The 71834-nt window shown below is 42.3% G+C and overlaps 3 protein-coding genes across 3 annotated transcripts; 1 reads left to right on the forward strand and 2 right to left on the reverse strand.

Annotated features, from left to right (window-relative positions):
- Positions 1-1813: 1813 nt before the first annotated feature.
- onecutl (one cut domain, family member, like) lies at positions 1814-10069 on the forward strand. Its single transcript, XM_069657078.1, has 2 exons — positions 1814-2843; positions 9759-10069. The coding sequence occupies exons 1-2, from the start codon at positions 1814-1816 to the stop codon at positions 10067-10069; spliced, it is 1341 nt and encodes a 446-aa protein (XP_069513179.1).
- Positions 10070-16803: 6734 nt separating this feature from the next.
- LOC138584663 (cathepsin S-like) lies at positions 16804-33220 on the reverse strand. Its single transcript, XM_069656948.1, has 8 exons — positions 33119-33220; positions 24987-25111; positions 24733-24855; positions 21656-21808; positions 20052-20276; positions 19192-19357; positions 18653-18755; positions 16804-17177 (listed from the first exon to the last, which is right to left on the reverse strand). The coding sequence occupies exons 1-8, from the start codon at positions 33135-33137 to the stop codon at positions 17078-17080; spliced, it is 1014 nt and encodes a 337-aa protein (XP_069513049.1). The 5' UTR covers positions 33138-33220; the 3' UTR covers positions 16804-17077.
- Positions 33221-35949: 2729 nt separating this feature from the next.
- ctsk (cathepsin K) lies at positions 35950-55439 on the reverse strand. The gene is made up of 8 exons (XM_069655426.1): positions 55352-55439; positions 53969-54092; positions 48247-48369; positions 45525-45680; positions 40909-41127; positions 38626-38791; positions 36935-37043; positions 35950-36745 (listed from the first exon to the last, which is right to left on the reverse strand). The coding sequence occupies exons 2-8, from the start codon at positions 54089-54091 to the stop codon at positions 36646-36648; spliced, it is 996 nt and encodes a 331-aa protein (XP_069511527.1). The 5' UTR covers position 54092; positions 55352-55439; the 3' UTR covers positions 35950-36645.
- Positions 55440-71834: the final 16395 nt, after the last annotated feature.

Below are 71834 nucleotides of genomic sequence, written 5' to 3' on the forward strand. Positions count from 1 at the left end.
CCTGTGAATGAGAGTGCACTGTGATGGCGCACAGCAGAGTGGAAATGGATAGATTTTTTCTGGAGTCAATAAGTTAGAAAGGCGATTTACATAACTGCATATTCACCCTTAATTCGTTTTTCAGTCATGTCAGGGCCTTCTGGTGAAGGTCCTACTATGAGACAAAAATAGAAACAAATAAAAGTTATTTTCTTAAACTAAATCATAGAAGAAAAACCTGAAACAGTTTTGTATTTTGTCCTTTTATTCTATCCCATCTCCATGCTACAGTCAATACTTCACAGTGACAATGGCAGCAACAGCCTCACTTGTTACATATAAAAGAACTAAACGACATTAGCTGCAGCTTGTAAAAATCCATTGATCAAACACAATAAACAGCCGAGCGCAGCAGAATGACCAGGATGTGCGCACGTAATTCATAAGTTGTGCATGCAATCAGCTGAAGAAGGCTTAACCTGTGGGGTTATGAGAAAGGGAGCATCTCCAACCTCCTCATCTCCCCCCCTCCGCCCCCGTCACCCACCCCCACACCCATCCACCCCCCCTCCGGAGAGAAAGGGTTAATTGGAGTAGGAATTTCATCGCACATCTGTCAGATTTTTAAGGCCGTGACGCACTGAAAGCAGAGAGTCAATGTGAGCAAAAAGGGGGAGGAGGAGGAGGAGGAGAAGGAGAAAGAGTTGGTGGTGAGATCGATGAAGTGGCAGGCAGAGGGAGGAGGAAAATCTCACGAGATAATGAAAGAAAAAGAGGAGAGCTGCTAGTGTAGAGCGAAAAAACGAGGCAGACCCGGAGATTTTTTGGAGTGGGAAAACAAAGACTGAGAAAAGGTTGAACGAAGAGCGCGAGAGAGATTCGTCTGCCTGTATCACCGCAGATGGTTTTTTGCACTCTGGTTTTGGTGAATGTAGCACCCCGGGGCGCAGAGGACCAATTGTGTGAATCTGCAGGGCTGCTCGGCGACACAATCGGAGACATGCACAGGACGGACAACAGCCGCGGACGCGCTCTGAGAAGTGGAGAATAAAAGGTAGGATTCTGGATTTCTATAAACCTTCACATGTCGAGGATTTTTTCCCTGAATCGCCATCATGTTTGGTAGTTTAGTTACGGATTCGTTCAGATTCATTACATGTGGTGTAAATATGCAAACGCACTGCTAATATTCGCCTGTTCGCATGCGCGCTAAGTCTGTATTCATAACTTTGCATTAGAGCGAAAAATAGCAGTTTCTAGAATGAGGTTTGGTAGAGGTGATTAAAAAACTGTTATCGTTGTTTTCTCATGTGTTCCGCGTGAGGTGGGAGCCAAATTGATTAAATGCTTCTATTATTGTTCTTATTTGTGATGCACGAGAGTAAATTCATGTGTTGGGCTGAGAAAACAAACGCTTTTCGGTTGTTTTTCTTCCCTGTAGCGATGAAAGTTTAAATACAGCGGAGTAACAGCGCTTGTCTTGTCTCACGCAGGCACAAAGCGAGGCTTCTGCCGAGGAACACACCAAAGAGACAAGAGAGCAGAGTGCTGATGCACAAGAGAGAATAAAAATCACAGCCAGAGCTCCTGATGCTGCTGCAAACTCGTTTTCCTGGAGTTTGAGGGAGTTTGAAGACAGTACTTAACGTTATCAGATAATTAATTAGACACCCCATAAGCCCGGAAATCAATTAATTCACAAATCAATAAATCCATAGTCTGGTGTAACAAGAGACCTTCCAGACTAGCTAGCGCGGCTGTTGAACAACAATAACAAGAGAAGAGCAACAACAACACAGGGCGAGAAGTGCACATTTATTTGTTGAAATTGAAGATGGATGGGGGTCTAGGGGAGATGTCCCTCCACAGCCACTCGGAGCTGGCTCACAGCCAGGACGGCAGGGCCATGCTGCACTCGCGGGACCTTTCAGCTGCTTTCCCCAGGCCTTCCCTCGGGGGACCCTCCATGTCTCTGGAGCATGAGCCCCGTCCACCAGGCTTCGATCACTCCATGTCCGCGCTGGGCTACAGTGGTGACTCCCCGTCCAGCTCTGGCAGCACCTACACCACCCTGACCCCCCTGCAGCCCTTCGATGACAAGTTCCACCACCACCATCACCACCACCCCTGCCTCCCCGTCAGCAATGTCATCGGCAGCTTTACCCTCATGCGCGAGGACCGGGCACACCTCAGTACCAACTTCTACAACCCCTATGGCAAGGACCTCGCCATGTCTCAAACCCTCTCGCCCCCCTCCACAGGCTCAGGCCTGGGCTCCTCCATGCACGGCTATGGCAGCCCCAATGGCAATGCCGGTCAGATGCTCCACGGCGGCTATGACGTCCACGGTGGGAGCCTCTTCTGCAGGACATCAGATTTTGGACGTGAGATGTCTCCACCAGGCCTTGGAGGAGGTGATGTGTCAGTGGGGCATCAGCTGAACAAAATGGAGGCTCACCAGCACCCACCAAGCCACCACCCTCACCTGTACAGCCAGCACTACCAGCCCCATCATCACCCGAGCCAGCAGGCCTCCAAGATGTCCGAGCACCTGCACTCCTCTTCGTCCGCCGCATCCTCGCCCGGAGAGGGCATGCTGCCGGGCGGAGGAGGGGGCGGCGCTGGGGAGGAGATCAACACCCGGGACGTGGCCCAGAGGATCATCACCGAGCTGAAGAGGTACAGCATCCCCCAGGCCATCTTCGCCGAGAGGGTACTGTGTAGGTCACAGGGCACGCTGTCTGACCTCCTGAGGAACCCCAAGCCCTGGGGCAAGCTCAAGTCCGGCCGCGAGACCTTTAAGAGGATGTCCCGCTGGCTGCAGGAGCCCGAGTTTCAAAGAATGGCCTCGCTCCGGCTAGAGGGTAAGATCAGGCTTTGCTCTCTATCTCCCTCTCACACACACACACACACACACACTCTCATACAGAAACCACAACAACAAACACACACACTCTCTACATTTGTTTTCCCCAAACACCTTCCTTCTCCATGTCTTCTAAAAAAAAAAAACTCCTCTCCAGCACTCAGTATGCAGCTCAGGTTGAGACATGAGGAAAAGCATCATACTGATGTTTCCCTCCTTCACACCACTGTGAATGTTCCACTGGTTCGTCTATTGTCTCAACAGCCGGGGTAATAAGAACTTAGCAGCACATTGAGGTCAGTTTGAGAAAGAAAAGGGGCCATATGTGCCGTTCCTTTGTTTACTTTGCTCCCAAACAGCTCCTATTGATTAGTACAGTAGCTACAATAAAAAAGCCACAGACATTTGCCCTCTTCTTAAATGAACCATGAAGATCAGCGTGAGCAGCGGCGGGCAATTTAATCGCTTTTGAGCCCACAAAATAATTTGTGCAGATATGCCACTCTGGAGCGATTGATTAATTCGAGCAGTGATTTATATCTGCTCAGCGCGCGGCTGAAGTTGACTTGGCAAGGTAGCTGATGCAAATTAGACTTGAGCCTTTGCCAGACGTCTTTTATCAACGTCGTCACCAAGGCAATTACTGCGCGGCTAAATACAAATGTTGTTCTGCTGCGAGGCAGCACCTCGCACGAGATTCTGCACATCTGGAAAACAAGATGTTGCTGCTGAAATGTAATCATGAGGGCTGAATCGATTAGTGCACCGTCAGGAAATTAATTGACTTCTTTCTGGATAATCAGTTCATAAAATTCACCTGTAAATCTAAAATGCTAAATGTTAGCTCATTCCAGCTTCTTAAATGGTGAGAATTTTATTCATTTTTCTGTTTTATTTTTTCGGGTTCTGGACTTTCTGGTCCAACAAAATCAGCAATTTTAGGACGTAATTTTTGGCTCAAAGAATTAATAACGCTCCCTTTTTTACTATTTTTTTTGCATTTTCTAAACTTAAATTAGTATGAAAAATAAGAAATCAATGGAGTCTAAAAATCATTTGTTCAGGCCTTGTAGTATTTATACAGATTTCACAGGGTAAAGATTTTTTTGAAAGGCACATTGTAATCTGCTGCTTGACATTTAATATTCTTCGGGGATGTGGGCAGAAGACACGACAGCACGCTGTACAGTGCCGTGTTACAGTGTTGTCCCTCCACAGGGACCGAGGGCCCATCTGATACACGGAGCACAGAAAGAGATCCAAGTGAACACAGTAATACGAGACGAGCATGGACCAGTGTGTGCGTGTGTGTGTGTATCTGCAAGTGGTGTGCTCACTGCGGGGGTCTGTGAGCGCTACGTGTGTGTGAGCCTGCCCAGTTGATCACTGCTTTTCGCTCTCTGTCAGCAGCTCGACTGATTAAGCCCAACAACACAATAGGGTTCATAGGTAATGATTGTGCACTCTTGCAATCCCTTCACAATTATTGATCTTTGATTGTTCGGCTCTGAGAGCACATGTGTACATCCTCCATTCAGCAAAACGTTACAGCAATCACACCCCAAACCCTCTTATCTTAAGCTGACTTATCTCCTGGTTTTGTTCTATCATTTGACAGAATTGTGGTTTGATGAAGCCAATCCTGCGACGTGTGAATGCTTTGTATGCAAAACGCCTCTCCCTGCCACACAAAAACCCAATCTTCCTCATGATAAAACAGCCCCTTTGTTCTGATCATCAATCATTCTTTCTTTATTTCCAGCATCCTTGTTTCCTCCTTTACAAACACAGACGTTATTTTAACGAGTCAGTCCTCCAAGTCCGAGCAGCCGATCAATCAGACTCATAAAAAATTAAGGTCCCTACACAGAGAAGTGTGCTAATGTTTGACGATGCTGCTCTCTCGCTGCCCCCACACACTCTGAAAATTGCATATTTAGTTCTTGGCAAAGAAGCCACAATTTGGACAGCTCGGCACTTTTCTACATAACCTACTTTCCGAAGGGGGTTGTTGTGTTTTTCCCCCCTCTTGGCCAACCCCCTTTTGTTTAATTACAAGCCTCTATTGATTTCCATGGGAAAGAGCAGCACGCCTTGCCCACACACACCTCGGCCGCATCGGCAAATCGAGACTGGAATTAGAATGCGCGGTGCCCTGTGCTCTCCGGTCTGAAGATAGCTCGAGTGCTCTCTGCTTCACGCCTCAAGTTTTAAGATGATCCTCCTTAATGCAGCACTCGCTTAAATACATAGAAGGCCCTTCAGTGTCAGCCAGCAGCTCTTTGTTATTTCCATAACTGTCTTTTCTATACGGAGTGCTGCAGAGCTCTCACAGTAATTATTGAAGGTAGCTGCTGCCATTTTGTCTTCTCAAATAATTGTCTTTCTGCAGAGACATTTTGCAAAACACGGAGGAGGTGATCCCTCGGATTTATCCGCAGTATCTTGTGTTTTTTTCTCCGTGTGTGTGTGTGTGTGTGTGTGTGTGTGTGTGTGTATACTCTATGGATTACTGTATATGAGATGCATCTCTAGCCCAACCTCAGGCTGTGGAGGAGGCAATCAGGATTTAGAAGAAGGCGGGATAAAGACCACACAGCCTATGCTTCGACACTTAAAGTCAAGGAGTGGGGAAGGAGGGGGGATCAGACTATAACTTTAAAGATGATGGCCGAAGCCCTTGACTAAAGGTCTAAATGAATAAGAAAGGTCAATGCGGTTTACGTGTCGGCTCCAGTGCCTGCACCACCCCCACAGTAATGAAAGCCACAAAGCCTCGTCCACCTCTCGCTGCGTACAGTCCACATTCTGCCAGCCGGGCTCAAAGGTCAGAGCCGATTCCATTTACATATCAGCAATTGTAAACAGGCCGACGTGGCCTTACAGCTGCGCAGCACCTAACAAACACGGTTGTTTTGTTGTTTTTTTTGTTTTTTTTATCTGGCTCTTGCAGCTTCTCCGGCGCTGAAGGGGTTAACCAGCCTCTGTGGGTCGAGGAGTCTGAGCTGCACAGATTTAATCAATAATTTCTATCAGCCCCTGGCCCAAGAAATCAGCAGGGGGTGGGCTGGGGGGCTGAGGGGGTGCAGGAGGGAGGGGGTGGTGGGGGTGTTCTGGCTAGGAGGAGGATGAAGAGGAGGGTGGGTGGGGGGGTGTAGGTTGAGACGCCGGGGGGTAGGGAAAGGGCTTTCGATCACGTTTCAGCAACACGAGACAGGGGCATACATCATGATTAGGGGCTGTTCCCACGATCATAAGAAGCCTATAGGGGAATATTTATGTCTCCAGGAGTAGCCCCAGCGTCGGGGATTTATAGCATGGTAATTGTGAGCCTTTTACACATGATTACAGCATAAGGAAGCATTTACTTAATGGTCGGCGTTATGATCGTCAGGAAGGGAGAGAGGGAGAGCGCCGAGGATGGGATGGAGGAGGAGGAGGAGAGCGTCAGGACACCCTGACTCCTCCAACAAGCCATAAATCCGCACTACAAGCAAGCTAGCCAGCACTATCATGTCATTCCTTTCATTACTACATGAGCTGAGAGTGCACCACCGTATATACCATCCATAGCTGCAGCAGCACCACCTCCTCCCAACCCCCAGCCCAGAAATATTGATGGTGGAGATGGTGTAACGCCCGTGAAAAATGTAGCATTTGGGGAGAGAAAAATAATTTCACTTGTAGTGATATTGACATGCCGCTGACATCTTGGCCTGTTCAGATTTTAATGAGACGTGGTTCGATAACTCTCAGAAATGCAAACGAGCTCTGGATGCCTAAAAGCTAACAGGCACCTGTAATCTCAAGTTGACAAGAGCGCATCCCCGAGTCAAAACATTTCCTTCAGATAATGATTTTAGAGGAGAACATACTCGAGGAAATCAGATTTATTCATGTCCAGTTGAGTGCTTAAGTTTCACAAACTCGGCTGGATGTCAAAGCAATCAAAGCCCGACCGTGCACTCGCATGGCTCCCGCCCCGGCTGTGATGCCGCTGTTGTGATGGCACTCGCGTGGAAGAGCTGCCAGTAAGGTCACACTTATTTCTCAAGCGCTTCGCTAATGGGAGAAATTTGCCGCTGTGAGTTTGAAGAGGCGGTCATACAGTAAACATCAGCAGCAGTCCGCGCTGTGTGAGATGTTTCTCAATGGGGAGATGTAAGCCAATCAATCGATCTTGTCAGTGCTGTTTTGAGGGCATCTGTGGTTTATATAATGTATGTTTGTAGCATGATTGTGTCTGTGTGTGCGTTAGGGTTTAAAATATGTGGTTTCAAGGTTGCTGCTGGCTGATATCTCTATTTAATCAAGTCATTGTTGCCAATAATGGAGTTCAATCAAGCTTGTTTTCTTAAAACAAAGGAAGATATCTATCAGTAGAGAAATATTCCTATTGGAAAGATTCTTTCTAAAGAGGGTTGATGATGTTTTTTTCATTCATTTCTGGAAAATGCTTCTAAAAAGGTTCAGCTTAGTCGGAAATAATTTTAGTATCCTGGCAGATTTTGTTTACTGGAACATTTGAGGCTTTTCTTCTACATAAAAATGATATTTACATGAAAATATTTTACAGTGAATGTTTTCTTTGGCTTTTTTAATGCTTAAAATGTCTTAGGATTCAATGTAACCCAAACACTGAATATTCTGGAGATGTAAAGGCTTCTGAAACATCCGAATCTAACTCTAAACTAAATACAGGGGTTGTTATAAAATAGATAAATACTAAATAACACATATTTCATAGAGAAACCGATTCTGTTTCTCAAGGCCAGTATTCACTAACATCCAGCATCTGCACTAAACCACTGCTCCTCCCTGAGTGTGAGTGTGTGATTATTTGTGTGTTGTGTGCACATGCACCAGTGCTTACTCTTACAAACTCATTTGATACCATCAGCAAAACAGTCGCTCAGCCGCACAGTGCTGATTGAAACCTCTTAAAAGTGTGCATTTAGGTAATTGCACGACTCCCCCCAAATATGTTTTAGTCCACTTAAGGCTTCTAAACACCGAGGGCAATGCCGACTCTGCTTGTTTCACTCACCCCTGACGTAACCCGCCTTTAATAGAAAATAAATTAGTTCCCCCTAAAGTGATTATTACTCACTCACTGCCGCCACATGTAAATGACTTTTATGAGAAACTAATGATGTTGAAGTGTCCACTAAGGGAAAGGGAAGAGAGGAAGTGGAAGGAGATGGACAGAGAGAGAGAGAGAGAGGAGAGGGGGGGGTAGGGAGGGGATGGGAAGTTGGCTGGGTACACAAAGGCATAAGGTTGGTGTTGTGTTTCCTGTAAATACAGAATTACAGCGTGTTAGAGGGGAAAGGTTCAGCGATGGATATGCAGAGGAACATGCAGCCAGAATTCAAAATGCTCGTCTGATTCTCAAAATGGATCTGAGCTCAGCCCACGCACATCGGGCTATTTTTCTTCCTCACTGAACCAAACTGCTGCTTTCTTTTTTTTTGCAGGGTAATTTTTTTTTTTTTAATCTCAGACTTTTTGTGAGGAAATATTGATTATATAATTGGGCGGGCTGCCGCAGCTACAGTGGTGTTTAACCCAGACCCTGTTTTTTTCTTTTGTTGGTTGGTGTGAGACTGACATTAAAAAACAAAAGACAACAAGACTTCGTCACCTCTGAGGCCGACTGAAAAGTTTGAATAAGGCCAACTTTGACTCTGCGCTAATTTAGTAAGAAATAATGACCGTTTTCATCCTCTGTGGACAACAGCATGAATAACAAACACAGAAACAACGCATATTCTCTGAGTGAGTAAGGCATAGCCTGAATAAAATAAGACAACTTTAGCAAACATTTTATTTAAAATACAGTTTCAAGAAGTTAAAAATCAATTTCATAGTCTGGAGTGGTTATCTGAACGTTCTGATGTTTTGGCCTCAGTGTTATTTCCTCTCTGCCTCTGTATGCAAATTATTAAGTGTGCAGGTTCAAATGTAAAGCAGACATAAACTTAAAAGTACAGAGGCACACAAGGTCCTTGCTAAAAGGTTGAACAGTTGCACTCCAAGTGGCCCAAGTATTAGCATAACATTTTAATGATGTTAAAATTGTAGTTAATAATTTAAACATTTTAAAAACCACGTGCTACGTTATGTCCAATGTAGCATGAACTAGGAGCGTAACTCGTCAGCCATAAAGGTCCAAAAACAATCAAGAAACAGGCTCATTAAAATCACTGTAATGGTATAATTATCATTATTATTCATTTAATAATAAAATATGATAATAATAATTATAATCATTATTATTGTGGAGGTGGCTCATTTATTGTCACATTGTTGCTATCTGCAGTGTAGTAGTACTTTGACTTTGGTTTGGTGCAGGTGGTACATGTTCTGAAAGATTGGGGACCTCTGCTTTCACAGATTTACATGTCACTTGTTACGATAAATAAATTGCATAATTAGATTGTAGCTAAAGAAAAAGAATGATTGCTGTTGATCTCGTTGGCCCTTGTGCACAATGAGAACTCTGACTGCGGTAAGGTTTTTGGGAAACTAGCCGCTGTCAGTGGATAACAACATCAGATTTAGCATTTGTCTTCAGGCCAGCTGCATGTAAAAATGCATGCTGTTTGATCATGATAAAAACCATGAAGAGCTTTGGACTGGGTGTAGCTATCTGTTTTATCCCAGCCGCCTACAGCAGCTCACTGGCAATAAGATGTGATAGGTTGAACATCTTGATTCCCTTACTGCACAATGAAACAAGTTGCTGATTCATCTCTTTTAACTAATCAAAGTTGCTTAGCTAATCTGTTTTCTTTCAACAAATCCACTTTACCTCAGCTTAATCCATTTGTCCTAGTTAGAGAGCCAGTCTGTTAGCTAACCTGTTTCCCCTTTCCTTTTTTTAATTCATCCTTTATCCGTGTGCCTGCAGCCTGCAAGCGGAAGGAGCAGGAGCAGAGCAAGCTGGAACGCAACCAGGGCCCCAAGCGCACCAGGCTGGTGTTCACGGACCTGCAGCGGCGCACGCTCCTGGCCATCTTCAGGGAGAACCACCGCCCGACCAAAGAGCTGCAGGTCACCATCTCCCAGCAGCTGGGCCTGGAGCTCTCCACTGTCAGCAACTTCTTCATGAACGCCCGCCGACGCAACCTCAACAAGTGGGCAGATGAGGGCCGTCCCTCCTCCACGGGTTCCTCGGGCTCCAGCGTTTCCTCCTCCGCAGTGTCCTGCAGCACGGCATGATGACGGACCGCCGTGGAGGTGCGGTGGGGAGGGCGCCGAGGGAGCAAGGGGGCACATAGACTGGTCTAGGCAGAGATCAGCCGTAATAAATGTCCTCCTCGTTATCAGAAGGAGTGACGGAGCCAGCTATTACAGATGATTTTATGAAGACGAAGCATTTTCCCAAACCAAAGTCGATCGCTCCCTTGAAATAGAAGGGGGCGATACCCAGAGTGATATGAGCGCAGGATGTGAGGTTCTGCTTGTATAGTCAAGGGTGCAAAGATGATTTGACTCAAAGACGAGTCACACCCTTACATAGACGCCATCTCATCGCATTATTTTAATTATCTAGATTTAGAGATAATGAGGGTATTACAAATCAGGAGAAAGCATATTTTGGTGTACCTTCAAATCTATAGTCATCTCTCCAAACGTGAAGAATCAAGAGGTGCCGTTTGCTCACATCTGGAGAGCTCCATTGTGTAACTTCTTAATCAAAAGTGTTCACCATCATCCAAAGACGTTAACCCCTCCCTCCCCTAACGTTCTTATGCTCTTGTTTTTTCCTCAAGAATCAAAGTGAAAGAGGAAGAAAAGGCATTTTTTTCAACTTCACTTTTTTTTTTTCCTCAAGAACCTACTCCCCTTTCTTAGCATGTGTCCTTGATGGTTCCAAGGACTGTATGGCTTTGTTCCAAGTTCGGAGCCTGGAATTATCAGGAGGGTTCTGTAGCGTCCGTGACTCCCAGATGTCAATCATTTTCCGTCAACAGGAGCCTTTCCTGTATTTTGTGAAGACGGTCCCACTTTGAATGAATCAGAGTTTTCAAGGGGGAACCGCAGTGCATCTTGCCGTACGCCAGGACAGAATCAATAAACACAAGAAGCAAAAACAGACTTATTGGTGCAACTGTCTAGGTTAAGACTCTACGTGAGCTTCCAAAAGAAAGCTCCACAGCCATCTTTTGACTCAAAATCAAGCCAAAAAAAGAAAAAAACCTTTGAACAAAGGTCCACGGGGAAGAGATACACCTGACACAATGTATAGTGACATTGTAGTATTTTTTCCACTCATTTCCAAACTACTGTACACACCTCTGCTCCATTACGAAATCTTTTTTTACAGATGTCTAGAAAATGGAGGAATGTGATTCTTTCAGCCCTTTTTTGTACAGATTTCAAGCACATCGCTCTATTTATAGAAAACACGTTGGAAGTGCGGGGTAGTTTGTTTCAGCCCTGCTGACGTACAAGGTCATTTTTTTGGTCCACAAAGGAACGGCTTTAACATGCCTCCTTATAGCCAATAGTTAAATCAAACCAAGAATGTTTCAAATGCAATTGCTGATCTGATCAATGTATTTATTACTGCATTTGTGTATTTATTGTTTTCCCTTTTTCTTTCCTCTCTCTATTTATTTGGTTATTTATTTATGCTATCTATATACTGTAAGTATTTATTTAACAATGCTCTGTATGTCTGTGTGAAACTGAAGACTTTTTCTGATGGGCACTTTTAGCTGTAGAATCCCATCGTAATACCAAAGATTAACATTGCCTCCCTGAATGTACGGCCTGAATCCCTAAACCCAGTACCCGATCCCGACCCGGTCCAGCCCGACCTACCCAGTGATGTTACGTATCTCTCTATCTTCAAGGCCTGGCCTTTGTTTTTGTTTTTTGTAGGAAAACGGGGATTTCTTTACTTTTGCAAATGTCTCTGCGGTCAGCTCTTAACGCCAAGGCCAAAGCTTGTTTGAATGTTGTGATAATATTTATAATTAATAATACTATGAATAATAACAATAATAATGATAATAATTATGATGTGGCATCCCATAGGTTCACAGGTTGCTTGTAAAGTTGTGTTCAGACCAATGCCATCTGGCGGAGAGTGTAAAGTGTCTGGGGACCCACTTAAAGCGCCGTCTGAAGGCCCCATTAAGTGCAAGTCCTTCAGGGTCACATGCAAACATGCGTACAGTGTGTCTGCCTGGGGAAATGCATGGTTGTGACCCCCCCCCCACCCCCATCTCTCTCACCAGCCCCCCTCCCCAGTGCAGCGCAGACACTCCTGTCTATGTCCAACTCAGTGTGATCTCACCGTCCTCCACATGCCAAGCCCTTCTGCCAGTTGTCTCAGTTCCAATAGGGTTCGTAAGGTTCATCCTCTGACCTTTGGGGTTTTAAAGGTGGGTTCCTCATTTCTGGAGGTCTTGGGTTTATGTACCTAACGTTCTGAAGGTCTTGGGAATTGTTCCTGGCCTTTTAGGGTCTTTGGGTTTGTGTCTGGCCTACTCGGGTTCTTTCTGGGTTGTCCCTCATCCTCTTTGGATCTCTGATTTGATTGCAAGGACTCTTAGACTTTGAGGGATCTTGGTTTTTTGTACCTTGGGTTCTGGAGGTCTTAGGGTTCGTTTCTGGTCTTCTAGGGTTTTGAAAGCGTGTTCTTAATGTCTGGGGATCTTAGATTTATGTGCCCGGAGTTCTGAAGGTCTTAGGGTTTGTTCTTGGACCTTTGGGATTCTTCTTCTGGGTTCTGTTCTGGGTTCTGAAGTTATTAGGGTTCATACTGGTCTTGTTGGGTTATAAAGGTGTGTTCCTCATTCCTGGGGATCTTGGGTTCATGATCCAGGGGTTCTGAAGACTTAAGGATTTGTTCCTGCTCTTTTGGGATGTAAGGGGTTGTCTCTTGCCTTCTTGGGTTCTTCTGAGTTGTTGTTCATCTTCTGTGGATTTCTGATTTGATAGTGAGGCCTCTCGGATCCCTAGAAGTACAAAGTCAATGTCTTGAAGCCTAAGAGTTGGTTTCTCACCTTGTAGATTTTGTTGCAAGGCTTCAAGTGTTGGGGTTTGTCCCTTGCCATCTAAGAGTGTTTGGGTTCATTCCCGACCATGTGGGGTTCTTGGGGTTTGTTCAAAGTTTTTCTTAGGGTTCCTCCAGCAACTTGTACAGGCAGAAGTGATTTGATTTGTCAGCATTCTGCATCGTGGATGCCGAGATCAGGAGAAAAATTACTCAAGACCCGATTCTCTGACCCCTGTGTAAACGCTGCCAAAGAGTGGCGAGGATAGCTTGGCCGTTTTCCACACAGTCTCTCTCTCTCTTTTTTTCTCTCTCTTTCTCTGTCTTTAACATTGGAAGGGGCGGATTGCCAGGGCCCCCTTCACAGCGTGCACTTGAAAGACGGGCGGTCATGAAAGAGGCCATCGACTTTTTCGCAGACTTCAAAGGGGAGGCTTTTTTCATCCCGTCTCCTCTCTGGGTATCTGGTCTGGGGTCCGCTCTTGGCCAGACCTGTGGGCTTTAGGGGGCATTCAAAGGGGGCGGGGGGAGATCAGAGAGGAGGCTGAATCATCCAGAATGAGGATGATGGTAGTGGTGTGTGTGTAGGAAAGGTGGGAGGGAGGTTGTTTGAGGAATAGGAGGCGTTGGAGTGGTGGGGCATGGAGCTGAATTAAACTTTAATGAGCAACAATTGTAAGCATGCTGAGAGCAAAGGGGGGGCGGTGGTGGGGGTGTGCAGTTGAGTCTGTACGGGGGGGGGGGATAAGAAATAAAAGACCTCAGAGGCTCCTCTGCCGACCCCTGCTCGCTACTGTCATTGTATCAAAGCTGAGGTGACACCTTTCAGGTTTCTCTTTGTCTCTCTGACTGGGAGCCTAAAATGGAGACAGAGCTTTTTGTATTGAGCCACCTTCTGCTCCTGTCAAGCAGGGAAGCTCTTCCCTTTCTGTACAGAGGGGAGGCGGGCGGGCGGGAGGAGGAGTGAATTTACTTGGCTGCTGCAGGTGATCCGCATTGCCATCTAAGCCTGCGGCACCCCCTAGTGGCTCTTCTAGAAATTTGACCCAGAAACAAGTCTGGAAGCCAAGGCCGTCGCAGAGCAACTTCGAGGGGAGTGGAAATAATAAAATAGCAGAACTGAAAGCTGATATATACTTTCAGAATAAAAAAAAGACAAAAAAGACCAGAAAAAAAATGTAATTTTTTGATAAACCAAAAAAAAAACAACAACCAAAGATTGATGGGTAACTGCTAAATCAATATGTATCATGGGTAGTTTTAGCAGTTCCCTATCAGAGCTACCGTAGCACTCAGAGGATTCAAAAAGCACCAGTGGGGTTCCGTGTGCTGACTATTTATGTTCGAAAACAGTATTATGTTGACCTGGAACTGAGAAACTGACATGAGGCAGTGTCTTCAGATGGAAGTCTTTTGACTCTGTAAACCCCAGTGTCCCCCTGTCTGTCCCTTCCCTCTCCCCTGTGTGTACATGAAGACTTTACCCATCTACCTCAACTGTGTGAGATGTTGTGTGGCAAAGATATTCCTTAACCAAAGAATCCATCCTGTCAGGGTGTCTGTCTAACTATCTATCTATCTTGTCTGTCCATCCGTCTCTTCTTCATGCCTTTTACTCCAAACCAAATGTGCTGGAATCAATCCATAACAGGGGCCGAACGAGGCCCCTCGTCCAGCCAAAGCTTAAGTCCAGTATGCTAGAGTGTCCCATTGATCCATTTTCTGTATATAACTAAAATCATTCTCAAGACCAAAAAAAGAAGGAGGTGACAATCCAAGCAAGGAGGATCTTGCTGTAATCAACGTTGCCTATTCCTTGTTTTCCGAAAACTAGAATCATGTGACTTGCTATAACAGAAAAGCCCAAGAATCAAGCACTCATCCAAAAATAAAAAAAGGTCGGAGGAGACAGAAGCTATTTTTCCACATTTGTAAGCCACCCCTCCCACCCGTTTTTTCCAAAATGTTTAGTGTAGTTGAAATACTGTTTGATCCCACTGTTGTAAGTAGGAATTAATGAAATCCATACAAAAAGCTTTAAACGGGGAAGAGCTGAGGGAAATATTATATTTGACTGAGTCTGACTTTCCTCAGCTTGGACTCGACCCACCATGCTTTATCGTGCCATTCTTGTCCATGTGTTAGACTTACTAATGAATGTGGCTAACCAACCAAAGGCTTTGAAAAAAAGATACACAACACTTTAAACGTCAATCATGGTGGGACATTTTGTATCAACAACTAAAGAAAATCCCTTTGAATACCTCATGTGAAAATTGTTTGTTGTGATGTTGCACTAAAAAAATAAAAATGACTCATTTGTAACCCAACGCTGCTCTCTGCCGACTTTATTCTGACCTTGTTGGAGGTGTTAGCGAGGACTCTTTCTGGGTTTTTAAAGGCCAACACTGACATATCTTTTTGAAAATGTTGCTGTTTTTAACTCTGCTTTTAAATGGAATTATATTTATATATCAAAAATGCAGGAATTCCCCCCCGAGTTCCCATAAAAGGCGACTATAGTGTTATCTGATTCTGCATGTTTACGTGTTTCCTTTAAATCAAGTTGCAAGGGAGGGATTTTACGCAAATATTGTTGCAGTTCAAACACGAACACAGCGACCACCCAGGTCAAGTCTAGCTAGCTCCTACATCCTGTGCATTATGAGGGAGGGCACAAAATTAGCATATGCCCCCAAATGCAGGATGAGTCGTTAACATTTATTGTAATGTTTTCCAGGACAGCTTTTGATTGTGCCAAATGTTTGTGAATGCTGGGAACTTAAACGTTTACCTTAAGTAGCTTAAGTCTTTGCATGACACATATACAGTACATAGTTTGCATTTTACATCAATGCTTTATGACAATATTCAAATATTACATCCTAATGATGTCTTAACATTAAACACATATATTAGAAGTTTTTGTTTAATATTTGGTCATAATTCACTCTCACATCATTTTTGGAAGGTTTCATTTACCACGACAAAACCACATTAAGTACTGCGAGTTTAAAACAACATGCTGGCTGCATTTTAGAGATTAAAATGATTCAATTTTTATATTCTCTGTTTAGACATCTAATCTTTCATTCAATATATTGATTACAAAGTTCATGCACATATTAATGAAATCGCTAAATATGATGGTACAGCCAATAAATTTAGCTGAACACGAACTGAATGACAAAGTATGAGGGGAAAAACACTAACCTTGCTGTGTCCAATGGTCATATAAAAAAATTGGGGACCAGCCAAGACAGTCTGGCACATAATCCCTGTGTGAAAGCACACCTTGTTATTTGTACGTTTACAGATTAAACTAATGAGATGAAACCTTAACTGGTGAGCTGGAGACATAATTTGTTTACATTTACATTTAGTTTGGAGCCCTTTGCTTACAGCTTTAATGCTAAGCTAGCTAACTAGCTGCCAGCTGTAGCGTCCTATTTAAACAGACAGATACAAGCCTGGTATATATCTTTTTGTCTTTGCTTAAAAAGGAAAATATCCCTCGACATGTTGAGCTAAGTCTTTGAGGGACCCTTGTGGTTTGGAAAAGAAGCTAAAAGTGGAAAAACAAAACCTACCAAAAAGCTTCTCCTCTCACTCAAGACAATGTAACTCGCCTGCAGGCATCGAGTATAGGATATGCTATTGCATCAGCATGTGCACAAGACATGAGATATTTACCAGCGACACAGATATTGATTTTTGGCGTTCCTTCTGTCGTTACATGTAAAAGCTAAATTGACCAACAAGCCAATTTCCCAAAGAGTCAATGAGATCCTTTCAGGCAGTTTTCATGGCAGATTTAACAGACTGACAAGCCCGAAACTAGGGGTGTAAAATCAGATCCTCGTCGTCCTCTCCTCCAGATCTGATATTTACTGAAAGGAAGACATTCGATTGATCGGTACACGGATATATCGATCCAGACCTGGCATTTCCCAGTGTGACTGAGCCTCAGAGAGGAGGACGTCTGTCTCTTTATTAAAGAATCAAACGCATACAGACACATGCAGTCACACACAAACAAGCACATCAAGTTCACTGATGTGAAAGTGTTGTAATTAAAGACTTATTTATCATCAAAGACACATTAAAATGAATTTAACAAACAAAACAGATTTTATAAAGTGGTAAAAATCATTCTGTAAAATTACTATACACATAAAAAAGGAGAGGGCAACTTAATGTTGCAACAGTTCCCTCTGCAGCTACATGATGGGGTAGCAGCCGTACAGGGCGATGCCACACTGGTCATTCTTGTTGCGTGCCATCCGGATGTAGCCCTTGTCTCCGAAACGCTCTCCCCAACTGGAAAACAAAGGAACAGGAAATGTAATTTAAGGGACATTTAGAAGTAAAAGTGAGACATTTTTAATGTAGATCATTTTAATCACTTCCAAACTCTTGGACACAATGTGTCTTGAAGTTTAATATGGATCAGGGTGAATATTTTAAGAAGAAAATCTGAGTTTATTAAGTTTATTTAGTTACAATTTGCCTCAAAGGAAGAAAAAAACTCACCACATGGAACCATAAGGGCATACATGTTAAGGCCTCATCTTTCCTGCAGTAGGCTATAATGGCCTGATCCCATTTCCCCCCCTTGGCCCCTCCCCTTTCACACAGTGTACAGTTTGTTTTGTGGATTTTATCAGTAGTAATCATCACGCCATTATATGAGAGCTTTTTCAGATGCACACTCTAAAGTGGCAAAAGAAATTCCCTGATTGCTTTCCAAACAAGCCAGTGTAAAATTGAATATTGGAAAAAATATCTAAAATTCATAATCGTGAAAAAATCTGTTTGAATATCTGAGTATAATGCAGATGCAATGGGATATATAGTTCCTTTAATGATGTTGTATTTCAGAAAAGGTTAATATTCACATGTCAATAGGACTTTGTGTAAATAAGAATTTAAGAGAGACCCTTTTCCCATGTGCCAAACATTTCCTGTCATACGTGGTGTCCCATTTCTTGGGTTAATATTTCAGCCACTACACCCTGTAACTTCTGAGTTAAGAAATTATTCAACGAGAAATACTGCTGATAAACTGCTTAAATATTCAAACTAAAAAAGATTCATCTTTAATAAATAGAGCAACGGAGTCAATGATCTACTGTGGTACTGGACTAAATGGGCTGGAGCTCTTTTCTCGTGTTCTAGTCTTTTACATTCACTCTTTCACACACACATTCACACACTGTTGGTAGAGGCTACTATGCCAGTCTCCAATCAGGATTTAAAGGACACTTCGGCATGTAGACCGCAGGAGCTGGGATCCATCCGCCAACCGTCCGATTGGGAGATGATTGACACTGAGCCACAGTCGACTCACACTTTATATTTAATTTAAAGGGACAATCAGCCTGTTTGTGCACCAAACACTCCAAGGAGATCATGTTAAGAAACATTATTAAAAAAAAGGATTATAAGCTTAAACAGGCCTGCTGAGGTCAGCGGGGAATGATTGGTAAGTTTTGAGGTGATGTAAGTTTTGAGAAATGAAACTCCTTCTTCTCTATTACACAGAAATGATCTTGTGACTGTTTGGTTGATCGGAGTTAATAATTGCCTAAGTCAGAGAGGCAGGGTCCTACGTCAGCCAAATACCCACACCCTGAACAGAATGACTGTTGTTTGTTGAAACTCTGTACTTTTTCAGCACCTTGTTTCACTTCCCCTGCATCCTCCAGTACGCACCACACAGAAGGAGGAGGACGATAGAGGATCTATATATGATCTCAGTGTGAGCGTGTGACCGGACAGTGAAAATGTCTCACCTGTTCTTCACCAGCCAGTAGTCCTGTCCATTGAGTGTGCCGTATCCCACAGCTAACACCCCGTGGTTCACCTTCTGTGTGCAGCTCTGGTCATCATACACACCTGAGATGTCACAGATAAAAACAACATGCATATAATGATATGATATTGCTTTTTATATTCGTGTTGTTTTGTGTCACCATTTCTTAAAAACATTAAAGCCAGGAAGATATTTTAAATGGCTACATTTATATCACACTTTTATCTACATACAGATTTGTTTGCCATAATGTAATTTTGACCTCACATTTGTTTTATTATAATTATAAATGTCTAAATATATTCCCAGCAAATCAATCGTCTAGCTGGCGAGAAAGAAAACTTTAAAGGGTATCTACCCCAGGGTAAGAAAGCCGTGTTTTCTGCCATCTCAGGTTAAAAGTGACCTCTTTGAACCTTGTGTAAAAATAAGACCCGTTCCCCTTTAAATACACTTAACAGTGATGTCACAGGGTCCTGAAGTACACAGTCATGCAGGTAAAGACGATGTCATACGTACCACTCCTGTAGAAAGCAAATCTGGGCCTCGTGGCATCAATCGCCACTGAAATGGGTCCGATGGTGGCGAGCCCCTGCTTCAGAGCGCCCTCGTCCCCCTCGGGCAGGAAGCTGTACCTGGAGCAGTTGGCGGCGCGGTACACGGGGTTGTACTGGCACTGTTGTGACTGAAGGAAGACGACAAATGTGGGTTAAAAATCACGACTTACAGCATATCCGTGTGAAATATGCAAATGAGAGTGCCTGATAGGGATAGCAACAAAATAATGTCGTGCAAAGGTTTTTGAAACAGTCTCTAAAAAGGTTAATGTTCAAATTCTGCAGTTCTTTGAAGATGAACCAGAAACTGAATTTGAGAAACAGACGTGAGTCACTGCGCTTATTAAGAGTGGTTTTGTTTTTTGGGCTGAATTAGAGCCACAACACCTCCGCCAGGCTGCAACAGTGTGTCGGACGGGCTCGGAGCAGCCCTCCTCCTCCTCCTCCTCCACACAAACACCAACAACAGCGAACCAGATGAAGCCTGGAGGACAAACACGTTGTCCGCTCCGATTAATTTATTGTTGCTCCAAAGAGACATTAACAGCAGAGCACAGACGAGCGAGGAGAGTGTTTCTGTCTACAGCCTGAAGGGTCGGACTTAACTTCTTGTACACCCACATTGTTGTCTCATAACAGGGATTCCTAAACTATCAACCTGGGTTTGCTCTGAATTTCTATACGCTTAAAAACATCGTGAGTGTTTGATGTTTTTTCTTTTGAATGACTTTTCATGTGTATTTTTTGCCGAGCTCAAAGAGGGCAAAGTCACTTCCCACACAGTCCCTCTGAGCCCCTTGCAGATGTTTAATCTGTACTCACACGTCCTTTGTAGGGGTACGCAGCTTCAGAGTCGATGCCCTGGTTGTCGATGACGTACTGGAAGGCGCGGTGCATGAAGCCGCCGTTGCAGCCGTGGTTACCATATTTGCTGGAACAGTCCACCAGGTTCTGGGGGCTGAGGTCCACCAGCTTCCCTCTTGTCTTGGCCAACTGGCCCTCCAAGGCCCCCGCCGCACTGAAGGCCCAGCAGGAGCCACAGGAACCCTGGATTCAAACGAGTGGTGTTACTGTGCTGTTCCTCAAGCTGGCACTTTATTAGCCTAAAGTTAGATGAGCTCATGAGCTGGAGCCAGCTGAGGGTCCGGCAGAGCTGAAGCTCTTACGTCTCCATTGTTTTACAGAAACATTTAACATGTTGCACAGAACAAGAGGAAATCTAAAATCAATGCTTGTGAGTCTTTGGTCAAATTATCTGCACAACAGGTTGTAATAAGATAATTTTCCCCTTTTTTTGCATTAAAAAGGAACTTTTCTTTCCACTTCTTTCTTTTGTAAATCAGCTACTTTGAAGAAATACGGCACTGTTCTTATTTGCTTTACACAATAGGATCTTTAAGCTTCCTTTAAAACGCGGGGACCACAGACATGAAGGCAGATGTAGCTATTTTCTTTTCACATTTTAATCTTAAGAACATCTAAACCACACGGTCCAGACAGGAAGCCGAAGACACCTGATGTTTGTACTTATAGTTTACAAGAAAAACTAAGTGAAGTGGTTCTAATGTCAGTTTTCTTTATAAATTTGGTAATGAGTTAAAGACGGAATGATTGACAAAAGACATCACGGACAGATTCTTTTAAACAATAATTGTATGGAACAAAAATGCAGTCATTTAAATGTTATTGATTTATTGTAGCTAACATGTTGCCACCCTAAAAAAATCTAGGAGACAATATAAAAAGGTGTGAAGACAAAATAGAGGAAAAGAAAGCATTAACACCTGTGAGTATGTAATGTACATTTAAACCATTTGATATGTTTGTGTGTGTTTCTGTAACAGTATCACAACTGAGTTATGTATCCCTAATGTCCTAATATCAAAAGTCTTTGGAGACTGAAATTGAATAAAGTTCTTCTTGTATTAAGTGTAATGCAAAGTTCTAATAAACCATAATTAAAGTCTAATCCTAAGTAGTTAAAAGTAACAAATGGGTGGTTATTTAGGATATACGAGGAACAAGGTCAGAAATGTTCTCCAGATTCAGGATCAGTAACTCATAAAAAGACAAAGTGAATGTGGGAACAGTGATCACATCGTTCAGCTGTGATCAAAAGCAGCTTTTGCATCGTGAGCTGGTCAGCATCGTGATCTCAGCACATGTCGGGCAGTGATCTCACACCTGTCAAAACCCAAAGTGGAAGTGGCCAATTAAACTTGCAACACTGGCTGATGTGGTGACGACTTCCTGTTTGACAACTATTCAGTGAAAAAGGAACAGGAGGATTGTGGTGATCATTGGGAGGATGACAGCGTTCACTGCATCGCAGCATGTCTCTGCTTTTACCGACAGCCCTGATGAATCCTGCTGACTGTGGTTTCATTGGGTTAAAAGATGTAAACAGACTGAGTCAGTGTTCTGACCTGCATCTTGACTTTGGTCACACAGCCCTTCTCCCTCCAGTCCATGGTGTCGGGAACATCAGCGCCTGACGTCCCTGCAAAGGGAGATGGTGCCCTCTGGATGTCAGTGGGAGGAGTGAGGGTGGCGAACTGCTGCAGGATCTCCTCTTGTGTCTGTGAGGAAGAAAAGAACAACGGATGAGGAGCAGCACTGAGTTTAGTATCAAACGGCTTTTTTTATTTAGCAGGGTTACAAATAAAGCTTTTACAAGGACAGCTGTGTTATCGAGGGGTTAACAGGACGGAAACCTTTATTGATAATCAAAACATAGCGACTGTTTCAGCTGTAATATGAAGTAATAATCAAAATCTATAAGATGCTTCACTGCCACCGTCTTTCTTACACTCTGATTTAGCTCCTTGTAAAACATTTCTAAAAAGGGTTTTGATCATTTACAGAAAATAGTCTCTCAGCATAGACGTCCCGCCTCTTCATCTACCCAAAACACGCATTGAACCTGAGCCCTCAGGTGTCCTTGGCGTGTTGGAGCCCTCAGGTGGGCTCAGTCTGCAGCAGAACAGCTTCTTGTGTCGGTCTGAAGCAGATATTCACGCTTATGTAAAGTTCAATGACTGTAGTGTTAGAGTTAGTTACGTCTCCTCTCGCCGTTCCTCCTCTACTCTGCTACTCGGGAACAGAACGCTGCAGGAGCCCCATTTGTCAACAGAGCTGTCAATCATGAGGCCACACCCCCTTTTTATAGCTTGTTTGATTTTATAGTTGTCCCATCTGTTAACATGGAGGAGGCGGGCTTTATGAGCTATACTGCAGCCAGTCAGCAGGGGGCGACAGAGAGGAATTGGCTTCACTTTTAGGGAGCTGTCATGTCAGCCATCTTTTTATACAGTCTGTGATCTCTACACTAGATAGCACCTCGCTGGTGGTGAAAGTGCAACATGTAGAAAATAAAGGCCAATCACAAGGAAGCAGCAGTCACATATTTACGGTACCTGTTGCATCATGTATCTTGATAACTGTGACAGCAAACTTTAATTGGCATTTTATACCCTTGATAACACAGCTGTTACAACACAGCTCAGAGGGCACAAAGCTGAAGAATCAGCCATGTTTCTTGTGGTATAATTTAAGATCAATAAACTGGACTGAAATTCAGCGAGAATATTTCCAAAGACTTTTACAACACAGATTGAGGCGAGGCAGGTTAGAGGACGCAAACCAAACACAGCGTACTTTATATTCCAGTGTGCAGCCTGAGACCTTCAGTCACTCATTAAGTTAGACTCAGAATATACTGCAGACTAGTTACTACATATGTGCTGAATAGAATTCATCCTGGAGGAGCTTCGAGCAGAAATCATCTCATTATTTCAGTGAAGTCTCAAAAGGTCTGAAACTATAGTTTCTCAAGTAAAGTAAAGTCAGACCAGCGGAGGGAAAGAAAGACCAGCAGCAAAATGTACTCATTTACATTCTGCATGAGGTTAAAAAAAGACTCACTCGTCTGAAGCTTTCATTTGTCTAAAGCAGCTAAAACCCATACGCCTGTATATAAATACTTTGTGACACTGTAAACAGGGTTCTCTCCCCTTAAGAGAGCGACTTACAGCAGGTGCACCCCAGAGAGCACCCCTTTCCCACCAAAATTAGCGCTTTGACGCGAGTTTTTCAGACCCGGGAAGACCTGCTTATAGATGCCAATTGTCTTTATAGGTCTTTATTGTGTCTATTACTAATTCAGTCTGTTTATCAAACTCGGCGCCGACAAATTTGGAACATTGGCGGAACAGGCGGAATTTGTAGCTGAGATGACAAAGAGTGGCAGGAGTTACCGACGGAGCATAGCATCGCGCCAGAAAGGGGGCGGAGATTATGTGTTGCCATCAATGCCGATCGGAGCCGAGGCGATAATTACCCAGGTCTACTGCAGAGTCATTGACCCGGGTCTGAATGCCGTTTGTAGCCTTTCCCACCACGCATAAAAGCCGGGTGTTAGCGTAGTTTTTGGACCAGTGGGAAAGCAGCTTTACGTACTCTATTACTGTCACCACGTGTCTTTCAGTCGCAGCAGGCAGCCGTTTCTTCTAAAGAGTTCTTAAAAAAAATCACTAAATTGCAGACAGGCCAGTGATTGCTCAAGGTTTCTTTGCATGTGTTACATTAGCCTTAAAATAAAAAACAAGTGGCTAACACACTCAGCTTCAGCCTTTCTATCTGGCTACCTAGCTAAAGCAACATTTCTTTATAAAACGATGGGATTCAGCTCTACCCTTTACTGCATATAGAGCCGTGCATTGAGGCCTAAAAATAGCATTTCCATTTCTCTCTACACTGCACCTAATTTAGGATTGTGTTAGCAGCTTTGAGCAGGTGTTTTCCAGCTGCTTTCTTGTGCACATCGCATTAAAACACTTCCCTTACTTAGCTGCATGCCTCTGTTAATGAAGCTGGAATAAATTAGCCTTGTCGCTGCAGACTTTAAACAAACTTTACAGCAGACTGTGGTTCGCTCGAGGTTTGATGCTGCAAAATGAACCACTCCCAGATTCATAACTCAGCTATAACTGCAAACTGCACCAGCATCACTGTTTGATCTCTTGTTATGACAATGTTAGCAAACAAGCAAACACTCAAGAAGTTGAAGACATCTTTAAAAACAGGTCAAAAAAATGATATTTCAAGATGCAAACCCACTTCCTGCTCCTGTGAGTACTTCTCCAGCCTAGACATTTAAGGTCCACATATTTTAACTTGATATTGTTCCCTATAATGCTTCATAACTCCAAACAAATTAGCATCTAATTAAATTACTAGAAACCCACTGACAGGAAGCTAACACGGAGCCTCTGGGGCCTCTCGCCTTGGAAACATTCCAGCATATATGTAAAAATATACCACACTTTATTATAACGATTAGCCGCTGAGCTTCAAAGTTCAAACTAGTCACACTGTATCTAGTCTGTATCCCCCTGACCTTCCACTATCATAAGTAACACAGTCATTAATAAATAAAAGTGATGATCATAAATCAATAGACATTTTCTTGAGTATGAAACCGCAGAGTGAAGGAGTTTCTCACCATGTCTCCCATGTGGTTCATGCTCAGCTCGTAGGTGTGCAGCCCCATCGAGGCCTCCAGGTTGTGCATGGTAATGAGCATCAGGTTCTTCTCCCACAAGTCCCTGCGGCGCACATCTTCCACCTCAAGACAAACAGGAAGAGTGCATGAGGTCAAATACTGTATAAGTTCATCATAAATCTCACATATGGATTTTGCGCCTACAAACACAGAAGAAAACTTATATATTTACATCCGCACTGTTTCCCTCATACCTCATTTTGGTACTTTTTCTCGTGCGTCTTCTTCCACAGCTCCCAGTGGACGTCCAGCCTGCTGTCAAACACGGCAGCTGCTCCAACACAAAGGGAGACGAGCAGCAGGCTCCCCAACATCAGGCCTGTAAACACGCACACAGACACGGACCACATGAGAAGTCAGGATGTCGGCTGACCTTTGATGAGACGCTTGCTGTCTCACATCTCGAGAAAAACAAACCGCCTGGCAGAGATCACGCTTTGAGTCACAAACATGGTTTACTCTAAATACAAAACCACATGGAGACAATCAAAAGAACAGAATCAGACTGCAGGGTGAGGGTGACTAAATGTTTTTACAGGATGCATTCAATTCAAAAGACAAAACAAAGCAGAAGCTTTTGTTCTTATCGTCTGGCATTCTGACATCAGGATTTTGCAAAAGTTGTTCTAACTACACAACAGCAAGTTTGCAAATCAGAAACACAACATATATACTTCTTTCCACCTGGAGAATTAGAACAACTCCAAAAAACTAAGCCTTACGTATCAAATTTTACATGGAGCCAACTCATGTATTTTGTAGTCCTCATCTGGAATGTAGGCATATCTTTTGGCTAACTCTAACACACACCCAGCATCCAGTCAACTAACTTCATTGTTTTCGTGTTTGTGTGCCATTGGTGGCGTAACAATCAGTCCGTCATATTTTGTTGCTTGACTTGAAAAACTAGCTAGCCTAGTTTCTTACCTTACATGTGTGGTAGAATTTTCCTTATTCAGGTCTTAAGAGTAAGAAGAGACAAGTTAAAGCATCCACTGAGGCCCAGCAGACTCAGAGGTCAGGCATAAGGAGATCGTATCCCCTAGGCTCAGGATGACCCTATAACACTGTAGTAACACTGTAGATCGTAAATCCTACTGCGTGCTGATGAAGATATGCACCGTCCACAAGTTGGCCTTCAACTTATCTCTTGTTGTGGACAGAGTGGCTCCATACCCAGATTATTCCTCCCAACACTTGTTCCCGTGTCTCTGCCCATTTTAGGCTGTCTTATTTAACTATCGGTAAGATTGCTTACAATGTATTTCTAATATAAGACTCCAGTAAGATCCTTGTATGGCAGATAGTAGATGGAAACCTTGTCATACTGAGCACGCGGACTGGTCTGTTAGAATTGACTTGGCATTACACTGCTGCTTCAAGTGTATTGTTTCTGTCACTTCTCCTTGATCAAAAATATAAACTCTTCAACTTAAGACATCTGAGTCTCCTGAGTCTTCTTCATCTTCTGGTTCTTCAAGCTTAACGAATTCCACCACAAGATGTTGGAAGTGTTTTGGAACGTCAGCTTGGCTAACAAGCTAATGGTTAACATTACTTGTCTACCTAGTATATCTGGGTGTGTAAACACTTTTAAAAGGTAGGCTAGGCTAACAAGCTTGTAACAATAGGACTGTTGTTCCAGGTACCTAGAGTGTGTGTTAATGTTCAGCGTGCAGATGTTTAAAAAAGTGACCTGTATGCAAGGTGAAATGCTTTAACTGTCCACTCTATATACAGGGTTAGCAGTTAAAAAGCTAACTGTTAACAGCTAACCAGTGTTGCCAGATGTACGATAATTTTGCCCTCTGTACGATGTACGATCAATAATGCCAAAAAAGGCCAAATGTAAGATAATTTTGCCCCATCAAAAAACCCCCAATAACAGTTCAGCGATGTATCTGTCACTCATTGCATCTCTGCACGATCTCGGCTTGCAAGCAGCTTCCCTGAATGTGCACCAAGCGTGCAGCACGGCTACAAGAGTTTCAGGAGTTCTGTCATGTTGAGCCTCATAAACGCCCACTGGCTCTCTCTGCACCGAGTTGTCACATTAACGTGCACTCAGTGGGACGCTCTGAGGCTTTCCTTCACCAATCAGTGTAGATATGGTGCTTTTATTTTGAAGGGTAATAACGGAGGGAACGATTGTGTAATGGACGGCAACTGACTCTGTTACAGGGAAAGGATGGGACCTACGTGTTGTTAAATTAATACGGTGTGCAGGGCATAGTTCTGCACGTCAGTGTGCCATTTTGACCCTTTAAGATTTCTTTCTTCATATTATGATTTGTTGGTAAAAAAAGATCATTTTAAAGCTGCAGTACGATATTACTGTATTTTCAGTCTGGCAACACCGCTGCTAACCCTGTATATGTAGATAATCTGTAAACTTTGTATATGCCAGGGTGTGTTTGAACTACAAAGGTCAGCTAGGCTAGCTAACTGCTATGTGCTTACATTGCTAGTGTGGTATAATCATGAAAGGTCAGCTAGGCTAGCTATTTAACCATTAGTTGCTTACTTTGCATATGCCAGTGTACTTTAAACTTCAAAGGGTCAGCAACAGCAACTTGTCTTACTTACTTTGCTGATGGTTTAAACATGTTAAGCAAGTCTAACTAGCTACAGTAACAACTGACTATGAGGCTAACTAGCGGAGCCTAAAGTTGCTATCTTCTCCCACATTTGAACTTTTGACTACTTTTTCAGAATAACCTTAAAACTCGGCTGAGATTAAACTCAACAACTGGGATTAAATGTTGCATCCAGAGTCGCTCTTTATTTTAAAAAGGCTGGTAGAAAACAATCTTTTGAATATTACCACAACAGTACAGTACTCAGATGATTGCATGAGGAAAAAAATGGAATAGGCCTCTGGGGCTGCTGCATGAGGAGGAAGTGGTTTTCACAAGTCTGTTGCAGGTAGCATACATGATACCTTAGTTGCAGCATGTCAGTTAGGTAGGAAGTCAGCAACAACACATCAGCACTGGTTTATTGTTGAACTTTAGCTTTTACATCCACAAAGTTAAAGTTTGTGCGATGACTTTCATGTGTCAGTGCAAGTGTATCTTGCTCACAGGGGGGTGCAAAAAATGCAGAAGAAAAAATAAGCAAAAACCCATTAAATTAAAGACGTAGAAGCAAAAATATCACCTTCAATTATATAATTTATGCATTTTATATTTGTATTAGACTTTTTTTTTACTGTACTGATCCCTTTTTAACTGATTCAAGTACTTGAATCTTACAAGTGCACAAATATATGATGTCTGAATGTTTTGTTTTCAGCAGTGAGGAAGAAGTAGAAATAAATTGCTGATGGGTATTTTTCTTAACATTCAATACAAAGTTATTGTTTTATAGATAAACACATTTTTCACCAGCAGACATCTTCCTTTAACAGGAAAGCAAAGTCATCTGTTCCACCAGCGCATTTCCTCTATCACAAAACAACTTCTGCCAGAACACTGCAACAAAAACACTTTAAAGCACATATTTGGAAAGAGTTCAATGCCAACATCTTTTGTTCGTTTTCCTGGCGGCTAAAGCACAACAACAGTGTTTGATAGTTTGAGTTTGAGAAACTCACAGCTCTTGGTTACAGTTAGGGGAAGATCGTGGTCTTGTTACAGTATGGTTAGGGTTAGCAAATGGGCCGAGTTGTTTAAAAGTCATCTGATGTCGCTATAGATATTAGATCAAATCTTGAGAATGGGTTGTCAAAAGAAAAAGTGGATTCTGAAATTAGATTACATCAGGTCGTCAAGTCTTGGCTTTATTGTGGGTGAAACCTCCAGTTTGTGTTGTTCAAAACTTTTGAGTAGCATCTGGAAAACTTTGATCTGAAAATCAGGATTATCCTGACCCCAGCAGAGGGAGGATTCAGGCTGGATCTCAGGAGCAAAATGTGGTAGAACTTCAAAATTGGTAAAACAATACAACATTTTAATAACGTACCAGGATTGCTGTATGGCAACAGTGACATAAACTAAGTCGACATCAGGGTCGTAGAAAACTAAAGGAATCTGTCCCGTAAAATAATCGATTAAAGACCTTCAATATTAAATATTAAATAAGAAATTTAAAGCAACTGTAACAACTTTCATTTTGTGTGGATTGTGGCGCCCCCTGTGGTCAGAGTATGTAGTCGATTTAGAGCACTAGTTATCTGGATTTGGTAATCTTGAAAAGTCTTTGTTCAGGTTGATAGGACCCAGTTCTACTTTGAAAAACCAAGACAAATGTAAGGTGGATGACCTCATCCTGGAGAGAGGAAAAAATGGGATTTCCACTTTTTGAACAATTGGGGCCATGATGGTTAAAAAGTATGGATTTAGAAAATATCCACATCATGTCCCTTTATGACTGTGAAGGTTCTCAGTCATCCAGGTCATAGTAGTTAAAGCTTAATCCAAAATAAACTGGATTGGTTAAAGTTTTTGAAGATATGTCACCTCTCATCATGTTCTTTAACAGCTTTTCAGCAGCTCTCTTAAGAATGAGAGCATGTGTCTCAATGAGGTTACCTGTGTAAATAAAGCTTAAATAGAATGATATCGTCCAAAATCCATGTCCCAGTGCAAACATGTTCTACTTTAACATTCAGCTGAATCTTATTAGAGGTAAAGTTTTCTGTTAACTGAGTCAATAAATCCAAAGAAGATGTAATGAAAGTAAAATGAAGTTTAAATACCGGTATTTTCGTCTCATGCATGCACAACAGAATAAAAAAGATGGACGACATTACAGCTCCCTGAAAGTGAAGCCAAACCCCCTTTATCGCCCCCTGTTGACTGGCTGCAGTATAGCTCATAAAGCCCGCCTCCTCCATGTTAACAGATGAGTCAAACTATAAAATCAAAATACATTTTTCTCAAACATGGTTTCTGTCATTATAGTTAGTTCTTATCATGCTGATTTATGTTCAAGTGTTCATTTTTCTGACATGTTTAATTTTAATTAGTCATTTGATGCTTTAAAAAGGGGGCGTGACCTCATGATTGACAGCTCTGTTGACAAATCAGTGTCCTGCAGCGTTCTGTTCCCGAGCAGCAGAGTAGAGGAGGAACGGCGAGAGGAGACGTAACTAACACTAACACCACAGTCATTGAACTTTACATAAGCGTGAATATCTGCTTCAGACCGACAAGAGAAGCTGTTCTGCTGGTAAACACGCCGTGTGGGATCCTGGCATTTCTTTTTTTTTAGGTCAGTTAAGTGTGGGTTGTGGTCAGCGGTAGATGATGGCAGCGCTTGTCTGGGGGGTATTTCGGCAGAAATTTTGTACAGTGAGAGCAGATGGAGACACGTCGTCCATCTTTATATACAGTCTTCAAAGACCCAGTTATAGAGAGACTTGGCGCCCAGTCCGGTACATTCAATGCATTAGATTAAATAGCTGTACTGTAGGTAAAGCTCATAATGTTCAGCTCTTTGACACCCTCTTAGAGGTGTTGATCTCTGTGCTTGTATGGTTGCAGCTGTGTGAGCGCTGATGTTATTTTGGATTGCATTAATTCTGGTCACAAGCCAACTTTTAAAAACATGTGCTTAAATAAGACTGTGTATTAAATGTGTGTGTGTGTGTGTGTGTGTGTGTGTGTGTGTGTGTGTGTGTGTGTGTGTGTGTGTGTGTTAGATCCCCTCTGAAGATCAGCAGCGTTTAAGTATCACTTCCACAAAGATAAAGCCGATGAACTGTACATAAATAATCTCCAATGAGGCTGCTGTCACAAGACCAGAAGTGAAACTAATGAACAAGCAAGAAATGTAGCTGAACGCATTAGTGCTGTCACTAAGCATCAACATCAGTTATTGTGTAATCAGATGATTTTTGTTACAGCTGCTTTAGTTTAAAAGAGTGTTTGCTGCCAGAAAGACGATCAGCATTTAATACAGGAAGTTAAAAGAGCAGGTAATGGGAATCAAAACTCAGATGAGCTCGGCCTAAGGTCAGTTACAGTGTGACACAGAGGACTTTAGAACAGCTTCAGAGGCTGTAATAAGTTTGATCCGAACTGACACGACTCTGAGGTGACAAAAAGTCAGTGTTTGAATTTACACAACCCCAACAAACACCAATCACAAATATTCATAGATGACCTATTAGAGTTGTCACCCACACAGAAATCTCAGATGCCTCTCATACAGCCCAAAAGTCCCCAGCCTATGCACCAAGCTGATACCATCATTTACAAACCCTGAAAGACTTTAACAGCAAGCTTTGCCACGCACCACCACTGCTATTTTAGAGTGGCCAAGAAGAACCGATTCGAGGTCATTTATCAAACGATACGATACTTTTTATTGTCCCTGTAGGGAAATGTGTCGCGGACTTGCATTTAGCTGCCTCCACAGTCGCACTAAGAATCAATATGTAAACACAGAAGAACATACCGATGACAACCACACACGACATATACTGCACATCACAATTTCACATTTTCACTTAGCAGATGTTTTTTAGGCCAAGCGACGTACATCTAAACATTAGTACAGTTTTAATCTCTGGACCTGATTTTAGTACGGCAAGTTTCCGTTTGTAGTACGTTTGTATTCTGAGTAATATTGACCAATCATGTATCAGCAGGCTGCGGCGTATGCAGGAAAAGGAGTCCGCAGAAGCCGTAATGACATCACGGCTCCCATCAGCGTCATCTGACAACGATTTCGCTTCTTATTAATCTCTACAAACACACATCTGCATGCTAACAGCTAACAAACTGTTCTAGATCAAACATTTCAACTTGAGACAATTCCCTTGATGCTGTGTCATGAAAGCCGTTCAGCGTTTAGATTTCCAAACTTCCTTGAATACATCAGAAACGCTCGATCCGTTCGATCTCATTTTAAAGTAGTTTTCTTCTCCTCTTGAGGACAGATCTGAGAAAGCTTCATTTTTACTAATCTGCATCATGATGTTATTTCAGCAAACTTAAAAGCCGCTAATTGAAGAAGAAAATCTGTTTCTGTTTCGGCTTCATCCTGCTGAAGTAAGATCTGAACACACGGTCGCTAAGAGCTCATACTCGGAGTGGAGCATGTGAGATGGGTCAGATAAAAGGCTCATACATTGACAGGTGGGACTGGAGTTCTTTTCTCCCCATTACTGTCATGGTAGTCTGAACCAGACGAGTAAGCCTGGATTTGAGAGATTGCCACACCATGCTGACATCCCACACCTGATGATGCTCTCCAGTACTGGCCGAGTCATCATGTGACGACAGTAAAACGGAAAGTGTTGTGCTTGCTGAGAATGAAACTTTAGTCTGTCTTAGTCTGCACCAAATATGGCAAGTTATAATTTTAATGTCAGGGTTTCTGTCACTTTCACACTGAGCACGTCAGGAGGGGCTGCAGGCTGAGCTGTCATAACAACGTTAGCTTAGCTTGTGTCTAGCTGCTCTGCTTGTTGTAAGGTTAGGATTCCCTCAGTGTTAATCGCTGTTCAGGTTTAACAGAATTTTACACAAAGGACTCATTTTAAATTAAAAAAAACTCTACATACATCAATTTTATGTTATAACTCAGTGTCGTTATCCAGCAAACACATGAAAGAGAGACATGTCAAACTATTTTTATGAACTTTTTATAAATAGTCACTGTCAAAGTAATCAGATAATAATAACACTCCTGCATTTGTTCATGTGTTTAAAGGATTTAACTTCAGGCTATAAAGCAATGATAGCAGACATTTCACATCCAAACAAGGTATCAAGTAGTGTAGCCTAACTGTTATCAGTTTTAACACTGCCGCACTGTGGTGTGTTGTGATCAGTACTCTGTATCAGCTAATTTTGCTAATTCAGGTATCAAACTCTGTATTAAGAAGGACAAAAGGTCATAGAAACATCTTTAAAGATTGATCAAAAGTGTGGAAGTGTCTGAACTTTCAGGGCCTGACAGGTAGATTTATACACTGGACTTTATCCAAAGAAAAGTGCCTTTATTTTGGTCCTTTTGCGTCTTAAAACTCCTTTCAATAATACTAATACGAAAAAGAATTATATCAGGCCCATACAAAATGTGTTAAAGGATGTTCTGTGTCAAAAAATATACAGATTATTGTTTTTAAACACCCGTGAAAAGCCCCAGATAACAAATCTCAGATCACAGCAACAGTCGCGTAGTTGTAACTTAACTTACACCTGAGCCCTGAACACAAAAAGAAACTCAACAGAAAAATGAAAGTAAAAGCAAATCAGCGTTAAATCTTCTCACTGGCGGACCTTTTCTATCATAAAAGCTTTGACATGTTTATAAAGCGGAAAACATTTGGATTAAAGCTGTAAAACTGCTCATGATAAAGTGTTAAACTTGCCTTGATCTGTCGGACTCATCGCTGCGTCTGTGTTGAACCTACCCTGTGTGTCTGTGTGTTCCTGGTTGATATTTATGAGGTGTATGTCACATGGTTTGTCTGATCGGGTCTATTTCCTCTTCAGAAATGGAGAGCTGCATTCCGCGGATGAGTTTGGTAACCACCTGAAGCGTGTGTGTGTGTGAGCAAGAGAAGAGAACCTGAATATGAGGAAGAGGAAACAAGTGAGCAAAAGTGATTCATTCATGTACTTTTAACGCCAGAAACCCTCAAAACTTAAACATAAACTCAAAAATAATTTTCAGATAAATATTCAAGAGGATCTTTTCTTTAATTTCGTTTCTAAAAGCATAAAAATGATAAAATAAACGATCTCAATAAAAAAAGTCTAAAGTCCCTCTAGCGGCCTCTAGAGGCTGAGATGTGAATTTACACCTCACAATACAGAGACGTAGATTCCAGCAATCGAAAGACGATTTAACAGGATAAATGCCTGGTAATCATTAAAACTATAGTGTTATCATTAAAGTTATGGAGGCCGGAAGCTGCCAAAATAAAAGACAAATAGATTTTTTTAAAAGCAGTTATTGTACCAAAAATAAGAATTAAAAACGTTTAACAACAATTCCCCCTTTTATTATTTATGTTTTATTTATTGATGTCTGAATTACATTTTTTTTATATTTTGTAATAATTTATATTTTTCTCCTACTAATTTATTCTTCTTTAGATTGATGTGTTTATTCATGTATACCTTTTATTTAAACTTTGTATTTGCCACTTATTTATTTATTTTTATAATTATCTTTATTTAATTTCATGCTTTCCACCGTGGGTTTTTGCTTACAGTCTCTTACCAACAAGCCTAGCCATTTATAATAATACCATGATGTATAATATAGTATAAAATAGTATACTATCTTAGGATGGAGTCAGGCTAACATGAAACCATAAGACACAAAATAGGAGACACGCATACACATACTGTTCATATTGCCACTTATTTGTTGCCCCAAACAAATTCAGTTCAGTATTATTTCCTTCTGCTTAAATAATATCTTCTTTGATATACAAATAAGAGGGCTGCAGTTAAAGTTATGTTTTGATCAAGTGCACAGATGGACCTTACAATTCTTTGGCTTTAGGTTATTTAAAGTGACATTATCAGATTTCGTGCCAAGTTGGCGTTTTGTCCACAGGGTGAATAAGAAAGGAAAGCCTCCAGTTGGGAGAATTAATATGTTTAATAAATACAGTGCCAAGCTGCTCATTAGACTGTAATCTTTTAGATGTTAAAGCGAAATGTTTGTGTGATGGTTGTGCGATAGGAAAGGTCAGAGAGGTCACTGAAAATGACTTCAGTTGTCTCAGAAGTCCGGTCAGTAGTTGCAGGGAGAGATGTTGTGGATCTGGACCAAAGTGTGGGTCAAGAGGAAGTGTTGACCCGTCTGTCAGCAGGCTGCAGGAAAGGTCAAGAGGTCACAGCTTTTCTTGGCAGTCTCCCCAATGTTGTTCTTAAACCAAACTGAATCATGCACTAAACTAAGAGAGCAGAGAAGTTAATATTTTACATTTAACAAACCTGCTGAGTTTATGATTGAATTAAATTACTGTTATGGTCAGGTCGGCCTTATTTATGTTTGTTAGGTTTTATTTCAGCAGTAGATGTTACAGGATCATATGTTCGGGATTTTATGGCATTGGTCTTGTATTTACACTGTTATCTGCACTACATTTGTTTAATGTTATGCAAGAGTTTCAAATATCTTAATATCTTAACCCCCCCCCCCCCTAGCCGCAGCCTGCAGGTGGATGCCAGAGGGGTGCTGGGGATGAATGTTTGAGCGCAGTACTGGTGCAGGGCAGCGGTGGCAATGACAGAGCAGAGGGAGAGACCGGAAGTCTTGCATCTTAAACAGACGCCACATTGGGAGGAAGTGTTTGTCAGGCGACTGTTGAGAATGATGCATGTCAAGTGTGAAATAAGGCAGCTGGAGTTGCCTGCTTGAACAAGCTTCGCAGGCGTCACTCCAAAGGAAATTCTTATAACAGATTGCTCCAAATTTACAGTGCAGAAATAAGAGTAACACAATAACATAAAGATAAGTGAAATATAAAATATATAGCGTATCTTGCATGCAATTGCGGAAGGGGGGGGTTTCTTAAAGCTATCCCAAACAGATAACCACAAAAAACTCAAGCAATTGGACGGGAGAGGGGAAATACAAAAGGCTGGGTTTAGATAAGGCCGACCCAGCGCAAACACACTACACAGAAGCTGTAAGCTAACCAAGCCATCAGCTTCTGCAGACTTTCACTCCCCTACACAACAAGAGAACCTCGCACTACCTACCTGATGGTGAGATACACAGAGCACTGGCACCCAAGGGTGTATATGTAGGCTTCCCACACCTGGTCTTAATTGGGAACAATTAGACACACACACCTGACCCCTCACTGAGATGATTCCCTCACTAATGTCAATGAGTGGCAGGTGTGAGTGCCCCTCACAGTATCAGGGTTAACGGCAAAGAGACAAGAAAAGAAGGGATAGCAATTACATTGACAGTTGTAAAAAACACATCACATCAGACATATTTACGGAGCTAAATGCAGCTTAATTGGAAAATCAAAGGATATAACGTCACTTAAACATTGTGCTTTTTAAGTTAACAAGCTCACATTTGTTGGCTCGGAGTGTAAAAAGGTTTGTTGTTGTGTTATTGTGTGAAATCATGTAACAGAGTATCACTTTATCAGACTTGTGTTTAAACTTTAAAGCAGATAATCTCTCGTTTCTTTGAATGAGTGTAAATAATCCAAACGATGCGTTCAACTTCAAAATGAAACCTTTATTCAACTTCATAGAAAACATCAGTTTACAGTTTGATCATCAGAAAAGTGCAGCACAGAACATTAACAACAACAAAAGACGACATGATCGAGAGACTTTCAAGGGGACTGACTCTGCAACCGACAGGAAGGAGGAGCTCCCATTGCCCAGCAATGTTTCCTGACACTCAATTTAAACTGTCGTTAAAACAAGAGACTAAAACTATCCCAAATTACCAGAAAGATAGTGTGAAAACTTTGTTGATTTAACTTGGCACCAAGCACTGGAGGTACTATGTGTTTCTTTAAGGCGCACCCCAGTACCGGTCTGCTGGTTTGGAGATACAACTGAAAAGACTAATGGAGTTCAAAGTGCTTCAAATGACTTGAGATGACCAAACGTCCTCGAAGTTTTCAGTACATCTTTATGGACACTGGAATCCAAGACTGTGCAACATTTAGCCCTTTTTCTCACTGAAAGATTTTCATTCAAAACAGCGTGAATCACTCCAATTTAAGTTTGTTTTTGTTGTTTGGTTAATAAAAGGTCCGTGTAAACAAAGTAAAATCATGTGTCATGTTTTGTAGTGGTCGCTGATGTGTTTGAATGAACTTCGCGAACATTTCCAAGTGTGTTTTTAAGTGCAGTAGTCTTCGTTCTCCCTCGTCTTCCTCTGACATCCACGCCCGTCTCCTCACATGACCGGGTAGCTGGCCAGGTTGGTTATGCCGCAGAGATTTCCACGGTTCCGCGCCATCAGGATGTAGCCCTTTTTGCCCCAGCTCTCGCTCCAGCTGTCGGGGAGAGACAGAAAGACGGGGACAGAGATGGAAAGACAGAGACGTGAGAGTCGTTGAGCATCGCCAGGAGTCAAACAGCACTTCAGCTCATCAAATCAAAGCCACGCCAACAAACAAGCTGTGGTTTCATTTTGGAGGCCTCACGAGCCACCTGATGCCTCCAGACAGGTTGATGTGACCCACCTGTTCTTCACGATCCAGTATTTCTTCCCCTTGGGGGTCACTCCGTAGCCCACTGCCAGCACGGCGTGATTGATGTCCTCTGCGTTACAGTTGCGGTCGTAGTAAACACCTGAGCACGTGACAGAGAGGAAGAGTGAGTGAGGAAGGGCTCGGAGCAGCAGGTGCATCAGTGAACCAACATACATGCAGTGGAAGTGTTGACCTGCCTTTCTGAGTATCAACTTAGATAAAAGATATAAAACTTGCATGAGACGCTGTAGGTATGATGTTCTGTTTTATTTCCCAACATGAGCGACTAAATTCTGTTTTTAAAGTTCTCTCCACACTGTGAGGATGAAAGCTCCTGAAAGGCCCAAAAGTAGTCATATTTTAAGTTTAAGTTTTTAAAAGAATTCAGCATGCAAAGTCACTTTTCAGGGCAATGCGAAAGAGAAAACCTTTTGTTCAGGCGAGATTCTTTTATTTAATCGCTCTCTTCCAAACCACCAGACTCCATTAACAAAACCAGTCATTTAACCTGGTAGAACACTTGGGTTGCTATTCTACCACGGCCTTAACAGGCTAGTTTGTTATTGTTATTGAAGGAGGTGACAATGCTAACAGTTCTTTATGGTAAAAAAAAGAGGATTATACCTTAACCAAAAGGGCTATGTCTTTAGCAATCCTTTCTAAAATGTTATCAAAAACTGTTCAAAATAACAACCTGCGCCTGTCAGAGGCAAAAACAAGAACTTTTAGTGGACAGATTTTGATTTGGTGCATTTGTTCTGAAAGACTTTGCTGCAGCCATTACAGCCTGTTTTACAGCTGAGCGCTGACGCGATCTACTGGAGCAATTCCAAAACGTTTTGTATCTATTAGCCGTTTAGCTCCCGAAATAATGTGACAAATAGGGGCAAGGTTTAAAGATACCTGAATTCTCCTCTTAAGATTTTCCGGAAGGTTTTTGATTAACGATCTGCAGTTAACATTCTCCTGCTGCTGCTTTGAAAGCATTTGTCATCATGGTTGGAAACACGGAAGCCGCCATTTTGGTCATTTTTTTGTCAGTGGATCAGTTTGAAATGTGTCGGGAAGTCAACAAGATGGAGCGACTGCAGCGATACGTTGGAAGTAGAGCTGCAGGCGACACATGTTCAACTCCTCGGCTTGGACAAATTCTGTCACTTTGCTCCGCTGTTGTGTGTAAAACTACTTATGCTGTTTGCATTCGGATCCCTGCGATATCATTTCAAGTATTTCGTTTTAAACTCAAATCCTGGAGACAAACAAAGGCCAGTAAGTTATGGATCGCATGCATTTGTGTTTGCTGCATTAATGAGGTTGCACTTCTGCAAAACAGAGTTAAAGATTAAATGTCAGAGCCTCCATTAACGTTGGGATTGTCTTGCACAGTATGTGCTCTTACAATGCAAAAATAACAAATATAAGCATTACATTAAGCTTCATAAATCAAATGTTTTAAACACCATGATGATTTTTATCAGATAGAGAGCTCTAGAAACGTCTTTAGAAAAGGAGAGTGGAAACATTCACAGTTAAAGGGTCAAACACATAGGAGATGGTGCACACTCAAACAAAGCACTTTAACAAAACATTTGTATGGTTTGAAAGAAGCATATTGTGAAGTATGATAACACAACATAATAATACAGCAGGCAGATCATTTAGTGTCTGGGTGGTTCACTGACCATTCTTGTAGAACATGAAGCTGCTCAGCGTGGCGTCGATGCCCACAGACACTGGCCCCACCTTAAAGAGGGCCACAGCCAGCTCGTGCTCGCTGCCAGGTGTGATCTCCTTGTAGCCTTTGCACTGAGCGGCCCTGCCTGAGGAATTGTAGCGGCACGGCTGGTCCTGCAGGCGAGACAAAAGACGAGTTTAAACACTGAAAATATTTGTTTGTGATATCAATATTGTCTTAAAACAGAGATAAAGAAAGTAACATGTTTATCTCCAAGAGCCACAGTTTTTAAATACGAGGATGAAGATGTTTTGTGTCCCCCTCTGATTCATTGTTTCAAATGCATGGCGCAAAAACTGTAAAAATTGTACTTAATCGATGACTTCGACGCTGAAAATGTGTCGAAATCAATATCGCAAGGTTTGTCATTGTTTTTCTTCTGCGTCGTGACGTCAGTCGTTTTGGGCTCGCGTCATTGGTCGGCTGAGCAGCTCCACTCAACGCAACGCGGTTTTAAAAATGGCGGCGGCAGCAGCAGAGTCCGACTCGGTTCAGAGTGAAAGTTTCCAAAGACCCAAGGCTTCAAAACTATCCTTCAAATCATCACAAAACAAAGAGGTGGTTTGTACTGTAGTGTACGCACCACGGCGGCGCGTGTGCTGCACGAGCACCTGAAGAGAACACACGCAGACGCTGATCTGGATGATGGACTGCCAGGGAAGGCAAAAACCACCGTGAGTGTTGTTCATATTAGCAGTGGTGGACAAGATACACAACCTCATTACGTGGGTAAAAGTATAGATACTCCTGGTCAAATATTACAATAGGCTACAAGTGAAAGCTGCTCAGTCAAATTCTTGCGTGAGTTAAAGTACTTGCTTTTAAAAATACTTTAAAAAATATCTCAAAACGTTTCACAATGCATGAGTTCAGTCAAGAATATATGAGTGTACATTCTGCTACGTTATGTTTATTTAGGAAACATTATTTACATTTTTAAACTCACATGCAGCTCCAAAATGAAACGATAACAGACACAACCAAAAGCACCTGACGACCAGGGGAAATGTTTGTTACTATCCACCCCTGGCATTAACCACATTTGCCCCCACATGTTAGGGAGAGCTGTTTAATACCTTCTGTCCTTGTAGATGTTTAATGCACTAATCATTAAGCCATCTGCCTGCTTCCTTAGAAACTCAATTTAATAAGTGTTAAAGAAAATGGTTCGGCTAAAATCTGGGCTTGTTTCATGTTGACTGACTGTGGGTCAATCTGCCATTATGTTGAGAATTTGGCGCCTTTTCTTGTCTTTTATTAAAGCGACTTCAATCCTTTCGTGTTGTCTGAAGAAGAGTCCAAAAAAGTAGACTTGATGTCGAAAAATGAGCTGGAATTTTCTCACGTCATGTGGAAATAATAGTTTAGTTTCAGCCCTGTGCGCCAAACCCCGTCTCTTTACTGTCACATGCAAGTTTGACATGACATATCTTCAATCATATCTCAGTTCATTCCTGACATTACTGGTGAGACTGCAGCATTTAACCATTAACAAGCAGTTGTTCTTCCTTTATTTGCTCCAATACTGTCGCTGACTAAAGAGGAACTTCTGTTTGCTGTGTGAGACAAAGGGAGCGCTCCCCACTTCTGCTTAATCACACTGTCCAGTCATCTCTTTGCTGCTGTGATTCCTGCTATGATTGTCATTTCTTCTCTGTCATGTGATCAGGCTGAGCGTGACCTCCTGACCGCTAAGTGAGGAACCATTGATCCGTTTGGTTTCAGTCTGTGTGTGCAGCTCCGTCGTGGTTCTAACATGTGTCTGCTATTAGCTGATCCTGCGTGTTTTTACTGCTGCAATGTGACTGAATGTAAAAATATATGCGAAAAACAGATCCTCAAGTTGTAGCCGCAAGCTAACAAACTGACTTCATGGCTACATTGTACTTAATGTCAACTTTTAAAGCATCATGGGAACCGTAGTTCCAAAACTAAGAGCATCTTATCTCCCAGATTAAGCAGAAGTAAAACAAAGGATCACAAAAGCAGTGAATAGATCATATTTGATCTGTTTTCTTTAACTTAGCGTAGATGTACTGAGACTTGTTCTAGTTGTGGTTTGCTGCCCAAAAACAGGAAGTCATCAGAATGGGAACAAGTGTGAACACATGACAGGAAAGGAAAAAGTGGTGAACCTCAGGGACAGATATGGTTTACTGAAAAGACTGTAAGCAAGATTTTGACTCACTTACCAGAAAGCGTAGGATCAATATGACATTAAGAGTCTCACCTCTCCGATGTAGGGGTAGGCCTCCTCAGAGTCGATGCCATCGTTTGTATTCACGTAGTTGAAGGCGTTGGTCATGTACCCTCCTCCGCAGCCGTCGTTCTCTTTGACGCAGTCCACCAGGTTCTGAGGGCTGAGGTCCACCAGCTGACCTGTTCCTTTTGCCAGCTGGCCCTCGAGGGCCCCGGCAGAGCTGAAGGCCCAGCAGGAGCCACAGGAGCCCTGCAGAGAGTGAATGATGGAGAGAATATGTGGTTCAGTTTGATGACACAAAACAAACACAACCCTCTCTTTAAATCCTCATAAGAGGAGAAAGACGAGAAGTAATAAAGAGAAATGCATGAAAAACTACAGAAGTTGTTTTGACTAGAAGGTGCACATGGTTCAGTAGTTGGTATAAAAGAAGAATTGCTATCTACATTGTCGTACTCTGCAGGTGGTCATATATTTAAATCCTGTGCTTAAAGAAACGTACAAAAGGAAAATCAAATCAGAAAAAGCTAAACAACTATTTTGTTTTATATATTTTTGCTTTACAATCCCTTCTTCTTCCTCCTCAGATGTGAGGACGTGAACGTAAACTGAATATCTTTTGGGTTTTTGAATAGTTAGTAAGTCAAACCGAGAAAACTAAGACAGTGTTTGAGGTGTTACCTAATTTAGGAGAGCTGGAGCTCAGGGACATCGAATGAAGGACATGAGGCATCAGGACAAAGGACTCTGTTCAGGCAAACAGCTTAAACTTGTCAAGTTGTGGGCTTTAGATGCACTTGACAAGCAAAGGAGAACACAGGTCTGGTTGGTGGCAGAGCGAACTGAACAATAGGTTCTCCTCCTATGTGTCCTGATTGAGGGGAGTCCACCTGTGTGTAACTGACTCCAGCGAGCACAGGCGTGCACGTTGCTCCTACCAGAGCTCAGAGGGATCATGGCAGACATGAAAGAGTTCGACAGACAGCTCCTCGACTTTCTTCACGGACAGTTATTATCTGTATTTTGGGACTTTATTTTGTAATTATTAATTGGCTGATAAAACAAAATGAGGAAACGTAAAATAACCCATCAGCCAAAGAGGAAGTCAAAGCCATAAATGAGACATCAAAAACAAACAGTTCAGTTTGTGTCTCTGTCCACTAGGAGGCAGACTTTGACAACCTATTAAAATGTAGTATTGAGCAATAATTTAAAGGTGGAAATAAAACCTTAAAACAGCATTTACAGCATCATGGGACTGAAACTTAAATCCAGACTAATAAAACATAATCAGTACGTGTTTGGGTCATATTGCTGTACAATAAATATATAATATGAGGCAAAAAAACATCACACCCGGGTTAATACGTGGGCCTGGGGCCTTTGTTTCCTGGTTTGGGGCCCTTAACGCTGCAGAATACAGTCATGTATTAGAAATGTACCACATCTTTATAGTCCTGTCTTAGTTAAGAGCAGCTGTTTGAGTGTCAAAGTCTTAGAAAATAAATGTTTCACATCCTTTAAAGACTAGGCTCCCCGTCCTGTCAGTCAGGATGTAATAAAATCCATCAGCCTGCCTGTACCCTCTCGGCTGTCTCTGAACCGCTCCTCTGCTCCTCCTGAAGGAAAAGCGTCTGACGTTCCGCTGCTCCGAGCTGATCCCATTCTAATCTTTGTAAATGTGTAATCACATCCGCTCACTGGGGGACGTTCTGAATGCAGCTTTGAGCTCCGGAAAAATTTGCCTCAAACAAACAGAACATGAAAACAGTATTCAGCGTAGATAAAAGGAGCTGGTGGGGAGGAAGCCGAGAGCGGTTAGTATGCAGAGGGTGAAGTCAGGCTGCTGCATAATTCAACAGGAAGCAGAGGAGCAGATCAATAAATCCTGTTTGCAGCTGCAGGTTGGTTTTTCAGCCACCAGAGGGCGACAGCACCCACCACATAAACTGACACTGTATTAAAGGGACCTTTTTAAATGTTTAAACCTGGAATTAAACCATCTGAAATCAAATCTATCAAAGTCTGGAGCTTTTATATTTTTCCTTTTTTGTGCCTCAGTAGAAAATATGATGCTGGATTTTTTAAAATTATTTTTGATTTGTTTTAATTATTGTTCCTTTTTCTGTGTAGAGCGCTTCAATCAGCTGCTGCAGGTTTCAAAACATGCTTCTGAAGAAAGATGAACCAATCAATAGACTGATTTATTGAGAATATCTGTGTCAGCCAATAAACTTCACATTAAAGGCACCAACTTTTGTTTTTAGTACGTAGTACTTTTTGTGTGATTATTATAAAAACAACACAACACCCCCTTTTTATAGCATCAAATAACAAATTAAAAGTAAACTTGTCAGAAAGATGAACACTTGGACATAAATCAGCATGATAAGAACTAACTATATTGACAGAAACCATGTTGGAGAAAAATGTATTTGACGTTTGACTCATGTCCCATCTGTCAACATGGAGGAGGCGGGCTTTATGAGCTATACTGCAGCCAGTCAGCAGGGGGCGATAGAGAGGGTTTGGCTTCACTTTTAGGGAGCTCTCATGTCGGCCATCTTTTTTACATAGTCTATGGCTAGGATGGGTTAAAATGAGAAGAATTTCCAGACTGATTGTGGAGTAAAGAGGAAGAGGAAACAAAGAAATTTAAAATCTCGTTCTCAAAGTCCCAAAAATGTTACTTAAATAAATATACTAAGTATAATAATTTTTTAAAGTAAAAGTTTACACCAGAGTGAAATATGAGCCTATGTTCGGCTTCAGTCCTTCTTGATGAGCTCTCTATGTTCATTAGATAACATCACATGTTTCTGCCGCTGGTCGGCCCGTTGGCACAAAGCACAGATGTATCCGCCATGTTTCAATCTATGTACTTCCTGCTTCGCTCGATCCTTGTTTACATACATAAGACCCGTCTGTCTCCTCCACTCAGACTGACTAATGATATTTAATAATAATAAAGCCGTTCTTCTGTTTTCAGAGTGCATTAGCAGCGAGAGCAGGCTGTGTCCTCAGGCCGCTTCCTTTCTGTTTCTGCAGCATGAGCGAATGTTTTCAGGTATTTTCTCTGAAAGGTTTTTATCTGCTGCAAGAGGAAATATTCACCGCAGTCTCTGAATAAAAGGCCGCTGCAAACCTTGCTCCTGTTGGAAGATGTTTTGGAACATTTTCATTAAAATAACAGCGATGATTAAAAGGCTTTTGGTTGTTGGTGGAAAGCTTTGTGTCTCCAGGGACTGTTCTAAGACTCATTATGTTTGTAAGACTTTCAAAAGAGCAATTTAATTATAAGAACAACAAAAGAGGCCAAAAAATACGGCTTTAAAAAATAATAAGGGAAAATGTCACCGTATTAATGATGCTTCTATTCTTTTAATTATGTGCAGGTTTTAAAAACCTTCTCAATACACTTTATTTACTCTTAAATGTACTTTACTCTTTTTGTTCCATGTTCCCACCTGATGTCATTAACTTCAAATCTCCCTGCGAGAGCCACATTTTACAGCAGAATTTTATGTTTTTCCTTTGCAATATTTTTTCCTAGAAACACACACGGGAACTTTCTCTGGGTTTTTAAAAACCTTCAAACTCTGACACTCAAACCCCCCACAGAACACCTCTTTAAATAACATCCTTGTATTCCAGTTAGATGAAACTACTGACGGGAACACGACAGCTGCAAAAGTACAGCAGCTTCCTCCTTTATGAGTTATCTGCTCTTCCTGTTTTTATTCTTCTGAACTATGACACTGTGTTTTCAGGCCCGTTGTGGTTGCTGTGCTCACCGAGGTGTAACGCTTTTGGCATGTGATCGTTTTGAAAGTTTCTCACACGAGCTCTGTCCGTACTTGTTTTTTTAGTCTGACTAGTTTAGTTGGTACTTCCTTAAACTGTGGTGACATTCAGCAGGTGCGCATAACTTGTGAAACTTGTAAAAGGACTTTGCTTTCGTTTTAACTTCTCCAGAGTTACCTGAAGCAGACGGGATCGATTTACGGATACTTTTCTGTCTGTGACAAAGCTTTAACTAGATTATAGCGCCATCGTCTGGGTAAAATACCATGACACAATAAAATACCTCTCTCTGCATTTTGTCCTGGTATATTAGTCGCACTGGTATACAGGACTCAGCCCGCTTTCTAGATGAAAATATCGTTATTAAAAGTGCGTTTATACAACGAATGCTACGGCATTTATCGGAAGTGGGGGAGTTATCCTGAGGTGCATTTTGGAAACCAAAAATGGTACTTTCCGTCCAAACAGCATATTACAGTCGTCATCTGTGTGCATGTTGGAGAAGAAGAAAGCCTTTCTTTCATGCTTCGTGTTGCAAACTGCTCACAGTTTGGTTCAGGCACCAGAAATACTCTTTATTCTTCGGCATCAGACTTTCAAGGGGATTCTTGTGCTCACTCCTTTGCAATTCCATTATGTTTGCGGTGCACACATTTAATCTAACGCGTGACATGCAGGATTATGTAATGCAATGTTAAGAAGCTGTGGTCAACCACACTGGCCTTAAAACCCAAAATCTTAAAGCAAGAACTGGAAATGCAAAACCATTCATCATTTTGGTGGTATGACAATTTGTGTAGTGTTTCTGTTGGAGGTGAAATGTGAACTGGGGGATCTCTGACCTGGTCCTTCACAGAGGTCACCATGCCCTTCTTGCGGTTGTCAACAGATTTGGGAAGCTTGGACACCCGGCCCTGATCCAGGTCCACGGTGAAGCTCCTGTCTCTGTTATCGGGGACCAGCAGGCCGGTCATCTTCTCCGACACTTCCTCTGCCGTCTGCGTGAACAGAGACACAGTTAGCATTTAATACCAGGTTTAAAGGATGAGGCTCTCATTAAATACTTTAGATGTGTCCTGATCAAAAACATTACAAAGAGCAGCGACTGTGAGTTACAGGTTGGGCCGCTGTGACATTAGACGGTGTGAAATCGTCCCTGGTTGAATAATCTTGTGAGATTGAAATGTTTTGGGACAGGAACAAGAGACAGAGGAGGAGAGAGGGTTTATTTTTAGACTTAAGACAAGAGCAGGAAAAAGAAGATATGGGAGAGCGAGGATTTGATTCGGCAGGCTGACGGAGGGTGGAAAGTATTTCATGAGGAGGTTTAACACAGTTAACCACAATGAAATGTCATTTTTCTGCAGTGTTGCATTGTCGGAAAGGGACGCCAGAAGGGCCGTACAAGTGCACATAAAAGAGCTTTAACATTCACAAAACAATGGCACAAAGGAGAAGCAGACAGTGGGGATATGACCAGCAAAAGAGGAGTCAAAATAAGTGACTCCTGGGCCTTTGCTGGCAGCTGCAGGATTATATGATATTTAGCAATTATTAAACAAAAATCCTGCTTTTTCTTATTATCAGAATTCCCCGGTGCTTTCATTACAGCTCATTCTAAGAGCAGGAAGATCATTCATGGAAGAAATACAGACCATCTGCTTATTTCTTTCCTTTCACTGAGGAGCTTCCAGTCAAAATAGAGATGGAAACACATCCTTCACTTCCAGCCCACCTGTTCCTCTGTTTATGCAGAATCCGGATGTGTGTACATGTTCCTGATAAATGAACCCGAGCACTCGCATGCCGCTGTATCTGACAACGCTTTGCTTTCCTCCCATTTCCGAAGCATGACTTGTCACAGGCAGCTTCCTGATGCACAAACAGCCATCAGTCAGGACGCACACTGACACGCAGCTGATTTAAAGACACCCAACCTCATTCTGTTTCACGTCAGCGAGCTGCACCGCGTGAGGGAGGCAAGAACAGAGGTGACAGCAGCTATGAGGAAGACCGGATTCTCTGACACTCTGGCTGGTTTTCAGCAGCTTTACGAAACACTTCGCTGAGCATGTAACACATGATCAGACATGTAAATAAAGTGAGACAAACGTGGAACAGGGTGACGACTGATTAATTATCACCTAATGGCAATTGAATGTCTGCTTGAGCTCGGGACTCTCAGTGGGGATGTTCATGTCATTAGGCTTGTTCGAGATGAGTAGCCGATTGCAGTCGAGGGAGGAGTCGTAAAGTCGGACACTTCTTTGTTGACAAGTTTGCTGCTCGCCTCGCCAAGCATCTATAATACCAACACCTCACTGTAAATTGAAGTGAATAAAGTCTTCATTTGTTGTTGTTATTGTTATTATTATTATTATAACTATCATTATTATTTTAATTCAGAGCAAGTCGGACAACAATCTAACCGTCATGCAATACGCTTGGCAAGGCGGCGATCAATTCTGCGCAGGCCTCGCTCATCTCGAACAAGCCTATTTTTTTCCCCAATAGAGTAACACCTAACCTGCATTACTGTGCTGTGATTGGCTGGTACGCAAAGACTCAAAATGTGCCTTCAGAGCTTTCGGCCATTGAGCTCAAGAGGCCGTTGTAGGCGTCTGCTGTAAAAGTCCACGTAGGTGATAAATGGGCGGCACTATTACTGCGCTTCTCTTGTGTACACTTGTACACTGTTGGCAGAGGCTCCTATGCCAATCTCCAATCACGATTTAACCATTCTCACTCAATCATACACCTTCTGGAGCAGGTTTGGGTTCAGTGTATTGCCCAAGGACACTTTGGCAGACTGCAGGAGCTGCGGATCGTACCGCCGAGCTTCCGATTGGGAGACGACTGACTGTCACTGAGCCACAGCCGCCCCTAGCTTAGACTTATTGTTTAACCAAAAACCTTCCTTTGGCTAACTCAGTGGTGTTGGTGCCTAAATCTAACCTAGCTGCGACCATTTTACAGATTGAATCATGTTCCTGGTTAGGATTAGATACCAAAACTATCAGGTGAGTTCTGGCTGGGATCAGGGTTTGTGTTACAATAAGTCAGTGCTGACGTTTGGCTTCACACAGGACACAGAGGTCTTCCTGGTGAAAGTGAAATCTTTGACCTATTCGCCTTCCTAGCCAATCACAGTAGGGTAGTGCTAGCCAATCACGGCACAGTGTGGCAGGAGTTGGCATCATTGGGCCTAAAATAGTTACGCAGGTGGTTCAGACTTGAGCTGAAAGTAGGTCCGTGCTGATTGAACTGTAAGCCAATCAGAAAGAAACTGAAAGATTGGCTGGTGTCAGCCTCGATAAGTACAGACTTTATGTCTCCTTTGTGATACATGATATTTAACTGGATCTCTTTGGGTATTGCGTTGCTGTTTAGACAGGACACAGGACTCTGTCTTTAAACAATAATCAACCCAAGAATGGTCACCGTATTATTTGATAGTAAAGAATGAAGAAGATTGTTAAAAAATTGTTAGTTTCAGGCATTACGTAGGTTGAGATATGATGGTAGAAATACAGCGTCTAGCATGCAGGACTGCCTCAGACTCACCATGTCGCCCAGGTGGTTCATCCCCATCTCGTAGCTGTGCATGCCCAGCGCTGCCTCCTGGTTGTGGGCTTCAATCATTCGCATGTTCTTCTCCCAGATGGCCCTGCGAATCCCCTCCTCATCCTGGGAGAGAGAGAGACACAATCACGTGTTACTTTAAATCAAAGCAGAAACTGGACGTTCTTTTCGTGCTGAGACAGAAACATTTGTTCGGGAAGCTTTGAAATTTAGCCTTTTAGCCCTTTAGCCTCCAATGCAGCCAAATACTGTGTAAGATCAGATTAGATGTAAAGCCCTGTGATGAACACTATGTTCAGGCTGCAAACAAGAACAAACAGTGCGCTCTATTTCAGGATACCATAACCATCCGAACACAAATAAAATATTAAGGGACCTCACTACTAGGGCTCATTGAAGGCTTCTAAAACATTTTCTCGTACAACAGTTTGAGCTTAACTTTCCGTAAGATATTATTCAATTTCTTAAGCGCAGTTCTGCAGATGTCCAACCTTTTCTCTTCTTAGACTGTCAAATACAGATGCCCTGTCACAGCCCGCTTCTGGCATCTCGTACAGACAGACAGGGTAGCGTCTGTTAAGCCTTTTATTCAAGATATCCTTTAGCGTCTGTTCTCTCTGTCTAACACTCGTTTCAGTGTGTTTTACGGTACCTTTTAGCATCTGTTTTCTTCCTTTCCAACATGTGGTTGTTGTGAAATGGTCTGTAAGAGGGGACGTTAGGGCCTACTTGATTAAAAACATCATGGTGTTGGTTGTAGCTGACATGGACTCAAACCCCCGTCTCCTCGGTCAAAGTCCTGCATGGTTTGACCCGTCCATTGCTCCCATCCGCCACCCCAAGCAGACCTCCCTCCGCCCTACCTAAGATCTCCATATTGGTGGGTTACATGCAATTAATAGTGCATTACTTCTCCTAGGTGTGGGTACGAACAGCCTGCAATAAGCAACATCACAACAGAAGCTTTTTCCAGTCGACGTCTGCAGAAGACTCTAAAACCTTTTATGACATAATAAGTCCAGAAATTAAAACTTTGGAAGATCAAATCCCAAAACAGGCTCACATGGAGCCTCGTTATGTTTCCATTCCCTCCTTTTTGCATTAACACCTGACAGGTCAAAGAAATTAATCTGGGCAAATAGGGCAAATTTACATTTTAATTAGCAGGGAGAGGGAGCTTGTCCGTGCAACAGCCCCATTTCATTAATTAGGCCAATTAAACCAGCGCACGTTCACACAACACTGTTCCCCTGCACAGCTTACGAAGCCACAGAACTGAACAATGCGACTGTAATTTGTATCAAAATATTTCTGCTCTCCTTTGATATATTTGCATCTTCACTCTGTGTGTCTGCTCTGAGCTGAAAGAGAGACTGACTCTCATTTATATGCAAATTGTTGACGTCCGTAACAACACGGGAGTGAGATACAACCAAGTGCTCGCTTGGTTACCGAAAAAACATAAATTTTCTACTTAGTATTCGTGGTCTTAACAACCATTAGCATAGCTGTAATCATTATATCTATCTTGCTATCCATTCCAGTAATGGAAAATGCAAATGATGTGAGGGGACTTTGATTCTATTACAGTGATGTCAGTTCAAGGAGGGTTGAATAGGAGGAACTGTTGGAGGAATACTGATTAAAAAATCGCCATCAAAGGCGAGAGGGAGTCTTTCCTGCTGACTGCACAGGAATGTAAATAATGCAGCTCTAATGATCACGTGAGCACACACACACATATTCCAACATATATAAACATGTACACACAGATACAGATAAGGAAAACATGCTCAGATACAGTACATGAATTCAGACACATGCAGCACTGTGATAAACACCAAACACACGTCTCCAGAGACGCAAACACACTGCACAGCTGTGGAGTGGTGACCTCTAGCCGGAGGTGAACACATGCTCAGTCAGCGCTCAGGAAGTCAACACACAGTTGCCTCCAGTTTAACACCAACGTAACTACATGTTCTTCCTTCCTCACAGCAGGACCTTGCATAAAAAAATAAAAAAAGAGTGGGATTTTTTAGCGAAAGAGAAACTGAAGCGTCAAAGGTCAGGAGTGTTCTCACTGTTGGAAAAGATCCAGCAGCTGCTGTATGCACTGCAGTAAAGTTAACCTCAATTACCAACGAAAACAGCAAGAAAGGATGAAATGATTTTGTCTGGTTAAACCTCTAATGGGACCTCCCGAATCAAAGCACATAAACAGACAGTTTGGCAGAAGTGGGTCTGCAGCCTGTTGGAAATTAACTGGCTCAGGATGAGAGAGCTGAAGTCACTGTAAATTCTCATTGTGCTTGTCCTGCTTTACTTTTTGATTCTCTGTTCTCGAACTCCATCTGTCTTGTTTCTCCGGGGCCAAAACAAGGAAGTAGAGCAACCAGTGCCGGCCTCATATTTCTTACTTCTGAAGTCAACATTGTTTCCTGCAGTGTTCACAGTGCAGAGCTCGCTGTGCGTGTGCTACAAGAGGAATGTGATGGTATGCTGTAAAATATGTGATAAAGGCTTTCGCTTGACGGTAACACAGTCAGCACGGGGTCTTGTTTTGACTGAGAGGATGTTTGTCTTTGGATAACTCGTGTATTACACATTTCGTGTTTGTTTCTACGGCAACAAGCTCAGACCAGAAAGAAAAGTCTTTCATGAGCTTCTGTTGTGATAAGAAATAGTTTATCAGGTGCAGCATACCTGAAATTGATAAACTCAAAAAGGGAACAGGTTGACTGGAACATTACAGGACATGAGATAAGTAACAGTCAGTATGAGTCATCTCTTCAAGATGACTTTGCTTACTTTCCTAGCTTCTATAAAACCCTGTCATGCAGACCTCTAACACCCTGCAGAGTTATAGAAACTTCAGATACCTTTCTGCTGCTGTACCAGGACCTTTCGGCTCAGCATTAATCCTACAAATTGCATTTATAAACTATATATTTAAAACCACAAAAATGTCCGTCCATCCATCCATCCGTTTTCTTTGGCTTATCCAAGGTCAGGTCGCGGTTGCAGCAGGCTAAGCAGTGTGACCCAGGCGTCCCTCTCCCTAGCAACATTTTCCTGCTCCTCCTGGGGGAACCCGAGGCATTCCCAGGCAAGGTGGGATATATAATCCCCCAGCGAATCACCCCAAGAGCTCTACCTCCAAGTTAAACGTGCCTGGAAAACCTCCACAGGGAGGCGCCCAGGAGGCATCCTAATCAGATGCTTAAACCACCTCAACTGCTCCCGAGTTCCCTCTGGATGTCTGAGCTCTTCACGCTGTCTCCAAGGCACAGCCTGCAGAGGAAACTGCTTCTTGGATAATGCCCCAAAATGTTGCTTAATGTTGCAAGGGATATTATACTTTTTATGGTTGTGTGATGTGAAGTAGGCCACAAAACTTGATTAATAATGCTGAAAGAGAAGCCTTCTCTACTTCTCTAACATTTTACTGAAAGCAGGATATTGTCCTTATCTTAATTTTTTCTGTCTAAGCCGATTCAGTATGCAAACCCACTTTTCTGTTCGAGCTCCTCGCGTGTGTTTGCCTCCCATCATGTCCAATCATCTCCCTATGGCACTTCCCACACTACAAAAAATGCGCAGGGAAAATATCCTGCCAGCAAGTAAAATTCTTTGCAGAAAATCCTTGAAAAACCTTTACGTTTACAAACGACTGGATTCTACACCTCTTATTCAAAAAGGTAATTGTTGGGGCTGTTTGGGCGCTTTTTAGAAAACTGTCTCTCTGCAACTCGCCAATAAGTATTCCTCGCTACAAACTAAGCAATAACATGAACTAAACAACGGATGCCCAGAGCAGTTGGTGTCATTGCAGTCAACCAAAACACAAACATTTCAGATGTTCTTGTTGGTGCTTATTATCACAAAAGTCTGTCTCTATGCTGATGATATAATCTTATCCACTGTAACACTATGAATTAAAGTACATGTGCAAGAATAAGCCCAACATTTTGGTGGACTTGTAGCACATAATCTTAAATATACTTTCCAGCAGTACAAACCCTGTAAAAACCACTGAGGATCTCAAATGAACCACAATTAACCCTTTCCTCATCGCTTCTCGTAATGCCCATCAACCATTTTAATGACAAAATAAGATAAATAAGATAGATAAAATATATGTTGCCCAAACAACAGAACAAAGCCCTCCAGATAAATGTTTGGTATTGACGTCAGGTCACTTAAAACTCCCACGTGGATCATCTGCTCTGAGCTGCGTCCTCAGAGAAATATCCAGCAGACTGGCGACAGCAGAAACCAGCTGAGAGAGAGGAGACTGACGCTGAACTGACCGTCTGTTAAATTGAGTCAGCTGGAGACACAGTGAGTCAAACACAAAGACGCCCGCATGTTGAGCACAAGCAGCCGGGGAATAGAAAGCCTGAAGTCACAAAGAAGGAGACAGGAGTAAAGAGGAGCTCGATAAACATCTCGAGGTTGTACAGAGGGGGTTACGTCACTGAAGGGTCAGTCTCCAGGTAAGTGCTCTGATGAAAGACTTGGGAATAGTTCAGTGACCTCACCTCTGGTGCACTTTTCCTCGCAGAACACTTTGGACTGTTTTAATCAAAGTTTGAAATCTTCTCCCGTTAACGTTACTTATGTCGCTCTACTGCCTCCCCTTGAAAATCTTCAAGTTATCTGAGCTCTGAGTAATCTGAATTCAGATTTGTGAGTCAAGAGTTTCTAAATTGTCTTAGTGGATTTCTTTTAAGAACATTTTGGTCCGTACCAATCCCACCCTGAGTTCAGATGTTGATTTAGGACAAAAGTAAACAGATTAATTGAAGTATGCAGCTTATAAACAAGTAAGGGTTTTGTTTGTGTCCGAGCTCACTGTTTCACTGTCAGTCCAGTTGAGTTGTGCAATCATGTTTTCTGCAGTTGCAAACATCCCAAAGCAAGTTACACAGTATGAGACCGTCCTCAACACAAAACCAACTTCATTGTCATTACAGAAGTGAGTTTTACAAAGAGGAAGCAGGCTGGTTCTAGATATAAGCTTTGCTGTGAGAAGAGATGTTCGGCAGAACAGTATTGCCACATTCTTACTTCTGTAGACGAGATAATACTGAACTATATCACATAAATAGCATGCTTAATAACTGATATAACATCAATTAAGTGTAACTGCATATTTTAAGCTTCTGTAAGGGCTTTTAAGCTTTTGGCGCCCCCTGTGGACAAAGTTGCATCACTTGCTGATCTTGTCCTGTACATGTGCAGGACGTGTTTTTTAACAGAAATCTCACTCTGCTTTCTTTTAACCTTCATACGTATCACTCGCTGTGAATCTGTGCAGCGGGAAATATAGATTTAGCAGTGCAAAGTTAACCGGCTCATCGACACCTACCCATCGGCTGTGGTTACAGGCATTAAAAATAAGTATATAGACATAATCAGTCTTCTTGCTGATGGTCTTGTTTGCATTTGTAGCTCTTATAGAGGCATCTGTATTAATATGTTGAACGTTATATAACCAGCTAAAAACTCCTCACAGGAGCTTTAAACAAGTACCTTTTAATGCCTGATCCCTAATCAATGTTTTCTATCTTTTGACTATGACTAAATGATGGCTTAAGCTCTTATAATCACGACCTTTAAACTCACTGTTCTCTCATATCACATTGTACTGGACTTTGTTCTGAGAGTGCTGAAGTAGTCCACGCTAGCAGAGACTTACCAGGCCATTGTATTCCCTCGTGTGTGTGACCTTCCACTGCTCCCACTGGGAGTCCAGAGTGGCTTCATCCAGGTAACCCAGAGCCGAGGCGGCCAGCAGCAACACGCTCACACACTGCAACATCCTGAAAGAACAACAACACACGCATACTTCAGATACACATCAGACTTGTAAAAACCTTTTACTTTAGAGTTGAGTCTTGGCGGGGAGGTATGAGAGTCAAACCTGCTGCACTAAATAAAAGGATTTAAAATGAAACATCATTTGGTTTGAGTTTCTGCAGACTGGTTTACTATCACATGATGGTTTCAGTCACAGGGATTTAACAGTGTATCATCGAACACAAAAAGCACGCTAGTTTATGTCCCAGGAAACCGCCTAACATCTGATTTTGGATGGAAACGCTGCAGACTGTCGAGCAGTCACTGGCAGACACAAAGTTGCTCTTCGATGTGTTTCCAGAGGGAAAAATGCTGAGCTCATGTTGCCACAAACACGATCCAATTAAAAAGAAATGATATCAGCAGCTTCTTACCAAACATTCCTGTGAACTAGAAAGGATAACTTTATACGTTTGAAAAGCTCCCTTGCTCTCCCTCCAGGGATTCACATTCTCAGTCCAGACTTACTGAGTCTGAACTTTTCCCTCTGTCTCTGCTGCTCTGCTTTCCTGCCATCTGTCATTCATCACCCTCACCCTGACTCTCTTGTTTTACTACATCCTGCTTCTAATCTGCATTCTGCTCGTTGTTTCCAGTGAAGGCCTTTGACCTGTGAAGTTTAACAAAACTAAAAACAGAAAATAAAACTTTGAAGCTGCTTAAAGTGAGCTGCTTTACATCACCTGCTTCCTACACACATTGATCATATGCAGAGTATAAGCTTCACCCCTGGGTTGTTATTGATGGAAATGCCCTGATTTAAATAGCACAGTTTCACGATCTATGCAAATAAGTTAACGGAAAAGTATGTGCACTGTTGTGCGTCAATCAACTTTATTTTAAATCATATGTTTCCCAGTCTCTCTTTTCTCCAACACGCATGCCACTCTTTCTCTGCAGCTCTGACTCCAAAACTCTTTCTATTAAGGTGCAACTGGGTCAGAATGAGTCTCTAATCCTAATCCTATTAAGACTAATTGCTTTCTTAGCTGGCAAAAAATACGTATGAGCCCAAATTCAAAGGAAAGAAATCCTAAGAGTCAAAATCTTTGCAGGGAACTCTGCCGGTAATGACGTGCAACGTTTAGGTTCAGCTCAGTTACACTCGAAACATTAGAGTCTAAATGGATTCAAATGGAGTTGTTCTAAAGTCTCAGAGAAGGAATTCACAAAACTGAAAGTATAACTTTGCACCAGGAAATCAGTGAACGATTAACTTTACCTTAAGTCCAAAAGTCGGTTTGGTGAAGTTGTCTGGGTCGGACTGCGTCTTCTCTACTGTCAAAGTAGGTCAGTGTGCGTGTTTATATCGGCTGGATTTTGAGGAAGTAGAATGGGAGCGCCAGGTCTGGGGAGGAGTTTCTTTCTTTTTTTTCCAGGCAGGGGAATTACATCTGGTTTCACTCTAACAGCAAAGATCCCCAAAGCAGATGATGTCAGGTGTCGGGTTACAGAGGCAGGTCTGAAAAGTGCAGAGTCTGGCAGCAAACTCAGCACTCTGCTGCAGTCTGAGGCACTGCTGCAAAAAAGAGAAGGCTCTTGTATATTTAATTTTAATTGCATCCTTGGCTTAAGTCTTGTTGTAACCTCACACATCCCTTGGATAATTTATCACAGCATTGTAAAATATGAACATCTGCTTAGTTCTTGATTAAATTTTGCAAGAGCCACTCAAGCATCCCCGCAAACTCATGGCTGAAGGCGGCTCTATGGGGCTAACGCCTGTCCACAATCTGACCCAGAAATAACCATGTGAAACACCTTCAAACATTCAATACATGGGATTTATTAAAGGACACACAAACAACCCAATCATTAACTGAAGACCAAAAAATCAACAACACAAAATCCCTGTCTGGGAGGCAGAACCACAGCAGTCCCCTCTCCAGAAGCTTCCTGTCTTCAGATGTCATGACTGGGGTTTTTAAGCATCTAAGACCAGGTGAGCCTCAGTGAGCAATCACCTGGGAAGAGCTGGGAAGACAGGGAAAAGGGACAAACAGCAGGGAACACATACAGCCGTCACAATGTGTCCAGTCATCATATTTTAGAGCTGAGAAAGTGACCCTTTGCAAGAAGGAATGGGGTGGTGCGGATGTGTTCATACCAGCTGTGTATTTATACATGAAAAATCCTCCTCAAGCACAATAGAACCTAGTTTTATTTATCATGAATGAAGGATTATCTTACCTGTTTTACCAACTAGGTAATGGCTCTGTAGTTCCCTTGCAACATTGTCTGCATAGAAAGTGCTTCGTTGTTGTACCATGCAGACATGTCGAATCTTGAGAGCAATTTTGGGAATCTTGAACACGGCGTGTCGGGATCCCTAAGTCACTTTAGACATTTTTAATATTAAACTTCATTTTTCCATCACTTTAAACTAATAATCCTAAAGATTTTCATTTCAGTAGATGTCTGATAAGTCACTTACATTTGCAGGATTCTAACCAGGTCTCAGTGGCAACATAAAAAATCATGTCATCATCAGGAAGGGAACAGTTTTCCATCACCCAGCAAATACAGCAGACTCACTATTTAACTTACCTGTGTGTGAAGCGGTGTTTTGCTTTTGATGGTCTCTGCCAGCATTACGAGTTATCAGTTACAGCTGAGGTCGACAAACACACCTGCAGATACCAGTGATGTTCCAAAAGAGCTGCCAAGAGAACAAACACTGGATGGATGAATGAATGTATTCATGGATGGATGGATAGATGATGGATAGATGATGGATGGATGATGGATGGATGATAGGTAGGTGGATGGATGAATGAATGTATTCATGGATGGATGATGGATAATGGATGGATGGATGGATGGATGATGGATAATGGATGGATGGATGGATAGAGGATGGATAGATGAATGGATGGATGGATGGATGATAGATTGGTGGATGGATGAATGGATAGATAGATAGATGGATGATGGATGGATGGATTCATAGATGATGATGGATGGATGGATATATAGATATATGGATAGATGAAGGGATAGATGAATAGATCTTGCTGGACATGTTGATGACATCATAGAAAAGCTTATCTGGGCGTTGACACAGAAGTGTCACTTCTTTAGAGCAGGGAGATCGTGTCATTACATGAACATATTTATGTGGCAACAGTCACAAGAAGTAAGGCCGTGATCAAATGAGAAGTTGTTAACAGACAGGATGTAACAAAAATGTTTCTCACATAACAAACAGCTGAACCATTTTGAGGCTTTTCAAACGTTGGCTCTAAAGTCTGCAAAGACTGAAAAACACAAGAGAGAAATCTTCGTGTAAATAAAACATCTGTAAATGTGCAAATAGATGTTTTTGTACATTTCACAGATACTTTAATTCATGATGCACTGCTGGAGTGGAAAGGCTTCATCAAAGAGGAAGACGACAACGTCTTTCTGTTTCTCAAAGTTTGACCTACTTCACAAGAGAAGAGACTTAAAAGATTAAATGTTTATTCAACAGATTTTTGAGGGTTGGTGCGATTACAAAAAGGCGTTATTTATTGAGTAATCTCGGCTGAAAACTGCACATTTATATCTATTATGGCTTTGGCTCTAAATAATATGGAAAAACATTATTAGGTAAAGTCTGATGCCTAAAGACACTTTAACATATTTGCGAACATTAAAGAACATTAAAGACCTGATCATGAGATTTAACTGTTTCAAATAAAATTCCCACGCCGGAGTACAAATAGATCTTTATCATGTTTATTTTCTGTGCAGCATCGTCTGGTTTGTTCATACTTCCTCACGCACTTAGTCAACAGTCTAATGCGTCACGTCTGTGTGTATATATATATGAACATGTCGTGTGACTCCTATAGTCATACAGCAGTCTAGCACATATAGTCACTCACCTAAATATAAGAAGGTTCCATGTAGCTCATATGTCCGGTGATACATGGCAGCAGGTTACTCATACATGTAATGAGGTCTGAGTGAACGATAGCAGCAGTATGAATGGAGAGGGTTCAGTTGGACTACAGGTGGTTTTATTCTTGTTAGTATTGGAGGAAAGTCTGAGGGCTGCAGACTGACCAGGCTGATCATGCACGCAGTCCACAAGGGGCCTCACGATGCAGTGCAGGACATTTAGAGTTAGGGTCAGGACAGTGACCTCTGCAGACTTCATCATTTGAATATATCAGTACATGAAGTCTCCACACAGCAATGTGTAGCTGAAGTTTGTTAAAGGGATTGTTCGGATTTGTGGACACCATGAAATACTTGCTAGTAGTGTAGTGGATGCAAAACTATTAGCTCCCTCACTGAGTCCTGTGGTCGGAGTTTTGGACGGTTCTGAACGTAGAGTAAGTAGTTCCGCACACGCAGGCGATGGTGATCCACTTCAACACAAAATCCTCCTCCTACGATTTAAAATACTGCGCCTTTTTGTGGCACTATTTTCTCTCTTGAACAATCTAGTATCACTCCGCCTGTGTCTACATAACTCGCACGTATTTCATACAACTTGGTGTCCAAACATTCGAACTATCCCTTTAACATTAGCCAACATTACACATTGGTCACACCAAACCAAGTAACCCTTTAGAGGGTAAAACGCCTCAGTGTATCAAATAAAGCAAAGATGCATTTGTAACAGCAAATATATGTCACTTCATCTCGCAGAATCTCTGCTAAGGATGAACCCTTGTAATCTGTGATAGAGCCCATGAGCTCAGATTATGCATTCTGCTGTTAGAAGTTGGTTGTCGTCAAGCTTCCTGCTTCTTAACTCAGCAAGGACAGAAATGATTGTTATTGAAGTCATCAATATGCACTCTGTCTCTGGATGACTGTTATTCATTGCAGACACAGTTTAAGAATCTTGCCGTGCTTTTTATCAAACACTTTGGTTTGATAAAAGGAGGTGACGAGAGTCGCCTTTTTCCAACCTCACAAACATCGCCAAGATGAGATCTATCCTGTCGTTTAAGGAAGTCGTTGTATTCTTTAGATTGGATTATTGTAATGTCCTTCTGTTGCCAAAGAAGAGTTGAGGTCTGCAGTAGACTGCTCTTTTGAGTGTCTCCGCCGTCAAAAAGAAGGCGGTTGGTGAGCGGGCTTTTTTGCGTGCACCGACATTATAGAACAGCCTACCTGTAGACATGAGACAGGCATGTTCGGTTGAGGTATTCAAAAGCTAAAGACCCTCTTGTTTACTGTTGTGTTTGTGTCTTCAGGCTGTTTGTACATTTCTCTGATGTGATGTCTTATAGTGTGTTTTAAATGTTTTACATTGTTTTGTCTTAGTCTTTTGAATCCATGTAAAGCACTGTGATTGTGCTTTATAATATATTTATTATTATTACTATGAGCTTGGTTGTAGTGCCAATCTTATGACAAAGTTTAACATACACGCACTAAAAAAAGGTCAGCATATGGTTTGTCCCAACACGATGTGGGGAGTATAACATGTCTGTAATGAACATTGTTGTCTCTGGTTAAAACAGTTCCTTCTGCTTTTTAACCCATTTTTACCACAGTGTGTAAAACAGCACTTGTTGTGGGTCTAATGATGCAGCTAAATTAAACAGCACAGACAGTGAAATGCATTCAGCGCCCTGACCAACAAGAATTGATGAGTATTTCAGTTATCTATCTCTTCAGTGAGCAGCTGCTGTGCCCCTCAAGGTCACGAGCAATCTCTGCTGCAGTGCTGAGATCCGCGCTGTGTTATGATCTCTGGTGCGTTAATGCAGCACAGCCGAGCGGCTGCAGGCTCGGCCTCTCATCACCGACAGCTCACTATCTTCTGATCGATGAACGTTTTCCTTTTTTTTCCCGGAGAGTCTTCTCGCTGGATTTCACCAGAGTGCACTTTAAGCTCCTTTAAGACTCTCCGTCCAGGTTCCTCCACGGCCACTTTAGATAATGAGACTCATGGACGATAGCGTCTCGATTGATCCATCAACCAGCACCCAACCCCTCCCCTTCTCCCCCGCCAATGAACAGGCAGGAGGTCATGACCTGTGTGTAAATGTATGTGTGTGCGCTTGATGAAAGGGGGAATGGCTCCCGGCAGATAGATTTATAATCCAATGTTCCTTCCTAAGGTGGTTACCAAGCGGTCGATGGCTCTATTTTTATCTGCAGTGTTAGAAAATCTATTAATATCTCTGTATAAGCTGACGAGGAGAATGCATTTCTATAATCCAAACGCTCCGATGTGAGCAGCCATTATCTTAATGCTGTGATTGATTTTCCCGTCTCCCTTCATTGTGTGCACTGGGAAGTAATCTGAGGACCGGTTTGATGCGAAATTCCTGTTTCTCCCTCCTTCCTCTTTCTGCGGCCACATCTGCTTCCTATTTTGTTTTCAGCTGTCAAAACTCACCGCAAAACTTCTCCCTCCCAGGATCCTTTGCTCCTGTCATATGATCAATTTGCTGACTCAGACCATCACGGGATGTGAGCCTCTTGCCATCGTAGAGGTTCTGTAATAACAAGAAGTAATCTTACATCACAGCGATGGGGCACTGCAGGGAAAACCGAACGACATCCCATTTTATATATGCATCCCTGATCCATAGGCCTCCCTCTGGGACACATTACGTAACTCTAATGCTGTCCCCTGCTTAAATGAATTGTGTTTAAGCTCTATAAAACATCACTCATGTTCTTCTCCCTCTGCCAGTGTACCGAGAGACAGTTTAAATCCTGGTCTGAACTGTGTGCACTTTTCACCGACCAGTTCAGAGATTAGTGCAGCAGACAGGGAAGAGGTTTTAAAGGCTTGTTTTGATTCCAACAGAGCAGATTAGACTGTTGTCTTTTTTCATTCCAACCTGCGTTTGTTTGTTTATTCACAAGGGTCAAAGTGTTGTCCTCCAAGCGGCGATTCCTCTGCTTTCTCGCTGTGTGAATGTGTGTCAGTGTTTTATAGCTTAACAGAAAGAGTCACAGTCGAGCAGCAGTTGCTGTATATGTCTGTTCGATATTCTGATATAAAGACGGTAAAGTGTGCATATGAGATACAAAGCCTGATTTAAAATATCATAAACACTGCCCACTACTGGAGGTAAGAGGGTGGTGTATCATCCAATCATTCTTTAATCTGTCTGTTTTGTTTTTTTGGATTATTTATGACATAAATAACTGTGTTTTTATGTTTTGGTATTGAAGTGGGTAATCCATATAATAGAAAACTGTAAATGGATTTCTCTCTCTGCAGGTGTCCCGAAAGTGGCTGCTGCACACACCTTGCAGAACGAAACAGTGCATGCTATCAATTCTATGGAGGTTTCATGTTTATCTCACAAATGAACCTGTACTATCTGGTTAACTGGAAGCTTTGTAATCTTCATAATAACAAATTAGACATCACTGCTCCAGAAATATCTTGAAGTAACTAGGAACCTGCTGCTTTAAATGTATTGATTACTTATCTCTATGCCACCAAAATAAAGTCCTAAAGGTCAGTAAACACTGTGGTCGACTGTCGAATGAGATGGTGTTAACCTCACTGACGCCATAAAATATCTTAAAAGACGAACAAAAACAAGAAATGTTGAGCTGTAGCTTTAAGAAATGAGCTCTGTTGCAGTTGTGTGGTATGAGTCTTAGTCATTAGACTACTGGGTGCCTCACTATTTTTATGGAAATGAGGCCTCTAATGTCATCAGTAGCAGAGATGAGTCAGGCTTTTCTGATTCCTCTCATGAGAAGTACGATGATGAATCGATGCCTCGCTTGCAGCCCTAGATTTTCCACTTTTTACATCTATATCTCCTCAATGGCATTGCTCCTCTTAGATTCAGAGGGATTAAGATCATATCGGATACAGGCTGTAGAAAGACAGCGCCCACTCCTAGCCTCAGCCTCAGGACGCTTTACTGATGGATGGTTTGTGAAACGGCAGCAGATGGAGGATGTTGATTCCTTAGGAGTTCCTCAACCAGACTCAGCGGCTCCAGTGAGAATGGAGATGATAAAATGGTAGCAGCTTGGATCAAGATGCATTAAAACTCTTCATGAGCAGCATCTGAGCCCTTCAAACTGTATATTCAGAACATAAATCTGATTCGATTTCTGATGTCTCTGTTCTCTCGTCTGAACTGGTCAGAAAAGAACAAACTGTCCTGTTCAGAATTAAACAGATTAGATCAAATGCAAACCTTTTGTTTCCAAGCCGAGCGTGTGTACTAAAAAGAGCATTTAGTACTATTTTTAGTGGTTTTTAGTGCGGTAGTTTCTCATATCTCACATGAGGAAGTCTGTGGCCTGATTTTGTAGCTCTGCAATGATGTTCAGAGAGACTGGGGTCAGCACTGCCCCAGGGTCCTCGAGTTGCAACCAAAAGTTGCTATACATCCGTTGCTTGGGGCAGGTCACAATGGCAGCAAGCCAAGCAAATGAGTCCATATGTCCCTCCCCCAAGCAACGTTTTCCAGCTCCTTATAGGGGATCCCGCTAAGTTCCCAGACCAGATGTGACATACAGTCCCTACAGTTAGCTCTAGGTCTACCTCGGGTCGCATCCCAGTTGAATGTGCCCAGAAAAGAGGATGCCCTCAGACATGGTGTCTTACAGCTTCAGAAACAAGGTTTGTAGACTGACTTTGTCTCACGGTTTAACCAGCGGGTAGAGATGTGTGTCGTTGGCATAGAAATGGAATTGAATGTATACGTTGTGTTCAATGTCCCACAGAGGGAGCATTGTAAGTGAAAACAAGAATGGGGCCTAACATTGAGCCCTGAGGGATGCCATAATCGGTAGGAGGAGATGCATCACAGTTGTTCATGATGAAAGTGCATGTAGTCATATAATGTAGGTTAAGAGAACTTCATTAGCATGCAAAATGAGGCTGCAGTGTGCTCATTTAGGAACATTACAGAGAACTGAACAAGCCTAGAGGAGATCCAGTAGTCCACCTGGATACAAAGACACTGGGGGACCAAAAATACAACAAACAAAATACAGACGGCAAAAACAACAAGGACATGCAACATACTAATTAACACAACACACGTGTCTCTAAACCTCTGAGGGTTTTTTGTTTCAAACTGTTATTTGTATTCATGTTAGGAAGTAAGGTGAAGTTTTACAAAATAACTCAGCAAAGTTACTTTTAAATTTGCAACACCGAATCAACATATTGTGGGTTTTTGTGCCAAAATCCTATTTTTCTGCTATGAGAACACGTTGCCTGCCATCGGTTGAGATGCAAATCTAGCAAACCCTCCTGCGGGCTGTATGAGAAGACGGAAAGTTACAAACTTTGTGCTTGTACGGGTTGGCGGATTATTTTCAGCAAACTTCTCACTGTTTTCAGCAAAAAAATCTCGGTTTAAACAACTGTACACTACCTGTCCAGCAACAAAACAGGCGACTGGCTGGTGAGGCAGAAGTGGAACATTTATACAGAACCATCTGTATTCAAGGGAAGTTAGTTAGCCATAAAGCAGAAGTTTAAGTAGTCAAATGAATCCCACAAAATAAATTACTAAGACATATTTGACTTTGATTACATTACCTAAATATTCTTGAACAACCATTGATATCTCCACCATTTCAGTTGGTTGAAGTTGCAGACAGGGTTGATTGAGCAACGTTGCCTTCTGACCACTGTAAGCATAAAAAGAAAATAAGCACCGCATCAAATAATACAAGCAAAAAACAAACACGAACACAATCTTTGTGTGTTGTTTAAGGTATCTGCATCAATTAGAATACTGTAGTCCTCTTTAGCATTCATGCCCCAGGTGGTCAATGTATCTAAGCTTTACTTTCAATATGTTTCCCCTGATCTATGTCATTAATCAGTGTCTCCTTCCTGTCTGGAAGGAAAAACATTCAGTGACCACTTTCCTCACAAAAGGTTGTGGCTATACATTATTTAGAGGTTCCTCACACGTTAAAAAAAGCAGCCACCAATTCCTGAAACGTGTGGATTCATTTTTATTCTCATTTCAATTTACAACAAGTCTGTCTTCAATATTCTTCGATCCCAGTCTGTCAGTGTGGGAGGTGTTTTAATATAGAGCTTGTACTTGTGCCTAGAAGATGCCAATTCTTTTTCGAGTAATGCTTCTGGTCTGCGGCAAATGTTGTTTTAAGCATCACTGAGGGTCCTGGGTTTGTTGTATTTCAGCTCAAAAGTATTGCTTTAGATAGATCAAATATTTTTTTTATATAACTATTGTAATATTGATCCTGTCTCTTAATAGTTCAATTTTATTTCCCTGATGTGATTTTTTTGAAAATGTAATTTCCAGTGTTGGGTAACGCTACTTTTAAAAGTCTGAGAAATGTAACCCGTCAGATTACCTTTGCATTATCAGAAATTAAACCCTCTTTGTGACTCGTTTCACATGTGTGTTATATTGTCAGGACGGCGTGTCACCTGCTGTACGTCTGCCTTTACTTGTATCGACTCTACCGTCATTGCATCGCCTCTTATGCTAACAGTCTGACAGGGATCTGGGCTGAGGCATACAGTATTCGGCACAGCTGTTTCTATGACAACAGTACAACACAGGCCCTTGGTCCCACCAGTGTTGTGGAGCTGCGTTTAGCTGCAGATGCTTCTTCACATTTGAAGTCGAGCTCTCCACAGCCAACGAGCACTTATCCTCCAGACACAGCTTACATTTCACCGTCATGTTGTTCTCGTCCCTTTCACCCAAACATTCAGAATAGTATGAATATTTACACAAAGTAAACGCTGTCCTCTCTGACAGCTCGCTAGCCGAGTTAGCTAGCTACACATGCGCACTGACACAGCTGTGTTTACCTTCTGCTGGTACGCAGCGACCTGCCAAGAAGGAGGAGAGAAACAGAAACATTGTTTCAGGAATATCTTTTTTTCCTGGCAGGAAAAGGGAAATACAGCATTTTGTTCCCAGTTACAGATTACTTTTTATGAAAAAGTAACTAAATAATGGATTATTTGAATTGCAGAACTAACGCATTACTTTACTTGTTACAACAAAAAACAGTAATCTGAGTCTAACACATTACTTTGTAACACATACTTTGTACCCAAACACCATTCTCAGATCCCATCTTCTATAGTCTGATGACGATATATAGCAGTTAGCATAAACGGCTTCCGGTCAGACTTCCTTTTCCACGTGCTGCATTGTTTAAAGAAAAAGAACCCGTTTTTCCTGTGATTTTACTCATTATTAACGGGTCTTACCTTTGCTGAAATTTCAACATCATGATGCAGATTTGTAAAAAGTCAATATGAAGCTCTGTCAGGTCGGTCGTCAAGAGGAGAAAAAAACTACTTTAAAATGAGAAGTTTGTTGAATGGAGGTGGGATCGATCTGATGCATTCAAGGAAGTCGGGAAATCTGAACACTGAGCAGCTTTCGTGACGCAGCGTAAAGGGAATTTGTCTCAAGTTGAAATGTTTGATCTAGAACAGATTGTTAGCTGAACTTGCTGCAGATGTGTGTTTATAGAGATCAATAAGAAGCTAAATCATCGTCAGATAGCCGCTGATGGGAGCCGGGATGTCATTACTGCTTTTGCTCTCCACACAGAGTGTTTTTCCCGCATAGGTCGCAGCCTGCTGGTACGTGATTGGTCAATATTACTCGTAGAATCTGAGATTACCCTAACACTGGTCATTCCATACTCCTTACTGCACTGACATCAGACTTCTCTTCCTCTCCTGGAGGATCACTGAGCAAAAATATCAAATGATGGTTGTCTTTTCAGAGTCTGTTTTGTTTTGTTTTTTAATGCAGCATGCTTCACACACAGGTGTGTTCTCACCATCTCTTTAGAATTTTATATGAACTTTTCAGACCATATGCCCACCGCAAGAGGAAACAAACTCACAGAATAATTAGATTAGAAGTCTGACAAGATACTTTATATTTACTGAGAAACTAACTTTAAAGCTGTATCTCTAAAATACGTGCTTGTTGGGATAAAAAGCTCTGAAATGACATTTACCATTGGAACACCTGGAAAGAGTCACCTGCCAGGTAGATGTGATTCACACGTAGGCAACGAATCACTGCTGATATTTCATTCAGTGACAAGTGTTTAATAGTAAACGTAATCATGTGTGCTCGGAAATGAAGCGTGACTACAAGCACTGAATCCTACTCTGACATCTTCACAGTGTGTGTGTGTGTGTGTGTGTGTGTGTGTGTGTGTGTGTGTGTGTGGGCCTGAGACCATCAGCTCCCTCTGGACCCTTGCTTTGTATATTTGTCACGTGCCGATGAGAAAATTATCAACGGATCCCTTCAGAAACTGGCAGCAAAACAAAGTCATTCATGGTTCCTGGGATCTAATCTCTTTATACGGCCGGTCCGCTGTGCGTCTGTGCCTTCCGTTGATGCACACATGTGCTCTGATGTTTAAGGGATTAGTTTTTATTCTAAGCAGCGAGAGGAAAAACCCCCTTATCACGCACAGGGGAATCAGAGCCCGATTCACAAACACAAGCTGTCGGCACACATTCATAATTTTTCCAATGGTTGATCTGTCACGTGCTGATCCATCTCCAAGTGCGCTCTTCAGGGATTAGTAGCCACCATGACATTTTAAAGTGCCGCAGCGCTTCGACTCTGTCCTTTTAATTCATATTTTTAGATGATGGTTTCACAGAAATTGCTGACACTCCAAAATTAAATGAGCTCAAGGCTTGTAGCTTAAGTGACACTCTCTTTATAGTGGTGCCAATATTTTAACCCCAAAGAACACTGCGCGCTCAGCATTAGCCGGACTCTCATTAGAGCAGGCAGCAGCTGAGACCACAACATGGATTTAGAAGCTAAAAGGTCTATTTGTGCTTGTATGCTTTGGTCCGTTGTATTGCATTAGTGCGACCTTTGACACTAGTTGTTAGTCCATTATGGCTTCCATTCATAAAGACTGAGATTAACATCAGAGAGGTTATGGAGGGATATACAGAACGTTCAAGAATTCAGAGACGAGCTGTGTTGGAAAAAGTTTATTGGAAACAAAGATATAGAATATAACGCCTTTATTTAGAGAGAGGAAAGTGGATAGTGTCACAAACAGGAGAAGAGACCGTTGGGATGACATGCAGCAAAGGGCCGAGGGTGGGAGTTGAAACTGGGGCCACTGCATCGAGGACTGTAGCCTCTGTGTATGGGTTGGTGATTTAACCGCTGAGCTAAACCGGCGCCTCTATATAGGTGCTTTTCGACCAGGAATTTTTAGTTCCAGGAACTTTTAGTTTCAGGAACTTCTCTTCAAGGCACTAAATGGTTCCTGTGGCCCATTGTTGTCTGCGTTTCCACAGCGGCCTAAAGTCCTGGGAAGATTATGCAAATCAGGCCAATGACGTGTGAAGAAACCATAAAAGTAACTGCACTACACCACCAGTCCAATAGGTGGCGGTAATGCACCTTTTAAGCTGGTTTGCCAACCGCCATTAAAACTCAAAGAAGAAGGTACCATCATTTGGGCGACACTACAGTTAGGGCCTGATCAGACAGAGAGCGTTTTGCAGGCTGTAAAACGCGAGGCGCATCGCACTGCCTTTTTTGTTGAAGCTTTTTTTTTCTACTGTTGTTAAGGCAACCACCGAATCATAGCTGTCATTAACCTAACTGTTATATTGTAAACTGACAGAAGGCCCGCCTCTCCATTCACTGGACAATGAGAAGAAACGCCCCTTGAGTTTAAGTTTTTTCAACTCGAGGCGCTCAGAGCAGAAAAAAACACGAGGCGCTCTGCAAAGCAAAAGCAGCGCGCAAAAAGCCTCTCATTGAAAACAATGATAACAAAGCTGCCAGCTGCTAAAACACGCTCTGTCTGATCGGGCCCTTACCCTGTTAGCGTGGAGGAGATTCAACTTCAGCTGTGTTTGATCGTGCTTTATTGCACTGCAAATGGATCGAGCACGAAAGCTCCTGCTTCGGCGCACAACCTCCCACAACTCATGACACACAACCTCTGAAAGAGCGATGTGTTCCCGCTCAGTTGGAGCAGGTTTTGAGTAGATGATGGGTTAGTGATGAGAAAATGTATTTGCTATTTTTTGTTTGGACCAAAGGTGCTCCCATTATGCAATCACTGCGTCTTCCTGAGCACCATCTTGGAATGAAGTAATGGATGTTTGCTTGTTTGGATGGTAGGACCGGATCTGCTGGAGAAATAATCCCCACATAATATTCCTGGTTATAAGAACAGGCCCAGCCTGTGGATGGCAGCAGGATAACCAGATGTCACTGGCAGCCATTACAAAAGGATGAGCTCTTGAGAAGCCCCCTCCCCCCTTCCCCATTGGAGCACTTCCTCTTGGCTCACTGTCTGAGGTGCCTGCTGGGCAGAACGCAGCGCTGCTTTGCTGATTCAGACTATAAATTAAATATCATATCAGCCAGTCAGCACTGTGGCTGCTTCACTTTAATAGGCAGTGCAGGTCAGTCTACCTGAAAGAAGTTTATTGTCATCCCGGACAGTGAACAGTTCATCACATTATTTTTTTGTTGCTTTTCTTTATTGGAATTTCAGTTTGTGACTTTAAATCCGACTGGTTGTCACAATCTTTAATCAAATTATACGTTAAAAAAAGAGCTCCTTCTTCAATTCTGGAACATGAAATCACTCTGTTTAAGAAAATACTTTTCTGAGTTGTATTAGAAGGTAGTATTAAAGACCTGTGTGGTTGTATGGGGTGGACGAGTTGTTGGAAAATAGCCTGCAGCCACTGGAAAAAGGAGGAGGTGATGTGCAGCTTTAAATATCATGTTATAGTAACAATCTTGAAGATTTTCATGTAAATAAATGTCTGTTAAGTCTCTATCTATTACCAAATGAGGTAACACAATGGTGATTGAGCCTTTGGCCCACTGATGAAAGCCTTTGCATTTGCAGTATATAGTATTATTATGGACTGGGTGTCTGTGGCGACTTTCACAAGCGGCGCCCAGTTAGTGATGCGTTTTCCATCAGCCAGCAGTGGTTGGTCTGCCAGAGAGGGTAGGCGGAGCTAAGCGGCGGCTTTTCCGCTCTCTGCACGTGTTGCGAGTAAACAGTAATCTACTATGGCTGAACAAACAAAGAAAAGATGGATGACTACAGATACAACTTCAACAAGAAGTGAAAATCCAAAGAAGAAGAAACAAACTCGACGCTCAGATGAAGCAAACAGTCTGAAAAGGAAAGCGACCGTCAGCCAGGAAAATCAAGAGTTACAACCGGAGCCAACCGTGGACGTCACACATGCAGCACTGTCTGGATATCACCATATGCCACCCGAGGCAACTGATGAAGTTCCATGTGAAGTTCTCCATGAAATAGTTGTAGCTCTTAATAATATCAGCAACACCTTGATGGACCAAAGAAACATGGATGGTGGACGGCTCCTCTCTCTTCGCTGCAGGACGGAGAGATATAGAAGATCTTTAGTACCCACAGACTTTTTCATTCTTCAGTAGATGGTAGATGAGATGCCAGACAAGTGAGTTTCCCTTTGGGGATCAATTAAGTTATTGTTATTGTTATAGGTGCCGCCAAAGAGAACGAAACTGAGATCATCGAGATTACCACTGTAAACATGACAGATAGCAGGGTAAAGATTTTATTGTCACAGTTTAAACATCACGATATATAAATCAGGTCATTTAGGGTTTGGGACATTGAATCTCTTTTCCCTTAATGACTCTCTGGTCCAAACTTCCTCATTATTCACTCGATTGTCTCATTAAATCAAGCAGAAAGTAAATTAAAAGTGTTAATTTTCCGCACAGACACACACAAAATCTCACAAACACAAAGACAAACAGAAGAGGACTGTCGGAGGTAACCAACCCTGCAGTTTATTCTCCTCACATGCACACGAACACGTTTGGACGTCAGCTGTTTGTTTTTGTGGAGCGGAGCGGAGCGGCCGCATGCTGTTAAGAATCTGGTCACGTTTCTGCCTAATCATGCAGAAACTGCTCTCGACAAATTACTCTAATTTAAAGGATCGGGGATGGAAGCAAATTAGGTTCATAGGTACATTTTAGTGCCAGTGCAATTTTACAGCTCATATTTATAATGTGGTTCTCCTAGTGGAAGCTACAGTTTAAATATGTGAAGTTAACAGCGCTGCGATGAACTCTAAGTTGTCCTGTCAGGGCTGCTGTTAGTTTTAAGACTTCGACAGGAGCTCACCCTGGAGGCCAAAGGTCAGACGTCATGATTCCTCCCCCTTAATTGGCTCTAGTTTTGCTTTGTATATTTCAGGCAGCGCTGACCCACCTTGAGGGACTGAATCTAATTAAACCCCTCTGGAACTGGCCCGAGAGTACGGCCCTCCTCCCAAAAAACTGACAGCTTCAAATGTAGATTGCAGGTTTACCTTGTCCTTCCCATGTGCAGCTATTGATGATCTGTCTGCACCCTGTTTTCATCTTAAAACTTGCTTGATCTCAAAAATACATCATTTAATTACTGCATGCTGCTTTTATTATCTCCATCTTTCTATAAACTTTGTCTGCGCAGAGATTGTGTCCTCTCTCCTCTGGTCCGTTCAGAGCAGCTTCCTGCCTGGCAGATGCTCCGTGTTGCGCTTCAGGGAAAAGAGGAAGCGCAAGGCTGCCCCGCTCTAATCAGAGAACCACAGGCAAATGGATGAGGATTAATTAAAATTGAACGTGAGGTTGAACCCCAATCCGGCATCCCCTGCTGGGAGCCAAATTGCAGAACTCAAAGCTTCCTGAAAATCTGCTTATGGTCTGAGGAAACAATCTCAGCAGCGCGAAAAATCCTTGATTGCAAAATACCGTTTTAGTTTGAACGAAGGAGAATTCAAACACACAGTGGGTTATTTAAGTGTTTATGTTATAGAAACAACTCCTAGAAGCGTCAGGAGTTTATAACCAAACTTGTCTTTATGCAATGAATTTAGTTTCAGTTCTGTCCAGCCGTGCAGCCAGCCTCTCACTGAGTGTCTGTTTGCCTTATTTCAGATGTTCTCGTCTGTTCCTGCTACTCATGAATGGAGCTCTGACAGGCACACACGCTCAGAATCCAGAGGGAAGGTCTCTTTGGGTGAGTGACTTTGCATTTTAAGCTGGGATGCATTCACTGTGAAAATGTTTCTGCACCCGATTGCAACAGTTGAATGCTCTAACAGCTCGGCGTACTTCAGCAGCGGCCTTTGAGGTATGTTTGCTCCCATTTGGTTGGTGTGTCGGGGCTGAATGCAGCTGTGACAAAAAACTGACGGAGCAGGAAAACACCACCGTGTACTGACGGCCTTTAATGCAAACTGAGGCTGTTCAGTGCTTTTTAAAAACCTTCACTCTGTTCCCTCCATTTATTCGTGATGTATGTGAACAGTTCACTCGTCAGTGTGCCCATTCAGCCATTTACTGAGACCAGCACCAACGCTGTGTTCAGCCCATCACAGTTCATTCTCACAAAGCAATCTGTGCCTGGTGTGACTAACTACTTGTGAAGAGTTTCTTGTGCCGAGCAAGCGAGGTGAAGCAGCCTTCAGTTGTTCTCCACCGGTGGAATCAGTTCCCTGAATACCTGATTGCTCGAACTGTCGGCTCATTTCGGCAAATTTCCCTAAATGTTATACAAAACTTCTTTTTCATCTCCAACTACTTTTGTTTTGTCTTTTGAATGCAATTTTGTTTTAATGTTGAGCTGTCGTTGAGCTGTGTTCGATTTTGCTCCCAGTTTATTCCTTTGACACAGTAAAGCACTTAAAGCACACGCTGTGCATAAACGGTGCTCAGAAACAAACTTCAGTTTTA

The sequence above is a fragment of the Semicossyphus pulcher genome, unplaced genomic scaffold (assembly GCF_022749685.1).
Source record: "Semicossyphus pulcher isolate SPU_LCO1_2020_fin unplaced genomic scaffold, fSemPul1.0.p SCAF_9, whole genome shotgun sequence".
NCBI classification, from domain to species: Eukaryota; Metazoa; Chordata; class Actinopteri; order Labriformes; family Labridae; genus Semicossyphus; species Semicossyphus pulcher.

Excerpts from the sequence above, each read along its gene's own strand:
- LOC138584663 (XM_069656948.1), bottom strand. Across the intron at positions 20,277-21,655 it reads TGACCAAAGTCAAGATGCAG|GGTTCCTGTGGCTCCTGCTG; the intron begins GTCAGAACACTG and ends GTTTGAATCCAG. Across the intron at positions 18,756-19,191 it reads ATTTGCTTTCTACAGGAGTG|GTGTGTATGATGACCAGAGC; the intron begins GTACGTATGACA and ends GTGACATCTCAG.
- ctsk (XM_069655426.1), bottom strand. The coding sequence starts at position 54,091 with ATGTTGCAGTGTGTGAGCGTGTTGCTGCTGGCCGCCTCGGCTCTGGGT. Across the intron at positions 41,128-45,524 it reads TGACCTCTGTGAAGGACCAG|GGCTCCTGTGGCTCCTGCTG; the intron begins GTCAGAGATCCC and ends CACTCTCTGCAG. Across the intron at positions 38,792-40,908 it reads CCTACCCCTACATCGGAGAG|GACCAGCCGTGCCGCTACAA; the intron begins GTGAGACTCTTA and ends TCTCGCCTGCAG.
- onecutl (XM_069657078.1), top strand. The coding sequence starts at position 1,814 with ATGGATGGGGGTCTAGGGGAGATGTCCCTCCACAGCCACTCGGAGCTG. Across the intron at positions 2,844-9,758 it reads GGCCTCGCTCCGGCTAGAGG|CCTGCAAGCGGAAGGAGCAG; the intron begins GTAAGATCAGGC and ends GTGTGCCTGCAG.